Below are 72,089 nucleotides of genomic sequence, written 5' to 3'. Positions count from 1 at the left end.
CAGCTAGCGTGAAGAGCAGTAGAAATGAGAATTTCATTGGAGGCCATATGCAATTTTAATCACAGTACCATATGCAAGATTAATCACAGTACCATACCTAAAAAAGCCAGTCCCTGGATTTCAACTCCAAGCAATGGCACACAATCCATATATAATTACGTATATACATTAATTTCATAGGAACAAATAGTAATATATACATGGCACAGTCTGGATACAAACTTAATAGTGCAGAGACTGTTTGTTCAATAGCTTGCATCCTTATCAGGGCATCTGGACAATACAGTAATACAAATGAGAAATAGTTTACTATGCAATGCAAGTCTATAAGGTACATAATAGGAAGTTAAATGACTGAAGACAGAGGGGCTTTCCCTCAAAAAGATCCTAGATTTAGAGACCTTTAGAGCATGGATAAGGGGACAGCTTGAGAGGTCAAGGAACTGGGATGGGAAATGGTGCCTGGATTAGACAGATACTGGGGCAGGTTAAGTAAGAATGTAATCCATATTTATGACCAGTTTTGAGCATAACTTGTGAAGAAAGCTATTGTTAATAGTCTATTTGACTGAATGTCAATTGACTTCCTTTTCCCAATACAGAAAAGCCTGAACCAAACCTTTATAAATATAAATAAAATTAGGTAGGGTGTAGAATGTCTAAGGCATCCACTTTGGAGTCGTATCGATAACCTTCTATTCAGCCATATACGTGGCAATAGACCAGTGAGCTTAACAAAAATCTAGTAGCTATGGATGGCACCCCATGCTAGGCACAGCTCCCAAAGTGAGTAGGAGTTATACCTGACAAAGGAGGGAGCAGGAATGAATATGTATTACACCTACTTTAAAACATCCAAGGTCATATGTGGGTTTAAAATAATCACTGCTGAGAGTAAATCAATGAAAATTAAAGATTGCTCTAATAATTCTATTTCCTACAAGCCATATTCAGTCTGACACAGGAGAGAAGGGGAAAAAACTTCTACTTATGTCCACATTTGCATATTTTGGAAAAAGAGGAACACATCTTAACATTTTGAGCCTACAAAAAGGTGGATTCTGTTAGGGACCTATCTCACAAAGACAACTGGGGAATGTCACCCAGTTAGTAGGGCAACATCCAGAAACTGGATTCATGGGAACCAGGAGCCAACGCCAAATTTTGCATTAAATCAAGTGTCATGGAGACAGGAGTTTAGACTGGGGTTCTAGGTAAGATGAAAATCTAAGCCAAAGTTCAGAGTAAACCAGGAGTCAAAGGGCACTTACACACATGCAAGGAGCCTGCCCCAATGCACTGGAAATCCAGCACATCAGAGCAGACTCAATTAATTAAGTCTACTGGAGCACATAAATTGATGCGCTCTGGCAGCCTTGCATGTCACGTGCATCAGTGGCACAGCACACTTCCACGCTGAGAAAATGGTGGTGATGGCCTTTGAACTAAAACACGTTCAATGTGCTTTAGTTCAACGTGGACTGCCACCATTTTCTCAGTGCAGAGGCATGCTGCACTGCTGATCCTTGTGTTCCTGACATGGCACTGGCACTTTCAATGAACATGGCTTGCTAATTAAAAGTACCCAGTGCCACATCAGAAGCATGTGTAAAAATAGCCAAAGCCAGAGTCAGGGTAAGATGGGAGTCAAGCCAGAGTTCAAATTTAGCTGGGAGTCAAAGCAAGAGTTTTAGGTAAGCAAGGAATCAAGAAACTGTAAAGGGACCAAAAGCAACCACCAGAGTCTTTGCCCAAACAGGCTGCTGCTGTCTGGGGCAAGCTTTCAAAGGCTGGAATGGGTGGGGTCTGTTTCTTGCAGCCTGATGGATTTGGTTTCCCTAGTTGCTCAGTTAGGACTGGCTAGGCCCAGGGCATGAACCTGAGCTCATTACAGCTTCAGCTCAATATCCAGGCAATTTTCAAATAAGCCTTATTTCATTTGACAACCCATCATCACAGAGAGGCTCATTTCTTCCAGGGGTTCCAAAGAAATTAAACAATTATTATAAATAATTACTATTATAGCTTTCAAAGACATGAAATTCTTTCCTTTAGGTTTCCCCTGTACCATGTTTTCTGTCTTTTTGAATGCAAGGGCATTTTTACATGTGCTCCCAGATGTGGCACCAGACGCTTTGATTAGCAACCCACACTAATTAAAAACACCTGTGCATCACACATATCAGCATCACCACCCTGAAAAAATGGTGGCGGAGCACTTTGAACTTAAGTTCATTGGACGGGTTTTATTTCAAAGCACCCCGCTGCCATTTTGTCAGCATGGGGGGGACACATGATGCGTGAGGCTGCCAGAGCACACCAATTTCCATGATCCGGCAGACTTGATTAATCAAGTCTGCTCCAATGCACTGGGTTCCCCACGTGTGTATACGAGCCCAAAGATCTTCAGGCTGGGCATACTGCTGATCCTTAACAAATGCTTAATACAAATTATATTTTCTTATCAAGCTTGATTTCAACGGAAGCCTTCCCTGTGTAAGGGTTGCAGGATTTGCTCCATCAATAATCAAACTTATCACCTTCAAGCTCCTGCAAGTCTTCCTCGTCCATCTGCTCAGCACAGTATTCTTTGTTACAAAGTAAGGATCTGATTCAAATCCTACCAAGGTTAGTAGAAAGACTTGTATAAATTTGAAAAGGCTTGAATTGGGTTCCAAAAACATGTCACTGTTTTCTTATCTTATTTAACTGAATTTCTTAAACTATTTGTAAACCTGTGAATTTCAAAGAAATAAAGCAATTATATGAATTCTTTGTTTCCCTCTTAATGACCTCTGTATTGCACACCCAATGAATGCAAAATTAAGGTAACAAGAAACTTCTGCTCCGAATTTCCTTATTCTGGAGATCTTAAATCACATTCTAAAATTGCATTAATGGATAGTTTTTGGTCACTAAATAAATCCATAAGAGCTGGAGTTGCCCTATCTTACAAAACTTTAAGAAGCAGGTGCTTTGTTCTAGGCTTAGCAATGTCAAATGCTGTCAAGTTTGATAATCAGTGTTGTTAGTTATATTTGTCAAAACACTGCCAGCAAGGATGACATGCTCAGTCCATATCAACTGTCCTTTTCAGTGTGCTTCTGTCAGACAGTTCATGCAATAGCTTTGGCTCTGACCCGATAAACACTCTGCACAATATATTTATATTTAATTCATCACTTCAGAGTGCAAGTAATAACAAGTAGTGAAGAGGTAAACAGAAACAAGGAATCTTTTCAATGTTATATTTACACTAAATTAAATGAGCCCCTAGAATAACAAATACCTACTATATAAGCAATGAAAGCAATCTAGATATTAGCCTACCATGGTATGAATACAAAGCAAAAGGCAATCCAACAAAGAAAAGGACAAAGAGAAATAAAATTCCATAACAATAACATCTCCTGCAACTAATAAAAGACGATATGGGAAATTAAATTAGTTCAAATTTACTGTTAGGGCCAGCCAAGCTGAGCTACATACCCTAAATTATTTTTAAGTAATATTTGCTTGAGAAACACTGTGCCAAAAATTTACTGATTAATCCATCTTACCAAAAGTCTCCTCAATGACATTGCTAATGCCTACACAAAATAGGCACATCAAAAGTTTGTGGAGGAAGAAAGTGGTGCAAAAAACCTAGCCTTTACCAAGAGAATTTTAAAAAAAGGACACTTGCTTCATTTTAAAAAGAGACTATCTACAGACAGACTTGCCTCAAGAACCATTTGTCTGATTGTCACTGTAATATATTGGTCTCCTTGCCTTATTTAGTTATACATTTGCATGCTGTATATGTGCCCCAAAGGTCAGCATCTTTCAACCTTTTCAGGCTGGTGACTGCTTATTTGAACCACAAAAAAAAATCACAACTCCTTTATATTTACTTCAAAGGTGAGATTAAAAATGTATCAATGATAAATCTATATCAAATAATTTGGGTGCATGCTTTAATGGGTTGACAGTGAAGACTTGGCCTATAATGGCTGTCTGCGAAGGGAATGTGGGAGCAAGATTTCTTGTTTTAGACCATATTAACATTTCCACTGTCTTGTGACATCTAGGGAATCAAAATCTAGCAACTAAGAAACTAATTTATAGCTAGGGTGACCATAAGGAAATCTGAACCATCCAGAATACTGCCCATTCTTTCCCCCCACCCCCAAGTCAGCAGTGCTGCTGCAGGCAGAGTTAGGTAATCAGGGGCGCAGGGCACAGTACAGTAGGGAGGCAGAGCGGCACTGTGCACCATGCTACTCCGCCTCCCCACTGGATTCTGGGACTTTTGTTTTAATTTTCACAGTTGGGCCAGGATTAGGCTATGAAATCTGGAACTGTCTAGGCCAAACCAGGACATATGGTCACCCTATTATAGCCATCTAAAATCTCATCGGTGCCTGAACCCCAATCTTGCACTTATTATATACTAGCTAAAGTACCTGGCTTCGCATGGGTTGCAGTACTCAAATTTTAATGTTTTATAAATAAAATATTTTCCTTCTATCTTATTTCCCTCTACTAATGAGCTGTGTGTATGTATTTAGTTTTGTACCCTATTTTACTTGTCTGATACAGCTTGACACTGAGCTTTTGGTGATACTAAAAACCTATTCAAGTTGAACATTTAAATGTATTAAACAACTGAATTATGAGGTAGAATTAAGAACTTTTTAAGACTTTAGCATAGCACTGAGGATTTCACATCACATTTTTCTATCCCAGTTTATGATGGTGTTAGACACTTTTTTTTTTTTTTATCTGTGTAGAGCTTCAGGATAGACAATGTTGCATATTTTGCCATCTGGTGCCAAGATGAAATGGTTTTTGCCATTGCCAACTCTGGAACAACCAACATAGAGCTGGCCATGAGAAAAGCGTGGGCTTAGCAGGTTGAGGCCAACAACTTTGAGTGATTGTCCCTGTGCCTTGTTGATGCTCGTGGCAAAACTGAGGCAGATCTGGAACTGGAGCCGTTTAAATTGAAATGGCAGGTCAGAGGGAATGATTGGAATGCATGGAATGAATACATCCTGTCCCACTGCATGGCCAGTCATGATGGTGGCTTCAGTGACATGTGGCATGAGCTTCTTGACAGCCAATCGTGTTCCACTGCAGTGCTGGTGAGTCCAGATTCCTGAGAAGAATGATGGATGCACCAATCTTGAACTCCAGATTGTGTGAAGGCACACCTGGTGGTTCAAGAGACTTGAGAAATTCTGTTGGGTAGTTGACTGTCTCATTGGTGTCTGGGACAGTGCCACTGACTTGTATTTTTGCACCATGCCAGGCAATTGAGAAAGAAGGTCCTTGTTTACAATATTGACCGCATCATTTTTTGGTGCCTGGATGGCTCTTTGGCATAGCCACCACTTGCAGTCATGAAAGTGATGTGCAACATTTGGAAAAACTGCCTCTTTTAGTTCTTGAAGTGTTGCGACTGTTTTCCCAATGTTGTTCATTGAGATGGTTCCATCTTGAGTCTCAGATACCGTGGCCTCATTTCCCAGTTCGAGCAGGCTTGCAGCAAACTCTCCAGTAGATGCATCACCTGTTAGATGCACTCACATGTTGGTCATGAGGCTGAGTCGCTGAACATTTTTCCAAATGTATGAAGCTTTGAGGCAGGCCTGCAGTTCATCAGCTTTGGTTCCATGTGGAATGACTGGCAGTGTCTGTTGAAAATCCCCAGCCAACACCAGTCTCACTCCTCCCATTGTTTTGTCATTATGTCGAAGATCTTGGAGGGTGCAATCAAGAACCTGTAAGGCAGCTTTGTGAGACATTGTGAACTCATCCCAGACAATGAGCTGGCACTCCTGTAGGACCTTTGCTTTGCCAGTACCCCTGGCAATGTTGCAGGTTGGTGCCTCTGCACTTGCCAGATTTCAGGGCAACTTGAAGGCTGAGTGAGCTGTTCTTCCTCCTGTCCATGTGGCAGCAATCCCTGATGATGCCACTGCAAGGGCAATCCTGTTTGTCTGCCAGACTTTGGCCAATAGAAGATTGAGGGGGAAAGTTTTCCCAGTTCCTCCTGGAGCATCCAGAAAGAAGATGACACCACTCCCATTGAAAACTACTTGAGTAATCTTGTTTAAGGCTTCTCTTTAGTCTGGGACCAGACTTGGCTCATTATCTTGTATGTATTTAGTAAGCTGGTCAATGTTGTAGTTGGTTTCTCTCAAAATTTCATTTATCAGCTTGTTGTGGGTCAGGAAGGCCACAAGTTTTGAGGTCAGAGCCACCCAAAGCCTTGATCTTGTCTTCAATGATAATGAGAGCTTGATTGAAGATGGCATCACTGTAGTCCAGTTCAAGGTTTGGATCTTGCACTCGTGCCTGATGCAAAATATCCTGTGCCAGATTCTCCTTGTGGTTGTCCCATAGTTGTTGAGGATTTGACATGGCACGTGTCTGCAGCATGATGGCAAACAGGTTTCACAGCATCCGTGGTGACTGAGTTGCAGCTGCCTCTTTCAATGTGCTGTTCCAGTGTGTATCATCCTCCAGGAGTCCTCTGAGCTGGCAAGCCTGTTTGTAAGTTTCACAGATTGTAGCATCCACTGTTTGCAAGTCCTCAAATGATGTTGGACCTGTGACCTCAAGCAGAAGCAGTCTCAGGTAAAAGCATTCAAAATTGTTTGGATGTACAGTGTACACACAGTCAAGTGCATCACTGGCTTTGATGTCTGGCTGGTCTGGCATATTTTGCCCTGCTTTGTGGGGGGCTCACTTCTTGGTGCCGACATTCCATGTGTAGCACCTGGGTACCTGATGATACAACAGTGTCTGATAAAATTCATCACCCCTGCAGAGATTGAAGAAAGCAGTGAGAGTTGTGTCTTGTGGAACTTGTGTGCACTCATGTGCATTTTCCTCGGTGAAGTACACTCTTTGGCCATTCTCAAGGTGCACACTGAGATGAAGCCCTGTGGGATGTTACTCATGAACTGGGAAGTTCAGGATCCTCCAGATGGCTTCATTGGTGCTGATGTATCTCCCCAATTCATATTGCCAAACCTTATCATGCACAGTCCCATCCATTGTGAGGCCAAACACAGACATGCCAGATCCTTTGTTGACATACTTGCAGACATATTTGATCGATTCAACACAATAGCAAAAATCTTTCCCTTGTTGATGAGATTCATTAATAACTTCACTTTTTGTCAGAATACTCTTGCCAGCAAATCATGCCAATACTGTGGTTTTTGGCCTGGCATCAGTTCATTAGCCACTTGCAGGTGAAGGTAATGAAGAGATCAGGGTGGCCAGTTTTGCACATATGTCATGGCATCCTGAGTGCGCTCATGCATGTAATGAGGCCCACTTGTGAAACTGGAAGGCAAGATGACCAATTGGCCAACATTGGCAGCATCTCCATCATTGTTCATGGCATCCCTGAGGTGAACATAGTTTTCAACTCTCAGTTTCTTTTGGTTCATTCAAGTGAATCTCAACCTTTCTGCTTCATTTTTGACATACATATCCACAGCAAATCAGTGGAAGAGATCTTTGCATCACAAGATGTGACTGAAACTTCTAGCTTGCAGCATCATCCTGTAGGCATAAAAGTCCATGACAGAAATCTTCTTTTGTGTTGGCAACCCTGTTGCTGGGTGTAACGGGGGCCTTCTCAGGGCTGATTTTTCCTATGCCCCGCCCACATGTTTCTGGGCCAACCACCCGCCTTCTCACCATGCCTTATTGTTAATTAATTAATTATCTTAATTAGGTGGGAGGATGCCCATTTCTGCCCTGATGCCAGGGGGCACTATCTGCAGCTCCATACGTGCCCTATATCACAGCTTATGCCTCGCAGATGGCATCCACTGTTCTTATTGTCACCAGCCCCCACACTGGGCCCCAGAATCCTCCAATCAGGACCCCTCTTAGATCCCTCCATTCAGGAGGCCTACCCCGCCCTCATTCAAGCTATCTAGCTCCCTGAAACTATTTCCCCTCTTGGGCATGTCCCCCCCCAGGGACCTTTGGCCACACAGGCCCTAGCCCCACCTCCAAAGCCAGTCAGGAACCCCAGGCCCTCCAAACTCTGGGCATCTCTTGCTGTGGGCCCCTGACCCTTTTGACTGCTCTGGTCCTGGCCACAGCACTGACCAGTTGAGGGTACTCTCAGTCAGGCCTCTGAGCCTCTAGCCCCACTCTCACTCCTGGGGTCTGCCCTCAGGACCCTACTAGTGGGTGACCCACCCAGTTGTGGGAGCTGGGGTTATTAAGATGCCCTGACCCACCTTTCACCAGGGTGGTAACTGACTTGGCATCTCCTGAGGGGTCCCACGCCACTGAGAGCCCCACCAGGCCACCCACTCCCAGCAGGGTGCAGTTTGAGGTCATACCCAGGACCAGGAGCCTCCTAGTCATCCCCTACAGCTCCTCCCTTACTTCCACGATGATATGAGCAGCCTTGCAGCCAAGGGATGTTACTGCCTGCCCCCACCAACAGGGAACTGATCTATTTATATAGGCAGCCAGGGATCTAAAATGGCTGCCACAATCAAGCACCTGCTGGCTGCTTGGCTCTTAAAGTGGCAGGCACCGACAGTGCCCTGCCACACTGGGTTTGTTTGTTGCAGTTCAAAATGGTAGCCATCATCACCCTGCCAGAAAATTAGTGGATACTGAAATGCATCATATGATCGGTGTGGCTCAGCAGTTCTCTGGAGGGAATTGTTCCTGAGGTGCAACACAATGTCTCAATTGCTATGTTGGTCACCAACCAGAATGACAGCCACTTCTGATGTTGTGGGTGCACTGAAGCACCGCTCATGCTCACCAGCTGGAGTTTTGTCTGCATGAATGACAACATTATACTCTGGAGTCATCTTCTCCATGGCACACTGGAAACTGTGAACATAGTTGTTTTCCTTGCGGAGCATGTCTTGCAACTGCAACACCACCTGCAGGTTGGTTTGAATGACATTGTTGCAACACTGTTAAGTCTGCTTTGTATTGTCACCCATGAGGTAGATCGGCAGGAATTTGGGCTCTTCATTTGGGACTGGCATCAGACTACCAATCCAATGACAAACCTGGCCCTGCACTTTAAATGTGAGCATGTAGCCAGATTCTCTGATGTCTTTTGTGGTGCCAAAAGATGTCATTTGGAAGCATGAGTTGTATCTTCTAACGTTGCTTTGAAAATGACATACATCCGGAGTGTTGCCTGTCAACAATGTATGAAGGGGCTCAGGAGGTTCATTCATTTGGGGCAGTTGAATCTTGCCACTGTTTAAGCATATCCCCGGAGCTTCTCCTTTCCATCTCATTGCAAGGCAGTGGCTGCAAGAAGTCACCACTGTGCCAGTTGGAACTAATGGATCAGAACCGTAATCCAAGGCTGGATTGTAGAAGAATTCAGAGTTTTCTTTTTCCCTCCAGGGCCAGTTTCTGGCTGCAGCCATTGCTGCTCTGTTTGCAACTTGCTGTGCAGGAGTTTCAGTTGCTCTGGATGCAGCCCCCTAATCAGTCCCTGAGAAGGCCCAGTACGGTTTTCTCCCTGAACCTTCCTTAAGCCCTTACTCCACCTGCGGGTGTTCCCAGGTCCTGTTAACCAGTAGCAATCACAGCCCTTAGGGGAATACGCCTAAATGCAGAGACTTTTCCAGCTGTACCAGTTGACCTTGGCCAGGAGCTTTGAGCTTTGCTAAAGAATGTTGTGCACATGCAAATTTATTCTGCTTCCTGGGGCTGACCTGTCACAGGGGGTTATACAGTATAGATCCAAAAATAAATAAATAAATTAAATTAAATTAAATTAAAAAATTGGTGAAATTATTTTTGACCCAAATAAAAAAATAGCACCCAGGTGCACATCCTCAGGGTCTGCTTAGTATGCATGCAACGTTTCAGGTCTCTATGTATCATGGTCTTGGAACTATGGTGCTGGCACACACACACACACAGAGGCCCTTTTATTAATATAGATAATTAAGCTCAGGGAGAAACTTTCCAAACTTATAAAACTCATGAAAAGGAATTCAGTACTCAAAAATGTACATTCTGACTTCTTGGTTTGCTCCCAGTGTTCAGAACCCAGCACATCTGTGAAACAGAAAGGTAGCTACAAGGGAATATATGCAAAATAACAATCCAAGGTCCTAGTCCTGCAAAAGGCTATGCTCCTCTTCATGTGTGTCAAGTACCCTCAACTGCAGTGGGCTGAAAAAACAGCTCATTTGTCTGTCCAGAGTACAGACAAATGTTGCCCAGGCAAGTGGATGTCTGGATTCTTCTCCAGGAAAGAACAGAGGAAAAGAAAGAGAATAACCAAGTTGCTTCTCCTTTAACTCCTATGGAATGGGGTGCAAGGTGAAGAACTAACCAAGTACAGATAGTTCTTTTTCAGGAATCAGGGTGGATAACAGAGCTGCTAGCACTACTGTAGTTTCAGAAGCCAGGGGGTTGGGGGGCGGGGGTGCAAACAGAACCATGTTCCTCAGGCTGGGTAGATAATTAAAGCAACATTTTTTTTGCCTTGGGAGGGCTCCTCAGTGTGATATGGAAACTGAAGTGCTATAAGTAAAGCAGAGGGAAAAAACAAGCAAACAAACCTCAGTGAAGTTCCCTGATCTACAAACATGCTAGTAGTTGATGCACATCTATGAAAATGCAAACAAGAATTAAAACTTGGGTTTCTATTAAGCATGAATAAAAAGACTAAGATAATAGCAGAGAATTGGCTGCCATACAAATTAACAAAACATTTGTTCTAAGCTTAAGAAAAAAGAATGATCAGTATAGCCCTGTGCTGAAAAGCGTGGAGTCTTAATGCAGGGCTAAAATGGGAAGTTTAATATTATTACTATACACAGTCAAATCAACTCACAGATTCACAGGTGTTTAGGGCTGGAAGGGACCTTGTGAGATCATCAGGCCCAGCCCCCTTGCTCTGGGCAGGAAAGACTGCTGGCATCAAATAACCCCAGCAAGGTGTGCATCCAGTTTCCTTTTAAAGATCTCGGGGGCAGGTGCCAACACCACCCCCGCTGAAAGTCTATTCCAGAGCCTGGTCTCACAAACCATGAAGGTTTTCCTTATATCCATTCTGAAACCTTCTTCTAGGAGTTTAAATGGTTTTCCCCTGGTGCCTTTCAGTGAATAGTTGTTCACCTAGCCCATGATGCTGTCCCCTGATGTATTGGTAAGCTGCCACCAAATCCCCCCAAAGTCTTCTTTTCTCTAGGCTGAACAGTCCCGTATCTGTCAGCCTTTCCTTGTATGACTTGCTCTTCAGGCCTCTAATCATATGAGTGTCTCTTCTCTGGACTCTCTCAAGCTTCTTCACATCCTTCTTCAAGTGTGGTGCCCAGAACTGGACACAGTATTCCAGCTGCGGCTTCACCAGTGCCAAGTACAGCAGCTCCTTAAAACAAATCATGATGAATACTTATACTGTAGCTATTAGACAGATAGGCTGAGCATCTTTTCTATTTTGAATAGTTTTAGCTCCTCTTGTAAATACAGCAAACTCTACTTAATCATGATGTTCATAATCAGGTAATGTATTTAATTAGGACATCTCCCTGAGAAATTATTTGCCTAATGAGAGAGAATGGATATGGCTGCTGCTTAATCGGGATAATATTAGCACATATTCCACGTAATGGGATAAATTCAGTCATTATCAAGGGGTTATATGATGTTTAACCAGGTGTTAAATAGCTGCAAAATTCTGAATTTGAGTCTATTAATACAGACATTTGCCAACAGAGATAAAGATTAAGTAAAGTGAATGTCATTTGCTTCTTGCATTTTTATTCATTTAAAAGATTTTTTTGTCATTTGCACCCATATTTCTAAATCAGGGACACAACGATTGAGTGCAAGTATTTGCATTTGTCTCCATTTAGACAAATAATTACTATATGTCCCTTTAAGTACACATGCAAATGGAACTCTAAAAATTATAGACTTTCATATCATATTTAGACTGGACATTAGGAAGAACTTCTTCACAGTTCGAGTGGCCAAGGTCTGGAACGGGCTCCCAAGGGAGGTGGTGCTCTCCCCTACCCTGGGGGTCTTCAAGAGGAGGTTAGATAGGCATCTAACTGGGGTCATCTATACCCAGCACTCTTTCCTGCCTATGCAGGGGGTCGGACTTGATGATCTATTGAGGTCCCTTCCGACCCTAACATCTATGAATCTATGAATCTATGAATCTGTTCAGACTGTTGTCAAAATATTCTCCTGGTAAGGAAAGCCATTTTATTGGGACCATAAGCTGCCTACTCAGATCTCCTAATCACGAGTTCTATCATGCCCAGGCCTGCTATAACTACAAGAACAAATTCACAGGTAAAATGTCCTATCCTCCTCCTACATTTTCCTTCTATAGCTGTCCTATAAACTGCTCAGTGCTGAATGCCTGGGGTTATGCCTGGGGTGGGCAAAATATGGCCCGCAGGCTGGATGCAGCCCATGACAGGTCTCTTGGTCCCACTTGGCCAAGGCATCATGCAGCGGTGGTGTGTCCTGCCACCCCCTGAGCATGCAGCGGGGCTAGGGCAGCTCTGCAGTTGGATTGCCTTTCTAGGCGGCCCAGGCAGTGGCGGCTCCCTCTGGCTGCCACCACCACTGGTCCAAGCCCTGAAGTACCAGTGGGGAGCTGTGTGCATAGCCCTGACCTGGCCCGCTCTGTGCCTGCTCTGGACTCCCCTGCCCAAGCTCAGCAGTGGGGGCAGCCAGGCAGAAACTTCCTCCGTGCAGAGGAAAAGCAGCCCCCCTCCCCCCGCCTTACTGCTGCTGGGCCCTTCCTGCTGCAGGCTCCCAGAGCCCGCACCGGGCTGCCCTGCAGCTACTCCGCACTGCTACCGCTGCCCCGTGGGCAGCCTAGAAGTGGTTGTGATAGCTACAGAGACACAAGGCAGCTCAGTGTGGGCTCCAGGCAACTGCAGCAGGAAGGGCCTGGCAGCAGTGAGGGGGAGGAACCACTTTTCTCGTACACCAAGGAACAGCTTCTGTCTCACTGTCACCACTGCTGAGCCTGGATCGGTGAGTCCAGAGCAGGTGCAGGCCAGACCAGGTTGATGCTGTGTATGCAAGTTCATGACAGTACCATGGGGCTGTGGCCAACAGCACCACCCGGGCTGTCTAGAAAGGCAGTCCAGCCATGGAGCAGCCCCAGACTCGTTGCATACCCAAGGGGTGACAGGACTCACCATGGACAGGAAGTGCGGCGCAGGCGCAGGGTGGATTGGGGTCAGGACTGTGCGTGGGTTCCTTCCCCTCCACACACCCCACAAACCCCACACCCAGGCATAGAGAAGAGTTGGGGTTACCACAGCCTTATATAGTAGGAGCTCTGTTCAAGTCCTGATGTCGTGATCATTGAACACACAATGCTTCAGTTTTCTAAAGGTGGTGTGTGTAGGTGGGTGTGGGGTTTGTGGAGGGGAAGGTAGAGGGTGTATGGGTGGGGTGTGTGTGTGGGACGTGTGTGAGGGCATGTGGAGATGTAGGGTGGTGGGGTGTGTGTGTGCATGGCAGTGAGTGGGGCTGCTGCCAGAGGCACATGGGTGTGCATGGGGGATGTAGGTGTGGGGGAGGGTGTGGGTCACCCAAGCTTGGGTGACCTAGAGGGACCACCTGAAAAACCTGGAATGCCTTCACCAGCACTACCTCCAAAAGATCCTTGGCACAAAGGATACACAAATGCAAGTGTCATTACTGATGCTAACACCACCAGTATGGAAGTATCGATCATTCAACATCAGCTGCAGTGGACAGGGCATTGTGTGTACATACCCGATGTATGTTTAACTAAACAACTGCTATGTTCCCAACTCGGCCAAGGACAAAGGACACGCGGGGGCCAAAGAAAATGCTTCAAGGACACTCAAGGCAAATATTAGGAAGTGTGGCATTGACATCAAAAATTAGGAAAAACTAGTTTGGAACAAGTCTACATGGTGATACCTTGTGAGAACAGATACCACTTACTTTGAGGAAAACTTCCTCATCCTGGAGGCAGAAAAATGACAGAAACTGAAGGAAAGGAAACAAGACCAAGAAACCTGCCATCCAACCCTCCCTTTAACCACCACCTGTGGTGTCTGCCAGACAGACTGTGGCTCTGGGATCAGCCGTCTTAGCCATCAATGGACTCATCCACAACTCTTTACTTGACCCATGGGAATGATCATCCTTGACCATGAGGGATCACTACTGATGATTGATGATGACGATGATGACGACGATAACAGCATATGCAGCGAAGAGACCTCATTGCAGCCAAAGTGGCCACATATTTCACTAGTATGTCAGTGATGTCAGCACAACTCCACATGTGCTGTGGACTCTTCGCCTCAAAGGAGGTTTGTGCGGTAACAAAGAAAGGGAAGAGCAAACAGCAGCAGGCTCTGAAACTGCTTGAAAGCAGGGAGTGCAGACCAGCCTGTGAGCACTGCCAAAAGAGATTGCAACCATGCTGCTGCACCCCCTCTGGACTCACCCCTGTGAAGAGGCATACCAACCCTGAGCATGGCTATGAACAAGGTGAGAAGCATATAAATGCACTGAGGACCCAGGGCCCATTTGTTCTCTGTCTACATTATGCAGACACCCACACAAAGTATAAACCACCAAAGAGCTCAGAGAATTATCGGCCCCTACCCTCCCTTCTCCTGACTTGGATCTATGCCTGTCAGTTATTATTTGGATTCCTTGTTAATTCAAGAGCTCCTTGGAATGGATGTCAAAGATCCTAGATGAGACGAATATTATTACTGTTTACATTTCTGAACTGGCACCTTTCCAGGAATGCCTCTTGGCAAACTTGTTTGAGGAGGAAAAAATGGGGGAAAAAACAGGGAGAAAGAAAGCAAGTGTATTTACATAGTATTCATGCTGTCATCCTAGCACACTGCTTGCTCTACAGCTGCTTGCTTATCAGCAGCAAGCTTGTAAAGCGTGGAAAGCACACATTAAAGAAATCTTGCCAAAGTAACAATTTGGATCTGATTTCAATTTTTAACCCACAAAGGCAGGGAAATTGCCATGAGATGGTAATGCAGAGCAAAGGGAATGCAAGCCCATTTGCTGTCTGGAGACATCTGCAATCCAGAACAATACAAAGATGCAGACTGAGTTCTCAGGGAAAAGGGCTCTGTCATAATCATTACACATCATATTATTATTATGGGTAATAATGAACATGATTTATTGGTGAAATCATCTTGTTTATGTTAATAGCTATGCTGGAAAGAAAAAAAAATGTAGCTTTGGTTGAGGGAAGCAGGGAATTAAAGAAGGTCTTTTGTCAAGGTGCAACATATGAACTCTGTATCTGGCTCTGCTAATGACTATCTTGCTCTAACCAAATCACTGATGGTGTCTTTACACGTGCCTCCAAAGTGCGGGCAGGGGGCACTTTAATTAGAGTGTTTTCAGGGGCTGCTCTAATTGAAGCGCCCACAGCATTTCATGTATTCAGCAACCCACACCTCAAAAGAGCAGCTGGGGCATTTTAACCATTTTGAAGCATGGGGACTCTGAATACATGATTAATCGGGTCTGCTCCAATGGGTTCTAACTAAAAAGTGTTAAAGCAGGCAGCAGGCACATGTATACGTGTGTTTAGTCTCCCTTTGCCTCAGTTTCCTCACCCATAAAGTGTGGCTAATGATGCTTAACTACTTCACAGGGTTATGAGGCAGTTAACATTTGAAATCCTCCAAGGCAAAACTGTATAAACATACAAAATATTAGTACTGAAAAATACTAGATTTTCATGCCCTATGCATTTGTATATCAGCACAGCATGGATGCTACACATTGTAACAGACTGGCTATCTTAGTGCTAGAAATAAATTAAACTGGTTTATTTTTCAGAACATAGGACCAGCTGTGTGTGGCAGACCATGATAGTTTTCATTTAGTTCATAATGATTCTTACCCCACCAACTTTTCTTCTGAGTTTTGGGGCATTTAGAGATGTGCTCCGGGAGGCAATGGGGGTGCTTTAACAAGCCGTGCTAATTAAAAGCACCCAAGCGTCAGGTGTATCACCGTCCCCACACTGAAAAATGGTGACAGGGCACTTTGAACTAGAGTTCATTGAACCAGCTTTAGTTCCAAGTACCCCGCCACCATTTTTCAGCATGGAGACACTGATACACATGATGCTGGAGGCTGCTGGAGTGTGTTAATTTCCATGCTTCACCAAACTCAATTAATTAAGTCTTCTCCAACACAGTGGATTTACAACATGTTGGAGCAGTCTCGCTGCACATCTATAGGAAACCAAGGGTGCTAAACTGAAGAACATACTGGGTTCTGCTTGGTTTGTATGAAAGCTGGGCTGGGAGATTCCACATGAACCTCATGTGTTTTGAGGGAGCTATCTGGTCCCAGATGACGTAAACAAGTCAGAAGAGAAAAGCATTCAGTAGATGACATATGTAGGACTAGTAGGGAGATCCTCCACTCCCATTTAGGGGATCTAAATTGCTGGTGGCCATTGAATAGGTTAGTATCCACTGAACAGATGGGAAAAGGGGAAGGATCAAACAAAAAATGCCCAAAGGAAGTAGCAGATGATTAAGCCCATGCCGGAGAACAAAAAGTAGAAGAGAAGTTGGTTGGTAAGGAATAAAATGTGGATATTCTAAAACTGGGCCCAGCATTTCAAATATCCACAAACATTTCAGTGGAGCAGAGCCAGGGTTGGGGTTGTTAAAAGCAAAGCCACATAAACTAATAGGAGCACATGCATCTCTACTAACATAAGCATACATATATGCTGACATACTAGCTAAACCTTGCTAAACGTAGAAGTACTTCTGTTGTCTAGTGGTAGCACTCTGCAAGGAGTTACTCCCAGTGCCTTGTTCCATAGAAAAGTTATTGGGGAACAAAATCCATGAATTAGTGAAGAGCAACACGGGTGACCAGTAACTGTCTGGACCCAAGATGCTTGAAAGAGATCCTCTTTATGTTCTTAACTTAAGAACATAAACACTGTTGTACTGGGTCAGAACAAAGGTCCCACAAGCCCAGCATCCTATCTCTGTCAATGGCAAATAGAAGACACAACTGAACATATGCCTTTCCCCAGCATTCCTGTGTTTGAGAAGCTAAGCCACTTCAACTCTGAATACCACAGTAACCACTCTAAGTAATTAGACAAGAGCCTCCTCCAGTTCTGAAAGAAGCGTATTCCCATCTCCCAGCTGTTGGAGGATTAATGGCTATGATGAAATGCCCAATGTGACTGGGCAAACTTAAGAGAACTTAACGGAAATGCCATAGGCACAAGAGATTATCAATATGATGAAACCTTGTATTGTGTCTGGATTATGAGACGGGCCCCTTTATTGTTCAGGGTGGACAGAACAGTTCAAAATGGGCCATATAGATTATGGACAGACATTACACATAAACCGGGTTAAGTGATTAGAAACTGATTTAAACCTGTAACAGAACATAAGTTCAGGGCACATAAAGCAGTTTCAAAATGGCCAAAACCAGTTTGAGATAAACCTGGCTGAATGTAGTATCAGACTTAACTGATTGAGCCCAAACCAGTTTATGCAACTTCTGCCCCAGACCCCTCCCTGGTTTAAGTTAAACCAGAGTCCCGCAGCATCCCAGCATGCTCTCTGGGCTGGGCTCTCTGCACCAGCCAAGCAGGGATGGTTCCATCCCTCTGCCCTCTAGCCAGAGCAGGGACTGGCAGGGGAAGGGGCCTGGCCAGATGCTGGCCCTAGAAGAGAACAGGGAACAGGTCCATTCCCCTACTCCCTCCCCTGTCCCACCAGCATGGATCTGCATTTCTCTGCTCACTGATCCAGCGGCAGGGGCATGGCCACCCCCAGCAGTAGCCTGGAGTGAACTGGCCAGGGAGGGTGTTGAATTCCCAGCTCCCTATACCATGGACCCGAGCCGGGGTCTTCTGGGCACTCCTCCCTCATTGCCACAGCAGCGGGGGTCAACCTGCCAGCCCAGGGCTGCTCTGCCTTGGCTCAATGTGCTGTGCAAGGACTGGCTGGCATAGCCCCCTTAGGCAGGTGGGCAGGGAGGTGGGTTATTCCCCCCACTCCACCGTCTCTGCCCTCAGGGGACTGCTGCAGGGTCTGCCCACCGCAACTGCCGCTGCTGCCACTCACTACCTGTGTGAGGCAAGTAGTTGGATAAGCCCCCTCCAACAGACACTGGTGAGAGGGGGGAATAACCTCCTTCCCTGAACTGCCACCTAAGGGGCCGTGCTGGCCGGGCTCTGGCCACATTCCCACCCTGCCACTGGAGCAACAAGGGGGCAGGGCCCTGACAGGGCAGCAGCCCCTGCCATGGTTTCCGGGGAGTGTGAGCCTCTTCCTCACAGGGGGACTGCAAGCGGGGGTTCAGAGCTGCCATATGCTGTGTAGCGTGAGTAGCAACCCCAGGGCTTGGAGGGGGCCATAGCCCCCCAATCCTACCTAGCACATCCACCACCCACCACAGAGGGTTATTCCCTGCTCCCTTAGGCATCTGGCAGAGGGGGCAGGAGGGGGCTCATAGAATCATAGATGCTAAGGTCAGAAAGGACCTCAATAGATCATCGAGTCTGACCCCCTGCATAGGCAGGAAAGAGTGCTGGGTTCAGATGACCCCAGCTAGATGCTTATCTAACCTCCTCTTGAAGACCCCCAGGGTAGGGGAGAGCACCACCTCCCTTGGGAGCCCATTCCAGACCTTGGCCACTCTAACTGTGAAGAAGTTCTTCCTAATGTCCAATCTAAATCTGCTCTCTGCTAGCTTGTGGCCATTATTTCTTGTAACCCCCAGGGGCGCCTTGGTGAATAAAACCTCACCAATTCCCTTCTTTGCCCCCGTGATGAACTTATAGGCAGCCACAAGGTCACCTCTCAACCTTCTCTTGCAGAGGCTGAAGAGGTCCAGGTGCCCCAGTCTCTCCTCGTAGGGCTTGGCCTGCAAGCCCTTAATCATATGAGTGGCCCTTCTCTGGACCCTCTCCAGGTTATTCACATCCCTCTTGAAGTGTGGCGCCCAAAACTGCACGCAGTATTCCAACTGTGGTCTGACCAGCACCCGATAGAGGGGAAGTATCATCTCCTTGGATCTGTTCATCATGCATCTGCTGATGCATGATAAAGTGCCATTAGGTTTTCTGATGGCTTCATCACACTGCCGACTCATGTTCATCTTGGAGTCCACTAGGACTCCAAGATCCCTTTCCGCTTCCGTTCCACCAAGCAGGTCATTCCCTAGGCAGTAGGTGTGCTGGACATTTTTCCTCCCTAGGTGCAACACTTTGCATTTCTCCTTGTTGAATTGCATTCTGTTGTTTTCCGCCCATATGTCCAACCTGTCCAGGTCTGCTTGTAGTTGTTCCCTGCCCTCCGGCGTGTCCACTTCTCCCCACAGTTTTGTGTCATCCGCAGACTTGGACAGAGTACACTTCACTCCCTCGTCCAAGTCATTGATGAAGATATTGAAGAGTATCAGTCCAAGGACTGAGCCCTGCGGGACCCCACTGCCCACACCCTTCCAGGTCAATACTGACCCATCCACTACGACTCTCTGGGTGCGACCCTCTAGCCAATTCGTCACCCACCGGACTGTGTAGTCATTCAAGTCACAGCCTCTTAACTTGTTTACCAGTATGGTGTGGGATACCATATTGAAGGCCTTCCTGAAGTCTAAGTATACGACATCCACCCCTCCTCCTGTGTCCAGGTGTTTTGTAACCTGGTCATAAAAAGAGACTAGATTAGTCAGGCATGATCTACCTGCTATGAACCCGTGCTGGTTTCCCCTCAGCATAATTTGTCCTGCGGGCTCTCGCAAATGTGAGCCTTGATGATTTTTTCAAAGACTTTGCCTCACCTCATGGCTTGCCCCGCAGAGGGAGTGAGTGATGGTGGGCAGACCCCACTACAGTCCCCCGAGGGTAGAGGGGGAAAATAATCCCCCTCCCTGCCCCCCCACCTAAGGGGCCCTACTGGCTTGCCTCTGGTCAAACCCCCACCCCGGGAGTGGTGAGGGCAGAGTGACCATGATGGGGGCAGCAGACCCTATCATGGTGTCCCAGAGTGTAAGCTTCTTCCCAGCAGGAGGGCTGTACTGTGGGACAGGGAAAGCTGCTGCAGACAGTGTGGGATGAGTGGCAGTGGCAGTGCTAGGGGAGTTTGGGGGGCTATGGCCCCCTCTGAACCCTGGTGCCACTTCTCACTCCACACAGTCCACAGCAGCTCTGACCTCCCACTTGCGCCCCCCCACCCCCCCTCTTCTGGGAAGAGTCTGGGGAGTGCAAGCCACTGGGACAGGGGCTGCTGCCCTGTCAGGGCCCTGCCCTCTTACTGCTCCAGCAGGGTGGGGGCATGGCCACAGCCTGGCCAGCACGGCCCCTTAGGCAGAGGGGCAAGGAGGGGGTTTATTCCTCACTCCTTCTGGTGCCTGGCAGAGGGGGCAGAAGAGGGCTAATCTCACTGCTCACCCAGTGCAGGGAGCAAGTGGTGGTGATGGTGGTTGGGGCTGCCAGACCAGACTGCAGTTCCTTAACGGCAGAGCAGGGACTAACACCCTTCCCTGCCCCTCTGCCTCAGGGGGCAATGCTGGCCAGCATCTGGCCATGCCTCCACAACTGTGGCAGTGAGGGGGAATTGCCCACAGACCCCAGCTCAGGTCCTTAGGACAGGGAGGGAGGAATTCATCCTGCCCATGACTGGGTGGTACACATTGAGAGCTACAGGTTGTACAGAAGGGACAGAGTAGGGAAGAAAGGGGGTGGGGTTGCTCTCTATGTAAAGGAGCATTATATATCTACCCTAATCAAAATGGGATCAGAGGACGAGAAAGTTGAGGCATTGTTGGTTAGGATACATGGAGTTCGGGGGGAAAGAGACTTGGTGGTGAGGGTCTGCTACAGACCACCACACCAAGAGGAAAAGCTAGACTTGGAATTCTTGAGGCAACTCTCAGAGACTGTACAGCCTAGGGATGTGGTTGTCATGGGGGACCTAAACTACCCTGACATCTGCTGGGAGGAGCAGTCAGCCAAATCCAACCATTCACGTAGGTTGTTAACCTGTGTGCAGGACCTTCACCTAACACAGGAGGTATACTGTCCCACGAAGGGGAATGCCTTACTGGACTTGGTGTTGGTTACAGGGGAGGACCTGGTAGGGGAGCTACAGATTCGTGGTCATCTTGGGGATAGTGACCATCAATCAATTGAATTCACCATACGGCATAGGGTGAGTAAAATAACTAGTAGGGTGGAAGTGCTTGACTTTAGGAAGGCTAACTTCAGTGTGCTTAGGAGTCTAGTCAATGACACACTGCAGGATAGGAGTACTGGCAAGATGGGAGTCCAGGAAGGGTGGTTGTTCCTAAAGGAAGCAATCCGTCAGGCGCAGAGGGAGACAATCCCAGTACAAGGGAAAAGGGGGAAAGGAGCCAAAAAACTTCCTCAGCTAAACAGGGAAATCCAGGGGAGCCTAAGGGCAAAAAAGAAGGCATATAGGCAGTGGAATCAGGGGGAAGCTACCAAGGAGGAGCATACCTACTTGGCCTGCACTTGCAGGGAGGCAGTTAGAAAAGCCAAAGCAACTACAAAGCTGAGGCTGGCAATACAAGTTAAAGACAACAAAGGTCTTTTTTTAGGTATGTAGGGAGTAAAAGGAAGGCACAAGGCACCACAGGACCCCTACTGAACAAGAAGGAGCAATTACTGACAGATGGGGGGTCAAGACTGAGCTATTCAATGAGTTTTTTTCCTCAGTGTTCTTGAACGGGGGTCAAGATAAGTCTCCTAATGGGTTCTTAGATGGGCATCAAAGGGACACCCGCCTACCAACTGTCGATGTTGACTTAGTGCAGAGTCACTTGGATGGACTGGATGTGTTCAAGTCAGCAGGCCCGGATGAGCTGCATCTGAGAGTACTGAAGGAATTGGCCGGTGTCATAGCAAAACCACTGGCACGGCTGTTTGAGCATCTGTGGCACTCGGGTCAGGTCCCGGAGGACTGGAAAAGGGCCAGTGTGGTCCCTTTTTTTTCAAGAAGGGGAGGAAGGAGGATCCAAGTAATTATAAGCCAGTCAGTCTCATCTTCATCCTTGGAATGGTCTTTGAAAAGATTATGAAGGATCATATTTGTGGGAGTCCAGCAGGAAAAATAATGCAGCAGGGAAACCAGCATGGATCCATAGCAGGTAGATCATGCCTGACCAATCTGGTTCCATTTTATGACAGGGTCACAAAATGCTTAGACGCAGGAGTAGAGGTGGATGATGTTTTCTTGGATTTTAGCAAGGCCTTCAATACACTATCTCATCCCAGTCTCATAAATAAATTAAGAGACTGTGACACAGATGCTTACATGGTCCAGTGAGTAGCAAATTGGCTTAGCGGTCGCAACCAGAGAGTGGTAGTAGACAGGTCAGTATCGACCTGGAAAAATGTGGGTAGTGGGGTCCTGCAGGGCTCGGTCCTTGGACCTATACTCTTCAATATCTTCATCAGTAACTTGGATGAGGGTGTGAAGTGTACTCTGTCCAAGTTTGAGGACGATACTAAATTGTGGGGTGAAGTGCATGCTCCGGAGGGTAGGGAACGATTGCAGGCAGACTTGGACAGGTTAGAAAAGTGGTCAGTACACAATATGATGAAGTACAACAAGGACAAATACAGAGTGCTGCACCTAGGGGGCAAAAATATCCAGCACACCTACCAGCTGGGAAGTGACCTTCTCAGCAGCACAGGAGCAGAAAGGAATCTCGGAGTCATAGTGGACTCCAAAATGAACATGAATCATCAGTGTGATAAAATCATCAGCAAAGCTAACCGCATTTTATCATGCATCAGCAGATGTATGACAAATAGATCCAAGGAGGTGATACTTCCCCTCTATGTGGCATTGGTCAGACCACAGTTCGAGTATTGCATCCAGTTTTGGGTGCCTTTCTTCAAGAAGGATGTTGATAGACTTGAGAGGGTCCAGAGGAGGGCCACTCGTATGGTTAGGGGTTTACAGGACAAGCCCTATGAGGAAAGACTGAGGGACCTGGACCTCTTCAACTTCTGCAAGAGAAGGCTGAGAAGTGATCTTGTAGTCGCCTACAAATTCATAAGGGGGTTGCAGCAAGGGATCGGAGATGCTCTGTTCACCAGGGCTCCTCTTGAGGTAACAGGGAACAATGGTCACAAACTGACAGACAACAGATTTAGGCTATGTATCAGGAAAAACTTCTTCACAGTAAGGGTGGCCAAAATTTGGAATGGGCTTCCAAGGGAGGTGGTGCTCTCCCCTACCTTGGGGGTCTTTAAGAGAAGGCTGGATAGGCATCTGGCTGGGGTCATCTGACCCCAGCACTCTTTCCTGCCCAGGGCAGGAGGTCGAACTCAATGATCTGTTGAGGTCCCTTCTGACCCTACTATCTATGAATCTATGAATGATGGCAATAAGTAGGATGGAACGGCACCTCTGCTAGTAGAAAGCCAGATGGGGGACAATGAGTAATAATGCATGAAGCCCGCAGTGTCATTAAGGGAACGGTGAAAAGTACATGGAGACTGTTAGAATGGGAAGAAGAGAGTATTATTTTATCCCATTCTTGTGACTGCGCCTATAGAAAGTGCAGAACTGATTAAGATGGAGCACAGCCCCTATAAATATACATTTGGCATCTTTTAAGACCTTAACTGTATTTTGCTTTTGAGCAGAACCAATACGAGTGCCATATGCACTAAATCATGTGGAATCATTTACTCAGCTTGTCCTAACTGGTTTTTAAATCCTTAGTCCATTTCTGGGGCTTTGACATTTCAACTATGTCTTTTTTTCTCATAGCAATATAGTGATATTGAATAGACTTCACCCTGCTGTAAAGGAAATCTCCTGCAGGACAAGTGAGATTTTAAGCTATCTGGTCATAGAATTATTTGTGTGCTTTCTATTTATGTATACAAGATGTATTTCATGTTTTGTAAGATATACATTTTCCTGTGTGTTCATTTCTTCCGATTGTAAATCCCCATGTGCAAGCAAGCTTTGTGACAAACAGCAGAACTAATGTATCATACATCTATGACACTCCCTTTTTTCAAATCCCTGAGCAACATGAGACAGCCATTTAAAAAAAAAAAAAATCAACCGCCACAGAAATATTTCTTACTTTTTTCCCTCATCTTGGAATTTTCTTCCAAAACCTACACTTGTCTAGAGTCCAAGGTAGACAAGATTCAGCCCTAGACTAGCAACAGATCCTTTTTATTCAAAAATTTCAGTCTAGTAAGGCATGACTACTAAATGTAGGACTAGAAGTTGGAATTTTGAAAAGGGAGATCTCCAGAACTCTAGCCTAGCCAGGAATATAGCACGTAGAGTATAGCATGTAAGGAGTTACCATTTATAGGTCCTCAGAGCACTTTACTTTACCGTTGGAATTAAAGCAACTAAGCCATCTATTATATAGGCAAAGAGATTTAACACACGGCCTAAATACTATTTTATAACTCGGAAACATATTTTTTCTTTTAAAAATGCCATATGTAGTGCAATGTATACTATACACACGGCATAGTAAAAAGGTTTCATCGGCACTAGTTTGATAACCTCAATAGAATCTTTGCACCACATGTTACCACCAGGTATTCATGCTCTCTCTCTCTGCACATCATAGTGTATAAATTCCATAATCATAAGTGATTAGTGTGCACAGATAGAAAGCAAGTGGGGACCCATGGTGACTTATTTGATTTGACAGGAGTAGATCTGTATAATGTACATGCTAAGAAGCAGACCCAGCCAAGGAAAACAGTCTAAAAGAAAGATGTCCTTCTGTCTCTTTAACATGTAAGTTGCTTGTTTCTCATACCATTCAATGTCAAATGGGTTAAAAAGTTACACTGATTTACCACTGTGTTTTGGTCATACAGTCACAGAAATGTAGGGCTGGAAGGGACCTCCAGAGTGATCCCCTGTCTAAGCCAGGGTCATCCCTATCCAAACTATCCTATACAAGCCATAATCTAAACTCTACATAAGACTACCATCAATGCTGACTCAAAACAAACCTGACACCCTAACCTGCCACATGTAAAGTAACGGAACCATGGCAGTCTATGTCCTGCTTCTATTAAAGGTTGTCGATATATGGTCAAGAGATCCTAGTTAGAAGGCCATACCACCGCCCCCCCAACTACAGAGGAAAGGAAAAAAACCCACATTCCATACCAATCTGACCATAGGGTAAAATTCCTTCCCCTAATGTGGCAATTGCTCTGATCCTGAGTGTGTGGGCAAGACCCTGTAACCAGGAACCTCTGGCTTTTGTTCCAGCAGGAGCACGGGCTCACCCCAGTCAAAAATCCTCAGCCTTCGCTGAAGCCAACACCCAATGCCTCTGAGGCTTAAAAATATTCTGACATGTGTAGCAGAAAGGGGGATGAGGGGTGGGCAACCAGCGAAGCCCAGAAGCATGAGAAATACCCATGGAAGAACATAGGCATAGATAGCTACGCCTAGATGTTCTGTGACTAGCAGCTGTCCAACCTCTTCTTGAACACCTCCTGTGATGGGTCCATAACTTCCCTGGGCAGTCTATTCCACTGCCTCAATATTCTCACAGGGAAGAAGTTTTTTTCAGATATCCAATCTAAACTTACTTTGCTGCAACCTCAGGCTATTGGTTTATGCCCTCCTCTCTGTAGCAAGACAGAAACATTGCTTTCTCTCATCTTCAAATACTTGAAGGGCTGCCATGGATATTGCCATCATGTCCCCTCCCAAGTGCCTTTTCCGCAAGCTGAACATGTCTAGCTCCTTCAGCCTCTCCTCATATAACTTACCGTCCAAGCCCTTGACCATCATTGTTGCACACCTCTGGGCCTAAGTCCTCCACATCATTTTCAAAATATGGAGCCCAGAACAGCACACAGTACTCCAGATGAGGTCTAACCAGTGCTGAACAGAGAGGCACTATCGCCCCCCATGTCTTTCACCTAATGCTTCTATTGATGCACCCCAAAACCAAATTCACCTTCTTTGCAACTGCACAACACTGCAGACTCAGAGTCTGTGATAAAACTCCCAAATCCTTTTCCACAGCACTGCCATCCAACCAGGTGTCACCCATTTTATATGTGTGTTTTTAATTACTCTTCCTGAGGTTTAGAACCATTCATTTGTCCGCATTGTACTTCATCCTGTTAGCTCTAGCCCAGCTTTCAGAGATCCTTCTGAATTACACTCCTATCCTCCACAGTGTTCACAATCATAATCACAATCAGATGAGTTTCATATCATCTGCAAACTTGCTCAAGAAGCATTCTATGCCAGCATCCAAGTCATTAATAAACGCCTGAACAGCACCAAGCCCAGGACAGACCCCTACAGGGTCCCATTCTGACCTGGACCTGTGAATAATTACCTTTTGCCTGTGGCTCTTGAGTTAGTTATCTGTCCACTTTATGGTAGTTTTGTCCCACCTACATTTCTCCAATTTACTTATGAGACCTTGTCAAAACTCCTGCTGAAGTCCAAATACGCTATGTCCACTGCATTCCATTTATCCACCCAAGTATTTACTTTTGTCAAAGAGGGAGATCAAGTTTGTTTGGCACAGTTTGTGTTTTATAAATTCATTCTGGCTACTTTTGATCAGCCTTTTCTCCTCCAGATGCTTGCAAATGGCTTTCCTTAGGATATGCTCCAGTAACTTCTCAGGTGCTAAGGTGAGACTAACCGTTCTGTAGTCTCCTGGGGTCCTCCTTTTTGCCTTTTTAAAGAGAGCCACTACATTGGCCCTTTTCCAGTATTCTGGTACCTGGCCCATCTCCCATAACTTCATGAAGATCATTCCCAAGTGCTTCGAGATCTCCTCTGCCAGTTCCTGCATCTGGCCCTGCTGACTTTAATTTATTCATACCCCAGTACAATTTTGCTATAAAAAGCTGTGTGAACAGTACAGTGGATGAACTGCAGTATTTGGCTCAGAAATGTACTCAAGAATTTACTCCAAATATAACCCTACCTTTTCTATTAGCTGCACTGGCCCATGTTTTGAACTACTGGAATTTATAGCCTGCTAAATTTCCATCAGTCCTCCAACTGACAGTTTCCCCTATAATATAAAAGGCTAAACCAGCCAGTCAGTGAGCGCATCTACACGTGTGCTTTACTTCAGAGCTGACTAATTATATCCACAGTAAAGCATCACCGTCTCCACATGCTCCCATATTAGGGCACAGTCAATGAATTAACTCTGCTGTAGAATAGGACAAGTATTTGTCCCCATGTGTAGATGGTGACCAGGGCTGGCTAGGGCACAAGTGTGTTACAGTGTGTGGACTGCCTGCTGGTTAGCCCCACAATGTAGCATCCTTGTGCCCCAGCCAGTCCCTTCACAGCACGTTGAGCCAAGGCAGAGCAGCCCTGGGCTGGCAGGCTGAACTCCCAGGACCCCTGCCAGGCCAGGGTTGCTCCATCCCGACTCAGTATGCTGTGGTCCCAGATACACATATAAATGCTGTGTCCAGGAGCAATAAAATCCAGCACAAACTGTACCGGAGTTTATTGTGTTGCATTAATATTGCATGTAGACACAGCCACTGTGTTTTAAATTTGGCACTCTGTAATTTTTTTTCCAACTACAAAACCTGTCATTTCAGAGAGAAGGCAGAACCTTGCATCCCTAGACTTTCCAAAGAGTGTTGCGGGGTCTGGGATACAGGTGGAGAAGTCCAGAGTGGGCCAAAAATTAAAAAGGAGCAGCAGATGGGGCTTGCAGAACTGCTTAGGGGCTTTATCCACCATGTCCCTCTAGGACAACAACTATCATGGGGCACCTAAGGACCCATCTGAAGGAAGAAGTGGTTTGTCTAATGATTCCAAATTTGAATAAAAGTTCACTTTCATCTGTTCACTTACTGGGTCACAAAATGTTGGCCTGTTAACAGTTCCACAGAAACAGTTACAGTCTATTGTTTCAAAACAACCAACTGCGCTCTGAAAAAAGGAACTATAAAAATACTTGAACATCCATTCGTCTAAATGGACATGTCAAGTTTAGGGATGGATCTGTACCATGGGATTTGGAAGCAGATTTGGATTTAGTGTACTCTTCTGTAAAATCACCTGCAGTTATGGCAGGCAGTATATGTTTTCAAGCTTCAGCCGGCATTCTGTTTTCAGTGCTGCAGCTATTATTAATTTCTTAATCAGAGCCAGTTAGCCTTGATTGGGAGAGAAGGAGACCTTTGGGCCCAGAGAACAGATCAAAAGAACTTCAGCAGCCCCCAGTCTGTCAATATTAGTGCTATGCATGCACATAAGCTTCACATACTAAAAACCCTTTGGAAACTTTTATGTCATTTTTTGTGCACCTGCACCTCAGCCAGAATCCTTAATAACACAATGTTCCATGTGTACTTTCTTTCTGGCAAAATAGCAAAAACAATTAATCACCTGCAAAATATCAATTAAGGAAAAAACAACACAGCTGAGTTTTAGGAACATTAAAAATGCCTCTGGAAGGTGAAACTGTAAAACCCTAATATTTCTTTCTCAGTCTTGTAACCTAAAAATGTCAAAAATGGAGAGAGGCCAAAACGAAAACTGTAGATCAGGTTCTTGTGCACCCTGCAGCCCAAACCAGCTTCTGACTACAGGGGGACTTTCTTTTCCTGGCATAGGAAAAAAAAGTGCTTTATGCCATGATTTTTAGGAGCAAATGTACCAAGTTAGGCATGCTCAGGCAAAAGCAGAGCCAGAGATTTCAACTTTGCACACAGTGCTGTCAGACTGTGTTGCACCTGAGTACTAACACAGCTGGTCTATTAGGAGGACTTCCTAGGATCCAGTCTGCTGAGGTGTCTGTAATGCCCATTCTGACATGTTTGATTTATCTACCTGTTCGTTTTTATCTCCATGACATACTTAGTATTTCAAATATTTTTCCTGTCTATAGTTCTTTAATATACCATGTGTACATTGATAAACCACACACATCCCTCTTTGGAGCAGGGGCTCTCTCTTATTATGTATATAAATTGTGCCTATGGGCAGATCTAGGATTTTGAAAAGGGGGTTGCAGATTATGTGATGCATCACCACATAACACAAACACACATTTTTCTCCGGGTAAAAAAGAAACCAGGAGCTTTCCCATTAAGTCTAGGGCTATATTATTCAATTTAAACGAAAGCAAATTATATATAACTTTATTGGAATGTGCATTAATTTGCCATATCATATATTATGTGTATAAACAAACTAGGCAAGAATCAAAATATGTTGTTTTTTTAGTCCTGTTGTCATTAGAATTAAATGTATATCTCTTTGAGATTGATTAAACAAAATCTAGCCTTCTTGAGCATCTTCAAAGTGCATCCAGTACCTCACTGAAAATTATTTCCACACCTAAGTTGGCGTTCACCTGAGTTAATGTTTTTAGCTAGAGTAGAAAACAGCCTACAGGGTTGTGAAAAAGAAGGTACATTACCAGGAGCAGCTAACAGACAGAAGAGTTGCAGAAGAAAGGATAGCTTGATCGGTGTAACAGCAAAACTATTAAAAAAGGAGAGAATATCATTAAAACCTGTGGAATAAAGAGTTTAGAAGGAATTATAATTAGATTATAGATGTATTTTATAATTATAGAAGTAAATTATAACGAACCATGACACTGAGTGGTGTCCCACGCTGCTGCCTGAAGGGAAATGCTGCTGCTAAAGCCAGTCAGTTGGTTTAAAATTTGCATTTACCAGAAATCAAAGGAGGGTCCAACTGAACCACTTCACCCTGCCTCAATCTGCCCCTAACTGAACCTATGGCAGTGGGGTTATTTTAGCTGGGACCCCAGGCACTACTGTAATACAAATAAAAAGATCGTATACTAAGGACAATATAATAAGGACAATAATAGTAATATTATATAACAAACAGTCATTTTTACTTAACCTAGAGGAGCCATATTCATCTTTGAGGAAATAATTCTGAATGCCTCCAAAACAGTACTTGACGGAACATTGAGGCCCTTAATCAGAGCAGCTATTAGACCCTTAATTACAGAGCAGTCATGAAGAATCTGTGAAACTTACTGAAAATGATGACAAGATGAAGTATGAAAAAGATGGAGATGAAAATATGGAAATAAGGCTCAAGTGATTAAAAAAATATTAGAAGAGAGACTTATCAAGTAATAACCTCCAATTATTAATGAAACATAGAAGTTAGGCCATTGTTACTATACAACGTCTAATGCTTCATTTTATGCCTGAAGAGTCTAAAGCTGGATAGAAAATTATACTCAGTAAATTAAGTGTTTTAACCATTGGCATTCAATATTGATATTCAGTCAAGTAGAGGCAGGCCTGCACCCACAATCTTGATTTGCATGAGCTACCAGTAGTTTATTCTCAGTCCCTTTTATGGTCTCTCTGTCCCACACACACACACACACACACACACACACACGCACCTCAAGCAGTACTCAAAGCAATACGAATGAACACTATCTGCTCCTTAAACTCAAAAACAAAGCCCTGATTCATAGTATCAATAAAGCTAAGTTTACTGCAGGGCATGGGGGATGTTGCTCCCTAGTTCAAGAGCCAGCTAAGAATCAGTCCTGTCCCAGACATACATTACAGCAGCCTAAGATAAATTCTGCCTAAGCTCTATTTTTTTCCATAAAACAAATACTCCTAGCCAGTAAAGTTCTCATCCTTCGCTAACATCATGCATAAGCAAAAAATAAAGTGTTTTCCAGTCAAAGCTGGTTTTGAGTTATAGGCAATGGAAAAGCCTTCAAAACCACAAACATGTGTGTGCATTCCTATTACAGGTTGTAGTTGCAAATGGCACAAACACCTTTAACCATATTTGGTAACGCAGAAAATGAAGCCCACAGGCTAAAAGCTCTAGAAATCAATCTTTATATGGGTTAGCCCCAGAGGTGCTAGAAGGTAGACTTATCAGTCTGCTTAGCACTATAAAGTGATCAACATTCTAACATGTAGGTCGACCACTTTTTAAAAGTACTCGCGAAGAGTGGACACAGGTCCAGATTCATTCCATGGTGGCAGCACAGCCCCTAATGGAAGGAAAGCCCCAAATGGCATAGAGTCAGTTGTGAATTGGGTGACCACCCATCCCTAATTGGCATGATCATCAAGTCCCAGTCCCAGGCTGCATGACTCCAGGACAGAATTTGTCCCAGATTCACAGCATCATGCAGGGACCCAAGTTTCCCCTTGCAGGCTGACAGCAATCCAGCCTGCAAGGGGCTGATGGGATCAGAGCGCAGTGGGTACCATGTAGATGTGTGCGCCCACACACATGCTTGTGGCCAAGAAACAACCAGTCAGTGTAAAAAGCAGCGCCCTGCAGGTAAGTCTATGGGAGGTAAGGGGTGACACATGTCAGCAGCTCCAGCTCTGGCAACAGGAAAGGCAGAGCAGGAGTAGTGGCCCACCATGTAGGAGCACCTATGTGTGAGGCAGTTTCACTGCTTTGGGAAGGGAGTTGTCACCACCTTTTTTGCCACAAAAAAATCAGTGTTTAAATGGCTGCTCAACACTCATGCTCTAGTTATTGCTCCTTCACTGTCACTACCAGGGTGCAGCACTGGCCAGTTATGCCCTTCTTCAATTACCCCACACAAACTTCACAGATACAGAAAGCCTGAAGAGTTTAGGGATGAGCCACTCTGCACCTTACAGCCTATCAAGCACCTCCTGTATTTGATAACACATAATGCCATGCACACTTTGTATAAGGAGTGTAAGCAAGACCTCTGGTCAAGTAAGTTTTTGATGGAAGCCCAGATCATCAAAACACATTTCAGTGACTAATCCCAATTTAACTGCCTAACTCCCACTGAAATCAATATAATGCTTAAATAGGAGATAGAAAAGAAGTGTTCACACAATAATCCAGCTCACTTCAAGAAAGTAGCATGTGCTGACCTAGAGGCCTAAATAACATTAAAGATCTGGGCTTGTGTAATAAATGCAAGGTAGAGCTGCTGATAAAATGGGAAGAAATTGTTTTATAAGTCCATGGAAAACTCAATTATTTTTAACAAACAAACAATCTCAAAATTGGAACGTTTCCTTCTTGCCCTAGTACCAGGTAAATGGTGAAGTCTCTTCTCAGGAAGATGTACAAGAATCTTTTACTAAAAAAGGACAAATAACTATGATACCGATATATTTTTAGTATCTCCAATTTAGCAGTTCTCTGCAAAAATAAATGAGATGGGTAAAATAACTGTTTTTGGAAGCTTATGGGACACAGAGCTCTTCTGTGAGTTAATAGCCATGATTAGCTTGTGGTCAGAAACTTTCCTTGTGTTAATCCACCGTAGCTAGCTTCATATTTCTAGTGCCAATTGGGACCCAGTCTTGTACTATGCTGGGATTCTAATATGTGACCCCTTTGACTTCAATGGGAATTGAGAACACTCATGAGCCTCTAAACCAGCACATGCAACTTCCTTGAAGTATGCTGGATTACTGTGTGAAAATTACTAATTATAGAGCTATCGCCACTGAATGGAGCTCTAACTCTTTTGAATGAATCAAGTGTATTTAGCAGTAAAAAAATAAATAAGTAAATAATGAAACATTTTCAGGCAGGAAGCACTCACTCTCATTCCCTGTTTCTGCCAGATTAACAGCAGGCATCGCTTTCCAGTGTATGCTACCAAAGAAGCAGTGGCAGCAGCAACAGAAATGCTTATTCTACAAAGAACCACTTGTTTCATTGACTTCTCACAGTATCTGTCAAGTACATAAACTTGACATCTGTCTAGTGTACACCCCTTTTGTACTATATTTGCTGCAGCTGCACGTACAGATTAAAGGGTGCTGTTCCCAAAACTTCAGTCACATAATAGTGTTAATTATTTTTCCCAGATTTCCTGTGCAAAGAACCCTCCCTGCCCTAAAGCATTCAAGTCCTCAACAGAAATTTTTGAGTTTGCACCACTGAAATTATTCACCTTTCAACTGAGCCTAGAGGAATGTCAGTGTTTGGGTGGTCCCCTTGAGTTGAACCTTGTAATCTTTGGGCAGTCAGACTTCTCACCTCCAATGAAAAGATAGATAGACTTCTACAAGACAAAAAAGAACATTGGTGCTATTAAACGAATGATATCAGGTAAAATTTGGCCCAAAATGTAGGTCTTAAATAAATATAATTTGCCAACACCTAAAACCAGTAAACATGTTTCTAAGGGATCGCCCCCGCCCCAACAACCAATAGAAAAAAAAACTTTGTTCACTTTCAAATAAAAAAATAAATAAATTCAGTGCAGTGCTTACAAATCCAATATTAGAGACAGTAAGCCCTGTTAGTCTGAAGATAGGCAGCAGGCAGGGCAAGTTGGCACCTTATATAGGCCACGTAAGACTCTCAGGCTAATTAGCATTGTTTGGTCCCCACATATCAAACAAACCTAAAAAGTTAAATTATCTTGGAACTAACTGTAAAACAAAAGTGAAAACATTTATTTCAGTCTTAGTCTCTAACTTAATATGGAAGAAGTAAACAAATAAAGGAGTAAATTATATTTATTTTTTTTCCATTTTAATAATCTATAGTGGTATTTTTAAGATGAGAAAGTTTGTTTTTTCCTAAATATAAGATGTGACTGGACTTTCCACTGCCTTAGTATTTGGCATCCTCACTTATATCATTATGTACTGAGAGTAAAAGGAGTTTAAATACTTCAAAATCAGAATACTACTGTGAACAAGAACCCAAACTACTTATTCGAGTCAAATAACAGCCCTTTTTGAAAGAACGCTAACAGTGTACAGCAAAGGAAAATCTGTCCCAGCCTTATGCTAGTTCAAATGTATGAATTTTTAATTAAAATATTTAAATGATTACCCTCCCTGAGTTTCCCTTTGGTTCAAGATTATTGTCACTATTTACTTAATAGAGCCCAAATTTAAATAAAATGGATTATAAACCATTGTTAAATAAAACTAGTAACCCAGGGTAGATGTAATCCAGGTGAGATACTATTAACACTATGGAAATAGTTCTTCAGTAGTGACAGGTGATACATGTAAATGAGAGACATGCAGCAGATACTTATGTGATGCATTGCTTTTGTGGTGGTGGTTACTCAAGGTGACTTTTGATTTTTCTGTCTTTTTTTTCCTGTGATAGATTAGAATAGTATTATCCTTGAGCTATCTTTCACAAGTGATAAGTGAAACTCATTTAGCGTTTGTCTCTTGTATCAAAGGTCCATAATTATCTCAAGGCAACAGCATAATTAAGGTTGTAGAGGTACAAATTCTTATGTCCATGCCTAACCTAACACAAAGAAGTAACCCCACTACTTCAGCGGGATTACTTACATTCATAAAGTTACTCAGACATCTGTATTTTTAGAATCCACTAAGTGTGTATCATTATAAATCCAATTTTGATATGCCTCTACCATTCTCAAAATAATTGCAAGAGAGAAACTTATTCCTAAAAGTTTGAAATTAAATCAGCAAAGATATGGGAAATCCGAGAGCTTGAAAAAAAATGAGGTTTTTCACTTTCTGAAAGTCTTCTAACATACTGAAACACTGTAGCTCAAAAATAGCTTTTCTATTAACTCTAAATTTGTTTTCCTCATATGTCCTCAATTATGAGTATTTTGGGGAAACTTCCATTACTACTACTGTAGTTATTTGCTAGGGACTTGCGACTGTCTCAACAATCCATGCTTTCTGTAGAGTTTGTAGCATCCATTATAGCCAACTTAAAGGACTTTTAGAAGCTCTCACAGATAATCACAGAATTTACAATCCAGAGCTGAGCCAGCCAAGCTACAGAAATTTATGAAGCCCACCGCAGAAGATTTGGTGCAGGTGTGCAAGTGGAAAACACAGATGAGCAGCTGTCTTCCAGGATGTAAATCAGACATACCAATATTTAAATTTTACAGCTTTATCAAAAAACAAGACAATCCCATAAAGCACACATGCACACTATGAAGTTTGCCAAGGGAACTGATTTTTGGCTTCCATTTTATATCAACAAAATCCAGAGGTTAATTCTATTTTATGGGAACCACCCATATTCAGATGGGTTAGGGGAAAGATCTTGTTAAGACCAAATTATAAATATACACAAAATTACTTAAGAAAAAGAACCTACTTGGAACACTGCAATTATAAGAAATAAACTAAAGAGTAGTGGTTTGTGTGTTAGTCTGAATCCAGGCAGAAGGCAGGCCAGGATAACAACTTAGATACTGACAACTTAGTCTCCAAGGCCACATCCAGACCATTGCAGATGTTTGGTTCCAGAGACAAGTAGCAGCAGTGCACCTTGGATATCCAGGGATCAAAAAAACCCATGAAAAAAAAATGGAGCAGTGCACGCACAGGCAGCGCACTCTTGCAGCATGGAGAACACCTCACTGTGCTGTATGTGGCACTACAGACGTGTTTGCAGCACCACATACCTCATGGCCACACTTGTCTGGACATGACTCAAGGATTCCTGTACATGAGTTGTAATTATAGCATGTCAGAGCAGACTCGATTAATTGAATTTGCTGGAGCTTGGTAATTAGTGAGCTCCAGCAGACTTTCCAGTGTCATGTGTATCAGCATCCCTGCACTGAAAAATGGCAGCAGGTACAGCTCATTCAATGAGCTTTAGTTAAAGGGCCCCTGCCATCATTTTTCAGTGGGGTTGCTGATACATGTGATGCTGCAGGCACTTTAATTAGCTCAGCTCTCAGAGCCACTCTGATTCAAGCCCACTCCCCCACCCCATCTCCTGGAGCTCATCTATAAACACCCCAAGGGTGTCTGTACATGAGCTGGGAGGCTGCTCCAATGCACTGTAATTATAGCATGTTGGAGCAGACTCGATTAATTCAGTCTGCTGGAGCACGGTAATTACTGTTCTCCGCCAGCCTCCACATCTTGTGTATCAGCATCCCCACACTTCAAAATGGCAGTGGAGGTGCTTTAACTAAAGCTCATTTGAAGAGCTTTAGATAAAGTGTCCCTGCCACCATTTTAAAGCGCAGGGACACTGATACACAAGACGTGCCAGGTGCTATAATTACAGCAACTCTCAGAACCGCTCTAATTAAAGCCTGCCCACCCCCCCCACACACACACAACATGTGTAAAAATACCACAAAGTTCCTAATAGATAATTGAACATAAGACGTGATTAACTATTAATCACGTCTTAAGTAATGATCTGGCCACACGTTCAATAGACTAATGGCATTATAAAATGAGGAATAAGCCACAAAGCTATTACACAAAGTAAGTGTAATAACTTTGTGGCTGGTTCTTATCATACCTTTAATTGAACAGATGACCAATGCCTAGTCTCTGGAGCACAAGTGCCTTTCAAGATTCCCATGTGCTCCAGAGCTTGGATGGCCCCTCATCTGATCAAAGCTCCCAGCTGGTGAGCACACCATGTGCTCCTGCGGCTGGGAAGCCCTGTCAGATGATATAGCAAATGTGGATCTACAAGCCATTTCCCATATCTGATATATATAGGCCACAGACTAAAATAAAAATCCTCTTTCTAAATGAAAATCATCTCAAGTCCTCTTAGGTGTCACTTTTTTCTTAAGCAATTCTTATCTCAGATCTGCCATCCATTCTGTGTCAGACAACAAAATCTGTCTTCCAGATTATGTCTGTAATGTAAGAAATAATTGATAACAATCAAGATACCTGGTACAGATAAGATGCTCCATCAATAGAGACCTTTTTTTTTAATCTACGTTACTCCCTTTAATTTATATTTTCAACCTTAACTGTCGTTTAATAGTTTGGAAGTAATATACGTTTTGGAAAACACCAATCATCAAGTGATTTTGTTGCCATTTGTTTTATTATATATATTGTCATCATTATTTACAAATCAATGTCTTTTTTTCCTTTAGTTTAAAAATTAGGGCAGAAGTTGCCTGCCTGGAGCACTTTCAAGAACCTGCATAACCCTTCCAGTCACACCAACTTTGTTAAATATAAGTATACAATTAGAAAGTGTCCTGTGCATACATTATAGTATATCCACAAATGTAGCCTCCTGTTCGTTACATCAGAAAAATCTGGCTTTAGTACTGAAATGTCATATTTAGTGCTGCTACTATCCTTTCCAAAAACCCCTGTATATACTTCTTGTGCACTTAGTATGTGCACTTAGTATTATTGCTCTCATCTGCTTCCCAAAATGGCTTTGGGACATTTCATCCTCAAAATGTTGCCATTAATATAATAAATTGATCTTTTTGCTTCATAAGATGCTTTTCTATTTAAAATTCTGCTATCTTTTACTCTTTGTGGTGCAAATGTATCCAGCAAGAAGGTTAGACATTCATTTCTTTCAGTTCTCTTCAAAAGAATACTGAAGCCTAGAGAAATCACCCTGTAAACATGGAATCTATATCACAGTACCTCAAATTAGCTAAAAATCACTGGAAGAAGTTAAGGACAAAGTATGACAAACATGTACTTAGAAAATGATAATGTCTATGCCTTGTATCCCCCAACATGTTGACAGTACATATTACTATCCAAATGGAAAAATAAAACATAAGTGTCTGCTATTCATTTTTATATAACATTTTGGGAAGTTTGGGATAGCTTTAAATGAAAATATCCAGTTCAAAGGGCATATCTTAATACCTTGTTCAGTACATTCAAAGAAATACATTTTAGAAAGACAATAATTCTAAGCACCTATACACATACACCACATTGACACATCAGTGGTCTGTCCACATCAAGATTTCAGAAGAATTATAAAAGCAATTCGTCAAGACTGTTTCAAATGCAGAATTCAGAAAACACAGACTTTTCATTCACAAGCTGGCCAACAGCCAGCTTACAAGATATATCAAGAGGCACCATTTAACAAGCTAACAGTCGACATAACATGGTGGCTATTAGGGCTGTGCAAAGCTTCAGTAGCTGATTCAATTCAGAGGAGATTCGGCCCAATTCGGGGACTAAACCTCCAAATCTGAATCAAATCGGGAGACCAAGTAAAAGCTCTGAATAGATTCAAAGCATCCCGATCGATTCAGAAAAGCTTCAGAAATGATTAGACCACTTAAGAGATTCAGGAATAGACTAAACAGGCAGCTGACACAACTGCCTCCAGCTGGTAAGTCTGTTGGGGTTTGAGGAGCGGGGAGGGAGGAGGGAGGAGAAGTGGTGGGGGAGGGAGGGATTGGGGCTGGGACAAGCTGCCCAGCTGGGGTGGGGGAGCGTGTTACTTGGCGAGGGGGGCAGGGGGGCACAGGATGTGGGCACAGCAGCACTGGGACTGGGTGTGGCAGCGCTGGGAATCCAAATGAGGTGGGGGGGAGTAGGTGTGGCTTGCTCCAGATGGAAGGGGACAAGTGACAGAAAGGCATTGCCCCTGCTCCCAGTGCTGCCACACCCTCATCCTGCACATCCCTGCACCAGCTGGCTGCCCTGCCCAGCCCCATCTCCCACATGGCAGCGCTCAGCCCCAGCGCCCCCAGCTCCCAGGCACTGCATGGCACCCTGCCAAGCTGCACTGCACCTGCATTCTGGGGTAGATGCCACGCAGGAGCCAAGTGGGTGGGGGTGATCTCTACTGCCCCCCACTGTGTGGGGGTCTCTGCCACGAGCACATAGAGGCCCCAATCTCCGCTCCTGCAGCTAGTGAGGACAGGGTTGGGTTTTTGTTTGTTTGTTTGTTTGTTTGTTTTTTAAGTGCCAGGACTAGGCTGAGGCCAGGTGGGGGATGGGGCTGGGCAGGGCAGCCATGAGGGCTTCTCCCATGGCTCCCCCCACCCAGGGAGAGGCAGGCACAGCCGGAGGAGCTGCAGGAGAACCTGCAGCCACCTGGCTATGCCTGCCTTTCCCCAGCCAATCCGAATCACTGAATCTCTCCAAATCAGCACCGAATCTTCCAAAGCTAATTCAGCTGAATCAATTCAGGATAGTGATCCAAATCTGTGAATCGAATCACTGTCCTCCAAATTGACTGAATCCAAATCGAGTACTTCCCTATTCACACAGCCTAGTGGCTATGTAGATAGTGATTTCATAAAAGAAATAACATTACCAGAATAGAACAAATACAGAATTCCTCAGAATTTGCACAAGAAGAATTAAACCTAAAAAAGCAGACATGGTCTTCAATTCCCATTTACATTATGGTGAACTGAAATTAATAATAGAAATATTAAATCTACATTCATATCAAGACTCTTTTGCACTCTTTTTCACAAAAATACAATACACCCTCAGTGCACATGAGAATCAGACATTTACATCAACTCAGGAACTCTCCCAAGACTCTCACCTAAGCACCATTCCCATTTACTTTGGCACTAGTTTACCCAAATAAAGACTTCAAGATTGTGCCAAATATATGCAAAGTGAGGTGGCATAAGCTAGCAAAGGTTTCTGTAGCCTTAATCTATAAGAATAAAACTGGCAATATGTACCACTATTTTCTATCAACTGTTCTTTTTAGTACCTTTGGAATAAATGTTTTCTTCCCCACCCTCCACCCCCTACCATATGAACACTATTTGTGCCCTTGTCCTAAAACCCTCAACTGCCTTGGTAACAGAGAGTAGTGAATGTGCATAAACAGGAAGAGTGTAGCCACCCCAAGGGTGTCACTACCGAGTTCTTGCCTGTAGAGGCTTCCTAGTATCTATGCCCTCCATCTTCTCCTCCCTTTCAGTATTCTTCCTGCCACATTTTGATATAGGCTCAGTAGGAGAGGCTGCCTGGAGGATGAGGCATGCTTTGAAGTGGGTCCTTGACTGATCTGGAGCTCCCTATCCCCATCCCACTCTTATTTTAGCTAAGCCCCCAAGCTCAGGGCCCACTGTTCAGACCTGCCAGCTCCCAGCTCATTGTTGGTTATGCTTCATGTTCCCAGGTTCCAAGATACATAATATTCCACATGTCATCTGCTAGGGGTCCTAGAAGTCCTTTGGCTGCTCAGCTGAGCCTCAGGTTCAGGGTGTCCCCAGTCCTCCCTCTCTGTGGCCTCCACCTCCCCTTCAGCCACAATTTGGCCCCCCAGAGGACAAAAATGAAAAGCACATGATGCCAGCATCTGCCCCAGAACACAGCAGTGTCCTGCAGGGGTTCAACTTACCCCTGGCTGATGGGTTCCAAAAAGAAAATAAATAAAACAAATGCATAGGGTACTCGGCTTGCTTTCTGTGCAGGTCCACTGACCCCCTTAGCTCAAGACTTCCTTCCAAGTCCTCCTGCCATTGTAAGGGCTTTAAATTTTGCACTTCTCCAGAAGGGTTCTGTCCATGGCAGCTCCCACAGCCAGACTGCCCCCCTCCAACTTCACACATGGGCTTATGCAACCTGCTCTGATTCACTGACCCTTCACTATTGCCTCCTGAATCATCAGGCTCTGTCTGTCCAAGACCCTGGGGCCATCTTGTTCACATCCTCAGCCTGTGTGTGAACTGTGACAACACCCAGTACCCAGTTAACCCAGACTACGTGATAAAGGTAAAGGGAAGGAATGGAGTACTCAGAGAGAGATAGAGTGGAACAGAGGAAGGGAGGTGTGACAAAGCAGGGAGTGCCAATTTAGGGACCTAAATGGGAAAAGCTGTTCCCCCGCTGGCAGGAATGAGGGTGAAGAAGATGGCTGCAGGAGAGGCCAGGGTAGCCATGAGAGAGAACTCTAAAAATCACCCAGCCTTCCTAGTAATAGGGCAGGGGGCCCATTACAGACGGGCAATGCTTTTGAGTCTCAGACTTGGTAGTAGTAAGCATATCACTCTGAGAAGGCCATGTTGTTTATTGTCAGGTGTCCAAGAAATCATTGTTCACTGAGTGAGGCTGGCCCTCCCTCAGCTGGAATACTAAGCTTTCTTCACTAACATTTATGTTGTTCCAAAACAAGGAATTTATATGCTCACATTGAAATCTACTTTCCCATATTCCTTTGCCAATTCTGCCCACATACAGGCTGCTGCTGCACAGCTATATATGTTGGACCTTCTGGATTAAAATATCAGTCAGCCAATATATCTACTTTATTACCATTGTACAAAATATCAGCAATGGGAAAACTATAATGAACTTTCAAAAGCCTGAAACAGAATTCTTTGCAAGATCATGAAAGGAATAATTGCCTTTTCCCTTACTGAAGAAAGAGAACGTCTCTTTTGTTCTTCAGAAGGTATGCCACTTCTTTTTCCAAAGGTGTTTCATCTACATGCATGCCAGCATGCACTTGTAAGTGCTAGAAAAGTGCAGGTGCTTGCTATTGAGAATAGACATTTTAGAATCAATCATTCATAGGTACAAGGGTGTTTGTGCACAGAGCTATGGGACTCTTTAGCCTGGAAAAGTGCAGGCTCAGGGGTGATCTGATGGCCACCTATAAGTTTATCCGTGGTGTTCATCAGGATCTGGGGGAACATCTGTTCACCAGAGCGCCCCAAGTGATGACAAGGTCGAACGGTTATAAACTCCAGCAAGACCATTTCAAGCTGGACATAAGGAAGAATTTATTCACTGTCCACTCCCCCAACATCTGGAATAGCCTGCCACCAGAGGTGGTTCATGCACCTACATTGAATGCCTTCGAGAGAACTTTGGACATTTATCTTGCTGTGATCCTGTGACCTCAGCTGACTTCCTATCCCTTGGGCAGGGGGCTGGACTCGATGATCTTCTGAGGTCCCTTCCAGCCCTAATGTCTATGAAATCTAGTGAAAGCTTTTACTGCTATGAGTAACTTTATTCATGTCAGCAGCCCCATTGACTTCAATAAAACTACTCAGGTGTGTAAAGTTACTCTTAGGCTTAGGCAATTGCCAGATCAGGTCAAATGAAAGCTGATATGGAATCTGGTGCATTATGGCCAACCACATAGCTGTCACAGAGGCAGAGAATAAATTGAAATATAAAGAGCTTAAAAACACTCCCACTTTCATGATGTTTTTGATAAATATCTTTTAAATACCCCTCAAAAGGGACAGGCTCCAGGGGGTGGAGTTGCACTCATATTTAACTCCTGCTGCGCCCAAACTTTAAAAGAACTGGGAGGAGCAGTAGCTTTTGTATTTAGGCAATGCTGAGAGCATTAATTGGCTTCATGGTTCATTGTCATCTCTCTGATTCCTGATATTCTTTCTCCTCTCCACAGCTGTTAACAACCTTCTATCTTTTTTAATGGTTTTGATTTTCCACTATCCAAACTATTCTTTCTTCTGCAATTCTGCTGTCTGTTAGTCATTCTTGGTAATATCTATCTTCTATCTGTTTCACGGCTCTGCAGGCTGCTTTTAGTTGTAGCTAAAAACCTTAACTCAGGTGTGATAATATTAACACAAATGTGAATATTAGGCTGGACAGGCCTAACAGTAAAGTATTGGAAACACTGTCAAGACTCTCAAGAAAGCTAGGCTTTTTGCTTTTTGGAGTTTTTTTTATCTGAATAAGCATCATTTATGTAACTACAGTGATCACAGAACTGGTGATACAATATCTTTTGACTAATACTATTTTGCCTAGTTTGTTATTTTTTTTTTTAAACTTTATATATATCTAGCAAATTAGTGCACATTCCAAACATTATATTTGTCTTCACTTTTATGTTAAACTGAATAATATAGTGTTAGTCCCTTAGCATATTGGTAAAGCATCTAGTTTCTCTTTAACTGGAAAGAAATGTGTTGTTTTATATGGAATGATGTGCCACATCATCTGCACACTTTTTCAAAGTCCTAGGTCCTCCCATTCCCCTCATTCAAAAAGATTCCCTAAAATGCTTAAAGACCTAGAACAGTCCTCCAAATATTATATTCTTGGAACCTTTATTTTGCAATTTTTTTTCATGGAATGACAAACTTTTCACAGTAGAACTTTGTTTTCTAAATTGATGGTAATCCCAATACCAAAAAATGTCCCATCCAAACTGCCTCCTCAAAACCTACTTATTTCTATGTCTAAAATGAAAATTCTGCCTAATATATTTAGTGAGCCCAAGATGTTAAGAACTTAATCATACATATTATAATCCAGTAAATCACAGCTCCAGCAGTACAGTGTTTTCCAGCACCAGTCTGGTGTATTGGATTGGTATTTGGCCCAGAGGGAAAAGTTGTACCTATAGATTTACCATCAGTACTTGCAGTTATTTCCTATCTGTGTATCTTCCACCAAAGTCTCCCATATGAGTACTTAGATTACATAAAAATGCTTAGGTCTATTTGATGCAAGTTGGAGATAATTATATTTCAAATTCAGACAGTAGTAAAATTCTCCCATTCTACAGAGTGATCTACAGAGTTATTTTGTGCATGGTACTCAACATGGAAGCATGGCAGGAAATCTTACAGAAGATTGCAGGCCCCTTTTTATGTTTCTTTTAAACTACTGCTTCCCGTAGAGTTTGAGAGAAATCAGAAAGTGAAACCTTGTAATAGAAAAGTATTTATAATGGACTATATATGTTTTAGGCAACTATGTTTACCAGAGTTCTGTATGTTCACTGATAACTCTATCCTTATACAAAAGGAGGCAGCTACTCAATTTTATTTCCTCCTCAGTTTCTATTGTAGGCACATTAGGAATTACATTTTGTAACCATAAGAAACATTTAAGATGCAAAGGTCAATGTGGATCATTTGCTTAATGTTAACAATTGTTAGGAGCAGCATTAAAATCAGTACATAGCTTGTAGCTCCAGCATTAGACACCTTGGAAGAAGAGAAAAGAAATAAATTCTGAGATATATAAACATATATATGAAAAAAGTTTTTCCCCTGTGGATTCAGTTGAGTACTGACTGCATAAAGAGCTACCATAGCATTTAGATATTGCTTTCTGCTTTTTTTCCCCTCTGAAGCAGAATGCATATAATACAGACAGGGCTTTCCAATAAAGAAAAGTGAATCTCGTGAAGTCTGCTCAAAGCGACTACTCTCCCAGTCAAAATTTATAGGAGTAATTCACGCATATAGTCCCTCATCTATCAGGAGAAAATCCATTCAGCTGCTGCAAAGAAAGGTAGCCCCATTATATGAGTACAGTGGGACTTCCTTATATGTGTATAGCAATAACCACTTCAACAAGCGATTCACTCACGGACTACTTCACTTCCCATGACTGTTTGTAGCCTTTTTGTCTAATGCAACTCCTGAGTTACTGACTTTGAGAACCTGACATTCTTTGGCCTTCACTGTAGCCTTTTTTTTAAGGCAAAGTACATCAGATATACTGTGGCCAGAGAAAGCAGAGGCTGATACAGAACAGGGCTATTTTTAGCAGTAAAGTATATTTCCTTCCAGTTCATCTACCTTCTTGGAGTAGTGATCCACCTTTGTGAGGCATCTATCTCCCAAGTTAATCAGAAACAAGATACGATAGTCAGACTACATACTTCCCAGGAGCATTGTAAGGGCAGCTTACTCTCACTCATGTATCATTACTGTCACCACTCACTGCTGTATCATTCATTACCAGCTTTGGAAAGGCATAAGTACTGAAGTGCCAGGCAGCATCTCTATTACCTGTCAAGTGGCCACAAAAAGTCCCAGAGATGTTTCTCATACAGGTTTTTTTGACCAAGAGAAGACTTTTATATTGATTCTGAAGGTGTCCCAAAGTGGTATTTCCATGAGGTCACTCAATTTCCAGTCACACAGGGAATATTCGCGTCTTGACAAGTGTACTGTTAGCAACACCAGTGAGAGCTAAATGACTTTCTCCTCTGATACTTAACCCAAACAGCTAGCTTCATGTATGTCTTTAGGTTTGTCTCCACTGGGATGTAGCCCAAAAAAGCTTTCCCACAGTAGCCATTCTGCACTAGCTTCATGTGCAGACACTTTTATTGCATGCTACAAGTGTCTTTTTTAGTCCATTTTGAAAGTGGATTAAGTTAAACGGCACAAAATTATTCATAGTGAAGCATAAAGTTTCCACACAGAGAGTTATTGAAGAACAGCTTTTTCATTTTGAAGTCAGGCCCAAGCTTACTTTGCAATAACTTTTGTAGACAAACATCTGGGTGTTATAAAAGATCCATCACTATCCCACTTATCTCTGACACGTAGTCTGTTTAAAAAAAAGAAGAAGAACAATACCACCCTCTAAAAGCACCAACAACAGGTTGAGAGCATAGAGCTATAGAGGAGAATGCAGCAATAATTACAGAAAGCATAAAAGAAGTATTTTCAGTACCAAAAATATCAGGCTTCTGCAACTATATCTTTCAGTGCCAAAATGACTCCAAACCATGTGCAACATTATTTATATTGTGAAACTAAAAGCCTCAATAAGGGATCTGGGGGTCATTGTATACACTTGTAGGAAAAAAATCCCTGTCTACAAATTTATTTTAGTGCAGAATTTGCCTGTGCTGGAGATTTCACTGGAGCTCAGTGATTTAGGTGATATGCAATAGGCAGGATTCAGTAGGGTAGAATCAAGTGACAAATTTATTAGGTGCTTCACCATCAAAGGTCAAACATCTAAAAGAGATTTAGTTGTCCAGGTAGAAATATATAGGCAAAATTTAGCTCCAGACTGAGGATATTAGGCTTCCTAGTGCAGATCCAGAGTATTGAAATAATCAGCATTACATTCTGAAGGCATATAACTTAGTTGAATGATTAGCTGTATTGCATAGGCCCCCTTTCATAGCATCAGACAGATGCTATATACATGGCATAATATTAAACCAAATGAACAGGCAATCTGATAAAATACAGTAATAGTTCACAAGACCTCTAATCGGGTCCACATTTTCCACAATCCACCCTTCACATTCTCCACACTTTTGTCTTCTCTGTCTCCACATTATTTTTTAATTATATTGTAATATGTTCCAATATACCTTTCTGAAATATCTTATAGGTACAATTAATATTAAATCATATTAATGGTCTTTATCCCATTTTAAGAAATTGGTAATTAGTTGTGTACATGAAGCAATTACCTGTATATCTATATTTCACATTTCCTTAGCATTACATAAGCACATTTAGTTTCTATGGGAATGAGGGACTAATAACATTTTCTTGTTCCAGACCTAATGCTAATAGGAACTTGGTAAGCCTCATCATACCTTGTTCATTATTTTAAACATAGGATCAGCAGTGGCAACACTCTCCTATTTTTCATGAGCCTGTTTTGAGTCAAGCCACTGAAAGAGGGCCAGATAAAGAGTCTTCAGAAAAACTAATTGCTATCTTCCTCTAGGGAGAAATTTTTTTATATAAAGTGATTTTTTTTTTTTTTTTAGCACAGGGATAATATAACGTTACATTAAACTGCAGAAGAAGAAATTTAGGTTAGCAGTGAGGAAGAACTTTCTGACTATGCAGATGGTTAAGCATTTGAACAGGCTACCTAGAGAGACTGTGGAATCTTTATCCCTGGGCATTTTCAAGAGCAGGTTAAATAGACATTTGAGTGGGATGGTTTAGTCAGGAATGATCTTGCCTTGAGCAAAGAGCTGAACTACATGACCTCATGTGATGTTTTCCAGGCCTTCTTTCCTATGATCCTATATGTAGTGCCCATGTGTGACCTGGACAGCATCTGTTGCAAGTCCACAGTGAGCTGCTTGGTCCCATGGTTCTAGCCTTTCTTATTTCCAACTGAAAGGCTTGTTCAGAGGGATTGGAGTGATACAATTAAGACAGTATGATTAATATTTTCCACCAAGGACAATGAATTAAATATCTTAATGATGCTAAAAGATATGTTCTGTGCTAACCTAATATTCTTCTGACTGAGCATTATCAGAGTCATTCTGAAATATTGAGTGACTACAGATGTGAAAGAAGGTGGCCCATAAGCAACCTTCCTGTTGAAGGAAGGTTCTTGCTATGAACATGTGTCTGAGTGGTACCCTGCCTATCTCAGAAAGGGGTCTTAGGACTGTGGAACAGTCTGGGGCATATCATGATGCTCATGCTGCTTCTAGTCCTGGATCCTGCCAGTGATCTTCTACTCCTCCCCTGTCCAGGTCTCTTGAGACCATATTGCTGGCTGCCTGTGTGCTATCCAAAATGAAACTTGGGTCCACAAAGATCTGAATACAAGAATGACCATTCATTCCAGTAAGATATCTATTTGCTGATCATGTCATACCCTCCTCGGAAAGATGCAAGACACTAAAGTATCCAGTGCTAAATTAGGTGTTTCTGGTTAGAGCTCAGCTGAATTTCTCTCTCCTCAGTCAACCCAGATGTTCAGACTTACCCTAACATTTGCCTTGGCTCAGCCTACAATATATTCATATGCTTCTTTGTAAGACATGCACTAAAAGATTTTGGTGATGCATATTGCAAAGGGAATGTTTGAAAGTAAACAAACTGAGACCTAAAGTTTAGGAAGCTCAATTTCTACAGATGAGGAGCTTCACATAACTTGGCCCCAGTCCACTACAACATGGGGCCTGTGTACATGCCACAATTGGCTTTTGAAGTGGCTTAAATGCCCTTTTACACTGCTTTAATGGTGTTGTTTGCACGCTAGGTGGCATGTTCCACTTTAATGGTGTTGCTATTTGCACACTAGGCGGCATGTTCCACTTTAAATGACTTTGGTGTGTTGCAAGATAAAACACCTCTGAGGTGTTTTAGTTTGCTACCTAACAAATTGCACCAGTGCACGGGGCACCAGAAGTTGACATGCTCAGAGCTTGGTGGGCCCGTGTGGCTCAGGAGTTGTGGGACCTGGTGGCAGCCCGTACAGGCAGGCTCCACTGAAGGAAAAAAATAAAGTGCCGAGCCTGATCTTTTTTTTTTTTCCTCTCCTGCGAACCTGCCTGCCTGAGCTGTGCAGGGGGCCTGGTGCTTCTCTCCACAGCTGCAGGGGGGCCAGTGCTTCCCTCCATGGCTACAGTGCCCCCCAGGACTGCCTGGGCCAGATGCCAGCGGCCAGGTGCCGCCTGGGGGGCCCCTGTGCAGCTCAGGAACTGCTCAGCCTGCTGGCTTGCCCCCTCCACCACTGCCAAAGAAGCAGGTAAGGACTGGGCCCCCACCCTTGTGTACATGCCACAGGGGTTTAGTTCAGTTTTATTCTCCCTAAACTGAAGCGGTGTCTTTAGAAACCCACTGTTTCAATTTAGGGAGAACTAAACCGAATTAAACCCCCTGTGGTGTGTACAAGCTGCTATAGAAGCTCCATCCAAGGGGCCATCAAAGAAGCTTTCACTGTGGAACACAGACAATGCAGAGATGCCAGCAGTGGTACCCAGAAGGAGCCAAGCTATCACATTGCACATGGAGTTGTGCATGACCACACACTACTGGGAGCAAATCACAAGCGTAAGATTCTCTGTAGTCACAGGTATGGTACATGGTCTGCACTAGGGGTCACATGCAAAAACTCACCACTGAAGAAAGCCATTTCCCTTATAATATTTGTTCTAGAACAGAAACTCAACTATTAAGATCTTGTCTGACAATTTTTTCCCTCTTCAAGTGTTTTTTGTATAGTGCCCATTACTGCAATGCAGGATATAAGCTAGGGGAGGGCAAAATACAGCCCACAGGCCAGATCCAGGCTGCCAAGGGATTTTGTCCAACCCGCAACACGTCCCTCAACCCTGCCTGGCTGAGGTACAAGGGGCAGTCTGAGCCGTGGCACACGTCACTTGTTCTGCCACCCCCGGGCATGCAGTGGGGCAGGGGCAGCACAGCAGATGGACTCTGCTTCCTGGCAACCCTGGTGGTAGCTCCTTCTGGCTGCTGCTGCTAGTATCTCCGCTGCCACTGGATCCAGCCCTGCTGCCTGGACACCCCAGCCTTTCCACCCCACACCCACCAATGCAGGTGCCAGACAGAGTAGCTGGGTGGGGTCTCCACTGAGACTGGCCAGGCCCCTGTGGCCAGGGCATGTTTGGCTGGGTGGATGGGATGAGGCCATGGGCAGGTGGGGAGCCAGAATCTGGGGCCAGGATTGCGGGGCAGTGACAGTGTGGAGCTGATGCCTGGGGCAGAGCCATGATCCACTCCCCTCACACCCCTGCCATGAAGGGAGTGGATCATGGGTCTGCCCAGGCCCCAGCCCTGTGCTGTCACTGCCCCATGATCCTGATCCTGGCCCTCCCTGTCCCACTCCCCCTCCACCCACAGCCCCATCCCATCTGCCCAGCCAAGTGCACCCTGCTCCCAGGGTTCCCAGCTGGTCTTCATGGAGACCCTGTTTGCCCACTTCATCTGATGCCCCCAGTGGTGGATGTGGGGCAGATGGACCCAGACTGGATAGTACCATTCCCCACCCCCTGCCACACTGGGCCAACTCAGCACCACATCCCTTGGCCAATAAGACTGACCTCAATTCCTAAAGTGGCCTTCCAATCAAAATAATTGCCCACCCCTGATATAAGCCCTGCACGGTTCCTAATGGATCTCTGGGCTTAGATACATGCCACATTTATACCCATGAGATAAAAATTAAAATGAACTTGGGAAAGAAGTCAGGGGAAAAATGCACCAGTGTAAGTTATACTGGTACAAATATCCAGCATGCACAGCTATACTAGGGTAGCTGTTTGCTGTAAGTAAGCAGACTATTACCTGCTCCTCACCACTCAGAGGTAAGGCACTGTAGCAGTACTTTCTGTGAGCAGACTGGAATCACTGATTATGGCAGGAGTTGGCGAGAACAGATAATTTATTTCCAAGTACAAAACTGGTGCCATAACACCAGTGTAAGTGTTTCATGTGTCTAGGCCTTCCAGAACTCACTGCTTAGGAGATACAACTGGCCTTTCTCACTACAAGTTACCCATGCATTTTGGTACCATTAAAATCTAACCTAAATCTAAGCCATGTGTTGTAAATAACTACAGTTTAATAATAGCAGTTTAATAACTATAGTTTTGTATGCACGTGAGAGAGAGAGAAGTCTTAAGAAATAAACTGATCTCTAGTGCTGAAAATGTATCACCATCTTTTCTCTGGGAGCTCATGTCAATCCAGAGTCCTATCTACTGGACCCTATTACTGATACTTAGGATTAACCAGGGTTTTCAGGGACCCGAGATCAAAGTGCAGATGAAGGCAAAAGACAGTGCAGGGATGGATACGTTTATGAAACTATTTCTCAATTGTCAGCCAGCTGCTTCCAGCTGCATCCACACCTTCCCCAAGCAGCAGTCACAGTCTGACCACAAGAAGGGCATGTCAGTCAAGTACCCCTTTACCTATGAGAGGTGTATACATGCTTGTCATTTTGCACAGATATGCACATAGGGTTTTTTGTGAGTCCAATCTTTATGCCTTTACTTGCAAAGGTTTCCATTACTACTATGTGAACAGGGTCCACATATTAAACAAATCCAAATAGACTGTGGAAGGCAGCTAGTTACAGAAGTGCTGGTCTACGATTCGATAAGTTCCAAATGCAGTTATAGGCAGATGAACCAAGAACTGAGTTTACATGGTAAATTAATTCTCACAAGTGTGTGAATTGTGTCTCATCTAAAGACTTTATGACAAACATGATAAATCATACTTAACTGACTCCAAAAGAAATTTCCCTTTGGGCTTGATACCTCTGCAGACTGTGACAAAGTGCTGATCAAATACATGGTTTCTGATTTCCATATGCTTTTAATGTATTGAGAGTTTCATGACTTTGCATTAATACCAGCAAATTTACCAACAGTTACCTTGCCTGCAATGACACATTTATAACTAAAGCAGCTTTGGTTCAATGTTTGCTCATAAAAATCTATCAATGCTACCTACCTAATTATCCTGCTTAATCTGCCTCTGGAATATAATATTTTAACCAAAACATTGGGGGGGGGGGGGGGGACTTTCTAATAGATATAGCAAGACTCCTATGGTCAGCAAAACAGTTGTGTTTCATAATGATAATGCCACCAGAAATCTATTTCACAGTTGCAAATAATACCCACAAAATATTCCAAGTTTAGTGCAAAAGAAAAACCCATGAAAACTTTTAGTGCATTTAAAACAATAAAAGTGTATTATGTATATGTACATACAGCACTCATAGTAATGACTCTATCATTTCTCTCATATATATTTCCAGTCCTGTACATTATCTACATTCTCTGTAATCCTAGCATTTTTATTGATTTTTATCTTTTTTTTTCTTTTTAAGCTATAAATACCCTAAGGCAAAGACCAGGTCTGTGTCTCATGCACCACTGAGTGTGCCTTGAGGGCTTAACAAACAAGTAATGAATAATACCTAAGGCCTTAGTGCTCTGCAGTGACTACAAATCCTCTCAATAGTTCCATAAGCCAATGCCAATTTATTCTATAACTGTCTGAAAATCAAGAGTTTACTATGGTTTCATAGTTAGAGAAATTAAAGGGTTTAGTGAAATACTGCAAATGACATGCCAGCATGCGTAGGCTCACTTTATTTCCTTCTAGCACTCGCTGATTAAAGATAGCAAACTACCTAGCACTATGGGTGATGGCACTGTCAGCACTGAACATTATAAAAGTCTACCCAGCCACAGTCTTCTTTCATATAGCTGACTTGGGGCAGCAATTGTAAGTCCAGTTTAAGGTTTGTTAACCAGTCTAATGCTCTTGAGGAAAGGGAATGTATTTCTGCAATGTCACTGTCAAATCTCTATAGAAGGCAGAGTGTTGTTATGTGGTCCGTAGTTTGATCAGGGTTGCCACAGTGATAGTTTGCAGAATTCCTAATACACCATCAGTGCATCAAATGACTGCAGCAGCCATGTCCACTTTGGATCCAATTTAGAGCCTTCCATGCTTTTCACAGAAGGTCAAAGCCAGGAGGCTTTATTGTTGGGTCAGAAATTAGATGTTTATTCCAAATCGTGGTTCATTTCACACTTTCCTTCAAGCTGCTAAGCTGTCATGTCCTACAAGGGCTTGTAAATGTGTCCACAAAGGTTTCTAGCAAACCAAGTGGTAAGCTGGGTGGTTCTTGAAATCGCTATGGATGAGGCTGTCATTCATGTTATTGTATGTAGCTTCATCACAGCGAATGTCTGGAGGAGCAATATTGGCCAGCACCAATAACCATTGAATTGGTGTAGATTTCAGGGTTACAGTAAGAGCACGCATTGCAGAATTTAACTGGATGTCCATGCATTTGGTATGCATGCTATCAGCCCAGACAGGTGCACAGACTAGGTAGAACAGAGTTGGATCATGTATTTTTCTCTGCAAAAGGTGACATTGAGATGAACACGTGCTTTGTGGTTACTGAGGGGAAATACTAAAATGATGGACTTAGTTGGATTTGGTTGCAGCCTCCACTTGCAGAAATATTCTGCCATTATTGACAGGTCTAGCGTCAGCGTGTCTTCAATCTCTTTGAATGTCCTTGCCTGTGTGGTTAGTACCAGGTCATTGGCATATGCAAATTTCCTCAAAGCGGTAGCAGGCATACTGCTTATATAAATGTTAAAGAAAGTTAAGGCAAAAACACTTGCCTGTGAGAGGCTGTTATTTAGGGTCCTTGGTCTGCTCATTTTGTCTCAGAGGTAGACATGCATCCATCGATTACCTAGAAATGTCCACAAAAGGTGGAACAGCCTGGTGCATGGGAAATGGCGGGACAGTTTTATCAACAGACCATGCATCCAAACAGTATCATATGCTGTGGAAAGGTCAATGAATGCAGTGCCGGTCTTAAGATTGCACTGGCCAGCCAGCCAGTAGCTTCAGTGCGGCATAAACCTGGTTTATTCTTGGGGGATGGACGCCTTGGCACTCCGGCTAATCCTTTGGAGGATGAGCCACTTCAGTAGTTCATAAGGTGTACAAAGCAAAGATATCAGCCTGTAGCTCCCAGGATCACTGGCAGGTTTCCCCCATTTCAGCAGAACAATAACCATTGCTTCATACCAGATTCAAGGGATTTGGCTGCTCTCCATCCTGTTTGAATATAGGTGCAGAAGTCACTTTTGAGCCATCGGTCTGAGATGGTGAAGGAAATCTGGAGGGATTCCAGCTTTCCCTGCAGCCTTTTTTTTTTTTTTTTGCAGTCAGACCAGCCCTAAGTTTCTTGGTAGAGAAAATGTCCAAGAGCTCAAAAAAGTTCCCCGCACTGCAAACTTGCAGCACTGGGAGAAAATTAGACCCCTGGATATCCAGGGGTCTAAAAAAAATAAAGTATAAGAAAGCAGGGCAACCTGCTGAGGCAACCGGAGGTTGGGTCCTCCAAAGAGATGCTCTGGCTGCCAGAGCATCTCTGTGGTTGCCCCTCAATCTGGTGTTGAAACATGCGGCCGGCCAGGCCACATGTTTCAGCACCAGGGATCAGGTGCCAGTGAGTAAGAGGTCAGTGGGGGCTGGAGGAGGCCCCCTAGGCCCCCGACCCCTGCTCCGTCCAGCCCCATCCCCCCAGGCCTCCCCATCCCTTAAAAAATACCCCATACTTAAAATACCCACCCCATACTTAAAAAAAATAATCATAATAACAACCCGGCACTTACTGGCAGTTGAAGCTGCAGCTGCCTGGGGCCCCACCCGCACAGTGCCGGGCAGAGTGACAGCCCCAGCAGCCCCAGCCTGAGCCCTCCTGCCCCTGTGCTGTCCTGTGCTGCCCAGGGGGCTCTGCCAGAAGCCACCCCTGCTTCTCAGGTAAGCAGAAGCTTTTTTTCCATTTTTTTTTCTGTTCTTTTTCTGGGGGGGGGGGGGGGTTAAGTGATGGTCCCTGGGATTGTAGGGGTAGTCTTGGGGGTCTGGGGGTGCAAGATGGGGGGTGGGGCTGGGTGGGGAAGCCATTGGGGGGGGTCTGGGGGAGTAGGGAGGTGGGGCTGAGTATGGCAGCCAGTGCAGGGGCTGCAGCAGCTGGTGGGGGATGGGGCCAGGTGGGGCAGCAATCAGGGGGCTGGGGCGGGTCATGTGGGCCTTGCAGGGTGGGTGGTAGCTCCTGCGGGGGCCATTTGGCCCCCATTGGGGGGCCATACCCCTTGTGTGGGGGATGAACCCCCTGTTGGGGGGGCCATACCCCTTGTGAGAGTGCCTTGTTGAGGGTCTGAATCCCTTTTGGGGCCCTGAACCCCCTTGGGGGGGGTGTAGCCCTTGTGTGGGGACTGAACCCTCTGTTGGGGGGGCTGAACCCATTGTCTGGGGGGAGGTCACTGCCCTTGTGTGGGGGACCAACCCCTTGTGTGGGAGCCATCGCCCTGTGGGAGGGCAGCAAAATATGTATTCATGAATTCATGAAACCTGTATTTAGAGTTCACTTTATTATTATAAGAGACTTGCTTTAACACTGTAGATATATCAATAAAACATTGTCCAACTGATTGCTGTCTCTGTTTCACTCTCTCTCTCTTTATAGTAGTCTTTTGTTTTACTTGCGGAGGAACATGGATTTGAGGGTATTTTAGAGAGTGATTTTGCAATTTATTTTTTATCAGGGATTTTTCAGTTTTCCAATAGGGAACACCACAATTCCTGCTAGCGAGGCCAGTGGCAGGACCCTGCTTGCTCAGAGCTGGCACCTTGGACCCATCTGGCTGTGGCTGACCTCCTGGCCAAATGGGGCCAGGAAGACATGCTTTGACAGTTCAAAGCAGGCCACCATACCCGGAACATCATCTAGGTGATAGCTGCCTAGATGGCCGGGCAGGGGGCACAAATGGCAGTAGTGCCACACAAAGGCCAACCCTGCAACTGCAGTCCACTGGCAGCTAGCCCAGAGAGGCAGATACCTTTACTGGATTTGTAGTCCCCATCCGAGTCTGTCAGGTGCACAGCAGGTCACAGCCAGGCAGCAGCCCCCCCACTGCCAGACTGCTGCAGTAGGTAGCGGGTACAGGAAACTCTCAGGGCTGCTTCAGCAGTCCAGCTGGCACAAGGGGTAGTGTCCACATGTACTAATTGGCTGGGCCCCAGAAGCTTCTGGGAGCTAGTAGCCCTGAGCTACTTGCCAAGGTAGCTTTTTATACTGCTGGGACCAGGACAGGGCAGCTTTTTATACTGCTGGGGACAGCACAGGTGCTGGCCCCAGGCTCTAGCTCCCCCTGGCTGAAGATCCAGGAGGAGCCAGGCAGGGTTATTTTGCCCCTAGTGGCACAATTTGCTCCACAACAATGTACATGTCCGAGCACGTGCACCGAGGCAAAAAGCCCTGGCTCAAATTTGCACTGCTTCTATTAGAGCTGCTGCAAGCGCACGTGCCTGCAGGTGTGGACGTGCCCTTAGTGTCCTCATAAGTGCCTAAAAGGGTTGAGAAAAGATGATCTCCTCAAGGGAGACAAATGTTAGTGGGCAGCATTCACAGAACAAAGCATTTCTCTCATCTGTAAGAGAGACAAAACTGTCCCGGCTGGAGCAGAAGTAGGAACAGGAGCTGACTGATGAGAATTCACATGCATAATGAACCCTATTCTTTGAGCAAATGTATATAAAGGCAAGCATAAAGCAGGATCCACATCTGGGAGAAACTCAGTTTAAGCACAGAAGTCAAATCACCTTTATCTTTAATAATCCTTTACAAACCTAAGCAAAAATGTGTTATTTTATTAAGACTGTGACTTTGCAATTACTTGAAAATCCCTTTAAAGCAAAACCTGGGTCTATTTTAAAATGTTATTTTATTAAAATATGCTAGCTGGAATGCTCTCCAGGCACATCTTAGGAGGTTGATTACATAATAAAAACTCAACCCCCTAGCATAATAAAACTACTTAACCCCCCATCATTGTTATCAGGAAAGGCCTTATCCTATCCCTGCTAAACTTTTATTATGAAAACTACCTAATGAGTGTGCATGTGTGATTTGTGAACACATGGGGTTATCTTATTCACTAACATTGCATATCTTTTTTGCCAAAGGTTCATGAAAAAATAAATTTTTATAAAGTTTTTGGCTCTGAACCTGGGCTAAATCTGAGCAATGTTTAATCCACCCTGGCCGCAGAGCTAAGATACCCTATTCTAGAGGTGGCAAGAGGCTGCTCTCACTTGCACTGGTTATTGTGGCTGCCAGAAAAGTCATGCATCCAACCAGAATTCTTCATCCCTGTGTTTCTGGTACCTCTTTGCATTGACCTCTATGAAGAGAGCCAGACTTATTTAAATGGATATTAGCCTTTCTACAGGATGTATTCTCCAGTAGGGAAAAATCTGCCAATTTTGTGGCCCTGACAGCTCAGTCTCAGAGCCTTAGTGAATGGCGAGATGGTTAGAAAAAGTATATTAAGATTTTTTGGTCTAAGAAGAAACTGAGAGAGACAAGGTCAAAGAACTGGAACTTATGTAAAGCTCTTCTCTCAGGGTGCCTGTACACAAGTCAGGAGTCTGCTCTGATGTGCGGTAATTACAGCACACTAAAGGAGACTTGATTAATAAAGTCTGCTGAAATGTGGTAATTAGCATGCTCCAACCAGCCTCTACATATTGTGTATCAGCATCCCCATGCTTCAAAATGGCAGCGGGGGTGCTTTAACTAAAGATCTGAGAGCCGATCTAATTAAAGTGCCCCCCAGCCCACTCTCGGGGGTACATGTAAAAACACCTGCAGTCACCATTATGTGCAGAGTACTCTCAAAGTGTATTACTTTCAAATAAAGTATTTTGTGGTCACTCCAGGCTCACCTGGGCACATTGTGATGATTCATTTACTGGCCTACTTTAACTGTGTTCTCAAAAGGAGTTTGCAAGGATCTTGCTATTCACCTAAACAAAAAGTTTGCCATGGCTCTAGTTGCCAGATGTTTACAGTTAATTTGGGAGGCAGTCGCATCTCTTTTATGCAAAAGCATGCTGCCACCTTATTCCTTCCACTTTTCCAATAAAAACAATGTTTTTTTCCTGGTTAAGTGAATGCCCACATTTGGTAAATGGGCTTGTATAGTATGTAGCCATTTGTATAGCTCTTTGAAGATCTTTCATAGGGGTGATGTTACACTTAGACCATGCTAAGGGCACTTAAAATGTGAGCATCTGCACATTAAAATTTGTTAACTCATGCAAAGTGCTCTCTGAGGCCATGTCCAGATATCCAGGGGTAAAAGTAAAAAAAACAAACAAACAAACAAAAAAACGCAAAAAAAAAAAAAGGCAGAGTTGAGTGGCACATACGGGGGCTTCATGCATCACTCAAAACCAGAGCCTGGCCAGCCAGAGCCACATTCTAGCTGTTGACGAGGCTCTGAGCAGCAGAATCACCACTGCTGCAGCCTCAGGAGGCCCCCAGGACCCCAGATAAGCCTGCAGGCCCCAGCCTACCTTACCCCACCCAAGGTAACCTGCCATGCACCAGACAGCATGTGGCACAGGCATTCCCTGGGATAGCTAGCAGCAGCACAAGGTGTGCTGCTGCTAGTTGTCCTAGGGCAGTGGTTGTCAACCATGGGTATGTGTATCCCTAGGGGTACTTAAAAAGATTGTAGGGGTATGGGGGGCTCCTGCCACTGCACACACCCCAGAGGAGGCCCAGGGGGGCACATGCCCCCCCAATCTGTGTGCAGGATGGAGGTGGCTGCCACTGCATGCTGGGCTTTGCATGCTACTGCAGCTGCCTCAGGATCAGTGCGACACTACATGCCTGCTGTTGCCAGGCTGAACTTTGCCCCCTGCCCACTCAGTGGCAGGACTCACATGATGTCACACCGCTCCCAGAGCAGCTGCAGCAGTGCACAAAGCCTAGCACACAGCAGCAGCTAGATCAGAGGCCTCTTCTGGGGTATGTGCAGTAGCAGAAGCCTCCCTGCACCCCTGGATGAGCTGCCTGAGCTCCTATTGTCCCATGACCTGACCCAGCCCAGATGGGACTCTATTCACCCCAACCCCTACCCCTGTCTGTGCTCCATTCCCTCCCTCACTGTGAGGTCTTCAATCGGTCCCCCCCACCCCCACCCAGACTTATCTGCTGGGGGGGATAGACATGGGGCATGTGTGCACATGTGCATGCTCAGCCCCCACACCCAAATAATTTTAATATAAAGGGATACATGAGCTGAAACGATGAGACAGAAGGGGTACACTTCTTAAAAATGGTTGAAAACCCCTGTCCTAGGGGAACCAAACATTCACACTTGAGTGGATGTGGCCCAAGTGTTTAAAAATTATACCACTTTAGGCAAGGGTTAACTCTGGACCATGCTACGTAGTTCATATCAAGGTAACTTCATCCTGTTCCATGGAGCTCAGATGAGCAATTTGCAGTCCTCCAGCATCCCAGGATTCACTGCTCCCTACCCCCTCACCCCTCAAAGCAGGTATAGAATCCAAGTGTCCTGGCTTGTAGCTATGTCTCTGCTCACTAGCCCTCTAGTGGCAAGTAAGAGCCACAGAGGTAAGAAATGGTAAAACCCTTAGGGCACATCTACACATTCAATTAATGTGCTTTAGGTAATGCACATTAAACCTAGTACCTCCATTGTGAAGTACCAGAAAAGTGTGCATTAGCCTATTTTAATGCACATTAGCTAAAGAGCACAAGTGTTTTGTGATGCTTTAATGTGCATTAAAATAGGTTTATGTGCATTAAAGCTCATGTGTAGATACACCCCTAATATGGAACTGCTTACAACATATTCTAACTTCAACACTTCTTAATATTCTACAGATCTAGTATGGTCGAAGTCTAACATGCAACTTCACCTCCACCCCCAGTCTGCAGGAATGTGACATCAAACAGGAAGAAGTGGACACTGAAGAACAGATCTGTCCTTCTTCAAATTTGGCTCTAGTATCAGATGTTGATATCAGAGAAAATAATCATACAGCTTTTCTTGGAAGACAAGGAGAGGGGAAGGGCAACATCCCTCCTATTATACAAACATGCACCTGTTAAGTATTGTAAGGCTCTTGCTAATTATGTCGTTTTAACATTTACAGCTGCTTGTTTCCAATTAGAGCCTGGCCAAATTATTTAATGTTTTGAGCTCATTAAAAGGTTGATTGATAACAGGTCCCTTCATAGCAAACTGACATCATCTTTGCAGTAGCAAATAATAGGCAATGCACTGATCAGAGAAAAAGGAAGCACTTTCATTTGCTAACTAATACATGGCCATCTGTAGTTATATTTATCCATATGTCTGTTGAATTCTTTCTATTGAAATATTTCATTCCTGGGTTGAAAAAGAAAATCTTGTGTGTAAAGCCGCTGTGATTATTAGTTTTGGATTTTGCGAACACTGGAAAGTATCAGCTGAAACCTCTGTCAATCAGGAACATTAACTCTAGACATCAGAAATGTTAATGCACTAGGGAACGTTCAGGAATGTTTATATACTGAGCCATATATAGGCCTTGCCATAGAGAGCTAGACACAAGCTTGCTTTTACAGCTACTATTTCCTAATGCCTAAATGTGTTAGGCATTTCTACCACTCTGTAAATGCATGCAGGGATTTGTAAAATGCAAGAAAACACGGACCATAGCCAAAAAGTTTAATGGTCAACGAAGACTAAATAGAACACGGCATACTAAATATACTGTAGCATCTGCCATCTGTATTGCAGGGCCTGAAGCTTGCAAATTGGAGGCATTCAAAATAATTTAGCATGTTTTTTTCTGTCTCTAGGATGATATCAGAAACTTCCCTGAAAACAGAACTATCTGAAGTCAATTTACCGTGCCATTTCCAGAGGTTGCAAAGAAAAGCAAAACCATCCACCCTTGCTGTCACTGAGAGAAAAGAAAGTACAGACAAGAGGGTCCCCATCTACTGACAGTTCTTGATTCCTGTAACAGCAGTTTAAGCCACGAGCAGCCAGTACAAAGTTTAGCCAGACCAGTAATGTAGTCTAAACTGTGCCTTGAGGTTGATGTAGCAGAGCAACCCCAGGGCCCAGAAGCAAAAATATGCATATCGGCCACTCTTTACACACCCTTTTAGCTGCTTGGCGTATCCCTCAGTTGTAGGTGAGAACCTGACCCTCCAATTTTCTTTATTCATAGCCGCATGTATGAAGTCAGAGCTGGAAAGTCTGACAGTAAATGAGTCAGTGGAAAAAAAGTATAACTCATCACAGGCCGCAAAATGGATCAGGGCTGTAATGGGCAAATGTGTCAAGAGGACAACTTTGAGATAGCTTAGACATTAGTGGCCCTAATGGGAATGTCTCCTGAGAGACAGGAAGAGATGGTCACTAATGGGAATGTCTCCTGAGAGACAGGAAGAGATGGGAGTCCCAAGAAATCTTTCAAGTGAATGTTTAACTTCCGTCACTCGGGGAAAATATTTATCTCAGACAAATGTTAGCAGGCTTATGCAGCTTTCCTGGAGGTCTCTCAAACTCCTTAGTCTACAGCAATTTCAAAAACTTGCAGAAATCTGGCTGAATGACATTGCTGTTTTAGTTTCTGTGACAGTCCCTCTAATACTAATATCTATGATTAGGAGTAAGAATATCACATTCACTTGTAGTCTTTTATTTGCTATTAAGTTATACCAAGTTGGGGCATGTAAAATAAATGTTTTGTCTCCATTCCTTATGGCAGTGGTTCTTGACCTTGTAAATTCAAGGCACCCCTCCATAACTTCCCTGAATGTGGCAGCACCTCAGATGGGAACCTCTATAAAAAGTCTCACCTTACCTACTTATCTCCAGGCTGCTGATGCCACTAGATGGAATTATTCCATGCACCTCTTTTTCCAGGAAAGCATGCGGGCCAGACGGGGAAGTGGCTGTGGCAAAAGCAAGCATTCCTGTTTGCATTAGGTTTTCTTCCCCTCCCCTCTTGGCTGGCAATTTGTAGATAGGAAATGCAGATTCTGCCAAAGCCAAATATGCTGGTCTTATAATTAAGAAGATAATGGTACTTAAATAAAGATTGACATTTATATTGTATCATTTTAAATAATATTTAATTATTTGTATTCATGTAACTCCAGAGGCAGTAATCAGGATTGGAGCTCCATTGAGCTAGATACTTCACATGTGTAGGGATAGATTCGTACATATAGGACTAGGTTGTGAAGTGGCAGCTAGGTATCCAGGTCCCAACTTTAGGGGCTACTGGCATTCATAAACAGCCTCCACCCCCAACCACAAAATGCCACAGATGCCCAAAGTCTCTAGATGCCTACATTTCCATTGATAAACTTGTCCAAGTACCTACATTTCAGCTGCTAGGCCCAGGTAGAACTGTCTAAATCCTGACAGCACTGAGCTGTTCCATTTCTACCTCATCCCAAAATCCTGATGAGATTCATAAGCAGGGAAATGCCTAGTCTATTTTACCTGCAGTGCCCAACCCATGCTTTAAGCACGCCTAATCCTGCAAAACACAAATCAGAAGGAGGAGGTACTCCTAACAGCTATAGCCCACTTATATCAGATACCCTTGTGGATGGAGACCTTGCCTGACATGTAGAAGACCTAGGTTCTAATCCATATACTGTGGCAGGGAGAGGATATCTAAGGCTGGGTTTTCCTACCTCTCAGTGAAGTGCATGAACTACTGAGCTACAGGTTATTCTGGAATAAATCTCTCTTGGTGAAACTCTTCCAATTTCTTTACAATACTTAACATTTTCAGTGGGCCAGAAACAGATTGATTCCATTACCTGATGGTAAGGGTATTTACCTGGGAAAGCCAGGTTCCAGCGAAGATTTAAGTATTTTATACAAAGTGGGAGAGCTTCAATAGGAGACGTTGAGAGAGACTCACCCCAACATACCCTGTAGTCCAGTGACTAGGACATTCTACAGAAAGGTAGGCAACCAGGGCCCAAATCCTGCCCCAAGTCAGGCACAGAAGGAATCTAACCTTGGATTTTCCACATCCTAGGTAAATATTCTAAACCACCTGGAGGAGAAGAAGCTCTTCCTCCTCTTTTCTTGTGCTGCCAAACCTGGCATAGGTACCTAGCTCCAGGAAGAGGATTTAGAGTTAGGCCTTTAGCTCTCCTTATGAAATGGGACCACCCTCTCCAAGGCAGCCCTGCTCCACACACAGACTTGTGTTAAGTGCCTAATTCTCTTCAGTCATTACATAGGGGATCTTCAGGACTTGAACTCCTTTGTGCAGCAAGGTGCCTAAGAGTCAAAGTTACAAAACCCAAGTTCCACTTGTGAATCATAGATAGATCAGGACTGCCACTATTTCACTGAGTTTACAACAACCTAATTAGGAAATACTGACAGTGGTAATACCCCCCCCCCCCCCCCCAAAGAAAGGATGTAGACAAATTAGAGAAAGTCCAGCGGAGGGCAACAAAAATGGTTAGAGGGCTGGGGCACATGACTCTGAGGAGAGGCTGAGGGAACTGGGCTTATTTAGTTTGGAAAAAAGAAAACTATGGGGGGATTTAATAGCAGCCCCCAACAGAGGTGACCCGAGCAGGGTGTGGGGCCCAGGGCAAGCAAATCAGCCTGTATGGGGCCTCACCCCCAGATGTGAGGAAGCCGGCCGGGGGAGGGGGGGGGTGCCAAGAGGCAACGGATTCGCCAGCAGATTCGGTGGTGGGGAGGAGTGCCAAGCAACCGGACATGAAGCTGGTGGCAGTGCAGTGTCACCACAGCCACTCCACCTGGCTCTGTGGGGCCCCCCAAAGTGTGGGGCCCAGGACAGTCACCCTGATTTTCACCCCTCTAGGGACGGCCTAGAGTTAAAACTACCTAGGAGTTAAAAGTGATTAGAAACTAGAATAGAAAGAAACATTTTGAGGAGGAAGGATGATCTAAGGATTCACGAGTCCTAGATAGGCTTTGTTTCGAGAAGGCTAATAAATACTTTTAAAGTGCATCAAGGCTGCAAAAGATGTGATAAATTCTGTTGATTCAAGCAATATGCATGAAAGCAAGCAGGCAGGGAAATGGCTAGGAGGGGGTTTGGGAAGGTCTGTCTGGCAATTAATGCATGTAAGGATGGGTTAGTGCTTTTCTGCTTAGCCTTGGAAAAATGTGTCTTGCTGAGGTCATCATTTGTTCATACAACTTCTTCATAGGAACTAAATAAATTAAATTATTTCTAAGAAGTATTTTTGCAGAAGTGAGTTAATATGAAACATCATAGGAGGCTCTTGTTAGAGATTGAGACAAATAATGCAAAAAACACAGTTTGCTAAAGTCTGTGTCTATTATACTATGTTGGGTGCCTGATGGAAATTCTTCTAGGTCCATTAGACTCAATCTACATTTATTATATGTATTAGGTATTTTTAGCAAACACCTGAAATTCATGCATGTTTGTTATGATGCCTGCTGTATCCAACTGCTATTTATTACCTCGTATCTCTAAACTGTTGATTCTTACCATCTTGAACAACTACTTGAAAGAGATCTGCTTGCAGCCCCCTAAGGAATAAGTACCACACATTTCAGCACACCAATTAATATCAAATCCCACTAATGACAGAAGTAGTCATTCCGTTTGTCTGTTAGACATCAGATCCATGATGCACTCATTACTCAGAACTGCTTTTGGATAGGGAGCATAAAACCAGGCCTCAATACACAGATTTCCCTGATTACCTTCTAATGCTTTACACTCAGACTACCTTTAAAAGAAATGTCCCACAAGTTGTGAGGGAAGGTTTAATATTTCTAAACATTTTTACTGTAGTAGTACTCTGAACCATGCACCATAGAATGGGCCATTGTGCTAGGCACTGTACAAACATAGTAAAAAATGATACAGTGCAAATATTCTTTATAACAAACTGAGGGACAGTCTGTTGTAATGAATATACATTTAACATTAAAGAATGCAAACAGCATATAGAATATGTGAATTGTGCAAGTATAATCAAACTAGGTACAAATCTTATCACTCCTTCACATACCTATTTATTTTAATCTGTGTTAAATACTTATATTTCCCCTATTATACCAAAGAAAAGTATACCTCCTCTGCTCGCACTTGTAGGGAGGCAGTTAGACAGGCCAAAGCTACCATGGAGCTGAGGATGGCATCCCAAGTAAAGGATAACAAAAAATTGTTTTTTAGATATATTGGGAGTAAAAGGAAGGCCCAGGGTGGAATAGGACCCCTACTAAATGGGCAGAAGCAATTGGTGACGGACAGGGGGGACAAGGCTGAACTCTTCAACGAGTTCTTTGCCTCAGTGTTCCTAAGTGAGGGGCACGACAAGGCTCTTACTGGGATTGTAGAGAGGCAGCAGCAAGGCACCAGACTGCCATGCATAGACTCTGAGATGGTGCAGAGTCACTTGGAGGAACTGGATGCCTTTAAGTCGGCAGGCCCAGATGAGCTCCATCCGAGGGTACTCAAGGCACTGGCCGACGTCATTGCACAGCCACTGGCAGTAATATTTGACCGCTCATGGCAAACGGGCCAGGTCCCAGACGACTGGAAAAGGGCCAATGTGGTCCCCATTTTCAAGAAGGGGAGGAAGGAGGGCCCGGGCAACTATAGGTCAGTCAGTCTCACCTCCATCCTAGGAAAAGTCTTTAAAAAAATTATCAAGGCTCACATTTGTGAGAGCCCGGCAGGACAAATTATGCTGAGGAGAAACCAGCATGGGTTCGTAGCAGGTAGATCGTGCCTGACTAATCTAGTCTCTTTTTATGACCAGGTTACAAAACGCCTGGACACAGGAGTAGGGGTTGATGTCGTATACTTAGACTTCAGGAAGGCCTTCAATACAGTATCCCACACCATACTGGTAAACAAGTTAAGAGGCTGTGACTTGGATGACTACACAGTCTGGTGGGTGGTGAATTGGCTAGATGGTTGCACCCAGAGAGTCGTACTGGATGGGTTGGTATCGACCTGGAAGGGTGTGGGCAGTGGGGTCCCGCAGGGCTCGGTCCTTGGACCGATACTCTTCAATATCTTCATCAGCGACTTGGACAAGGGAGTGAAGTGTACTCTGTCTAAGTTTGCAGATGACACAAAATTGTGGGGAGAAGCGGACACGCCGGGGGGCAGGGAACAACTACAAGCAGACCTGGACAGGTTGGACATATGGGTGGAAAACAGAATGCAATTCAACAAGGAGAAATGCAAAGTGTTGCACCTAGGGAGGAAAAATGTCCAGCACACCTACAGCCTAGGGAATGACCTGCTGGGTGGCACAGAGGTGGAAAGGGATCTTGGAGTCCTAGTGGACTCCAAGATGAACATGAGTCGGCAGTGTGACGAAGCCATCAGAAAAGCTAATGGCACTTTATCGTGCATCAGCAGATGCATGACAAACAGATCCGAGGAGGTGATACTTCCCCTCTATCGGGCGCTGGTCAGACCGCAGTTGGAATACTGCATGCAGTTTTGGGCACCACACTTCAAGAGGGATGTGGATAACCTGGAGAGTTTCTAGAGAAGGGCCACTCGTATGGTTAAGGGCTTGCAGGCCAAGCCCTATGAGAAGAGACTGGGGCACCTGGACCTCTTCAGCCTCCGCAAGAGAAGGTTGAGAGGCGACCTTGTGGCTGCCTATAAGTTCATCCTGGGGACACAGAAGGGAATTGGTGAGGTTTTATTCACCAAGGCGCCCCTGGGGGTTACAAGAAATAATGGCCACAAGCTAGCAGAGAGCAGATTTAGACTAGACATTAGGAAGAACTTCTTCACAGTTAAAGTGGCCAAGGTCTGGAATGGGCTCCCAAGGGAGGTGGTGCTCTCCCCTACCCTGGGGGTCTTCAAGAGGAGGTTAAATAAGCATCTAGCTGGGGTCATCTAGACCCAGCACTCTTTCCTGCCTATGCAGGGGGTCGGACTCAATGATCTATTGAGGTCCCTTCCGACCCTAGCATCTATGAATCTATTACTGTAGCAGCTGAGTGGCTCAGAATCCTTATGAAGGTCAAGTTGCATATTACATCTGGACCATACTAAGGGCACTTGAAACATGAATGTCTACATGTTAAAGCTTGTTAACTCATGCTAAGTGCCCCCCAAGCATCTCAAAATTACACCACTTCAAACCAGGGTTAATACTGGGCTGTCCTACCTAGCTCATGTTAGAGAAACTTCAAACAAGCAATTTGCAATCCTCCAGCACCCCAGGATGCACCACTCTGAGCCCTGCTCACCCAGAGCAGGGATAGAGTCGAGGGGCATATCCAGATAAATGCATATGCATGCTTCGCAGTGCCATAAAGGCTTTTGAGGCAATGGAAAGTGCACATAGCACATGTGAGAAGGTTCTCCATGCTGCATATTTGCAGTGTGAAGCCAAAATTATATACTGGGAAATCTCAATATCTACATTTTAAAAAAAAATCATCAGAAAAAAAGCAGGGCAGCACACATGGCAGTAGTGTCTGCCACCCGAAACTGGAGCCTGGCTAGCCAGAACCACACGCTGACTGCCAGCCAGGCTCCTTGAGCCCAAATCACCACTGCTGGAACCCCAGGAGTACTCCAGAACCCCAGGTAAGTCTACTGGGGTCAGCAGCCTTACTTGGCCCCAGTCTCCCCTACCCTGCCTGGTACAATTCGTTGCAAGCCAGAGTGCACACACGGGGGCATTCCCTGGGGACAAGTAGCAGCAGCACAACTAAGTGCTGCTGCTTTTTGTCCCGAGGGAAGCACACATCCACTCTTGTCTCAATGTGCCCTAAGTGTCCTGGTTTCTAGCCACACCCCTGCTTGCCAGAGCTCTAGTGGCAAATCATAGTTGTGCAGGCAAGAAATGGTAAAAGCTTTAGGCTAAGTATAGACAGTCAAAAAGCCCGAGGCTGAATCAATTCAATCCTTGCAGGTTAGTCTAAACTATGTAGATTGGACCATTAAACAAGTGAGCATTCACTTTTGATTCTGAAAATGCAGCCATATGCCTACAGTGACCTAGGTCAAAAGCCAGGGGCAATAGAGCAGACCTCCCTGCTCAGCTGGAGCAGACAGCTTGGGCCAAGGCTAGCCTGTCCACCCTGTGCAGGAGGGTTCACAAAGCATCCTGGGATGCTAGAGGGCATGTGAGTTAACTTGAACCTGGAGGGGATCTGGGACACAAGCTCAATAAACTGATTTAACCTAAATCAGTTAAGTCTGATATTACATCCATCCAGGTGTATCTTAAACCGGTTTCAGCCATTTTGAAAGCGGTTTAGATGCACTGAACTTCTGTTGTGTTACAGATCTGAACAAATTTCCCATCATTTATACTGGTTTGTCTTTAATTTCTGTCCCTAACCTTAATGTGCAACTGCTCACAGCACATTCTAACCTTAACACCACTTAATGTTGCACAGATTTGGTATGGCCCAAGTGTAACGTGCAACTTCACCCTAAAAGGTATGTGTCCTGGTAGCATGCCTCTGGAGGCAAGAAAATGCTATTAATCTTCTTTTACAAAGAGCAGTGGCAATGTGTAGGGGGTGCACATGCACCCTCGTGCACTCCCTGAGAGCACTGGTGCACCCCCTGACAGGCTGTGCTCCCTGCTTAGGTGATGGGCAGGGGTGGCAGGCAGGACCACCACCACTGCCCCCCCTTGCAAGCACCTGCTGGGGTGTGGGAGCACCTTGGCCACTATCTGGCCGGCACTATCAGCTGCAGGGGGACACCCCTGGTCAGCGAGATTGGCCATGGGGGAGACCCCTCCCAGTCACTGACTGGTCGCTGTGGGGGCACATGCACTCCCTGACTAAGGCAACACCGGTCGCCCATGACAGAGAGAATTGAGGCACAGGGAGAAATCAGTTGGAACTAAGCAATAACACATCTGGGAGGACCTGGGTTTAAGTGACTTGCCCAGGTCATGCAAAAACTCTGTGGTGGAATGTAGGATTAAACCCAGCTGGTTTGCATTGATAGTCATAACCTCTTCAGGGCAAGGTCCATGCATTTATATGCAATTTCTAGCACACATTTCCATCATGCATTCTTCTATGTGTTTGTAGACAATTCCTAGCACATTACGGGAGCTACCAGAAGGCAAATGATTACAGGCAACCCCTGTTTAGTGCTCTTAACTAGTTCCTAAAAAACCGAGCATTAAGCAAAATTGAAAGTATTTGAAGACCCAAGATGGCAACCGCAATTTTTTTTAATGACCCAAGATGGTGACCACGAGTGTTATAATGAAACTCACTGAGTGCTAAATGAAATCAGGTATCAATTTCAAATGAGCGGTATAGTGAAATAACACTAAATGAAACAGCATTAAGTGGGGGTTGCCTGTACTCTGAATAATTGCAGTGCAGCTTATAACCAGCTCACATGTATTTGCATATGGTCAGTGAAGTACATAGAGAACCTCCTACCTGCACGTCCCATACACTGGTCACTCAAAAGCTGTGCATATCTGGAAGAACATGTGGACACTCTAAAAGAACAGTAAAAAAAAAGTGGAAGCATGTCCAATCTCCCCTCATACTGTACTTATATTTGCTAACACAAGAACTAATTATTTTCTCATGGAGTAGAATAACCTTAACATTTTAGTGGTAGCTGCAGACAGGCCTTTGCCTTTGTTAAAACAGAGTTAAATCTCTAAAGTAAAAGACAGGAAATATATTGATTTGAATCAACATGAAGCTACAAAGCTAAGTATTGGTTTGAATTTATAATTTCCTAAATAAATTATAAGGGATTTTATGCAGTCCTGTAGATACCTAGCAGAGCCATACAAATTACAATGGCTTTTATAGCCTTATATTTTATAGTTAGATGTCAGGAACAGTAACAATATAGTATATCACTACAGATAGGGATATTACACTTAGAACTGTGAGGTGGCCATTCATCCATGAATGCTTGGATGACACACATGGAGAATAATTGTTAACATTAATGGGAGTTGTGAATGTAACTTCTCCCCAACTCCATGTATCACTGGAGAATAAACTCATGTACAATTAAAAAGAACCTTCTTCTTCCTGTCTGTCTTTTAAACCACTTGAGAGGCACTGGATTGTCAGCCCTGAAAACATAAGTCCTCTGTTTATCCACAGAACAAGTACTGTTCCTGGAGCATATGTGAAAAGTCTCACGGATGTGCCTGAAACACAACATGAGGCCAAGAAACAGTTCAGTGATTTAATTCAGCCTTTGGCTTCTGTAACCTAATCCACACAGACAGACCTTCTAGCACACAGAGTCCCACTTTAGTCTGACTTTTGAGCAGGCACAAAGACCATGTACATGGGTCATATTATAGGCTTCTATTTGTAAATGTCCTCAATTGGTCCCATAGAATAAGGATAGTAAATAGAATAATAAAATGCCACACAAAAATCTGTTCTCGCTTCACTCTTCTGAGAAATGCTAGAGACGAGTGCAGATTTCTGGCACTAGCCAAGTCATCGGCATAGCCCACAGGGCCGGTTCCATAGAGTGGTTCATAGGGAACCTACAGAGGGGTATACAATAAAAGAGAGGAAATTAGTCTGAGAATAATTACCCCTCTGGCCTTGACATTTTGAAATGCACTGTAGAATTATGTTCTGACTTTTTTTTTTTTAACACATCATTTGTTTTTTCTTAATCCAACACACTCTAAAAAGGGTCATCTGTATTCTAAGATCACCTCAGAGGGGCACTAAAATATTAAGAATTGAGTTTGCTGCCATAATGCTTAAGGCAGCCCTCTCTTTCCTAACTTTTAATTTTATTACTGTACCTGGCAGTTAAACTGCTTCTCATTATCCGCAGTTTGACTCTGCCATAATCATGTAAACTAGTGATCTAGAACAAATTCTGACAAGCAAAATATCACTCCAAGTTGCACTGTGTATTACATCCTGAGGCAAAAAGCACTAAACTATATGTTCTTATACACTACCAAAATAAAAGCTAAAAGGCACTAACACTGAATGAGCTAAACATGCTGTTACTCCTGTATATTTATTCTGAAAGTCCCAGTGATCTCAAACCTGAGAAAACAGGTTCTATTCATCTTTCTACTGTTAGTGTTACTATAGGACCCAAAGAGATAGTTAGATATGTTAGTTTTAAGTCAGGCAGAAGGTGGAGTAGATTTGTTTGTAGATGAACTAAATCAGAAATGCGTAGGCTTCCATAAGCAGTGCTTTACTTCATCAGACGCTCTGAAGAGACTGCAGGAAGTAGAGCTTCTAAAAATGAAAGCAGTGATTAGAATACAAAGGGTAGGGAAGGGGGAGTAAAAAGGAGTTTGATATCCGAGGTCATGATCCAGCAACGTACATGCTTCATTTTAAGGCTAAATCTGTGGAGACTATTTACACTTAAAAGGTAAATGCATGCTTTGCTAGGTCAGGACTTGTGTTCCAAGACCACAATGCACAATCAGTTACAGCCTTACTGTAATTCTATAAAATCATTCAGCAGTGGAAAGCAGAGTTTCAATTGCCCTTGTTCAAATTGCTCTTTAAAAAAAGTCAGTATTGACAATCAATTGAGTGCCTGCTTTTCAAAAAAGGGATTAGGAGGAATCACAAAGTTGGATAACCAAAGCCATTTAACTGCAAGGGGCAGTTAAATGATTAATCAATGAGTTAGCTGCACCCTTCACAGCTAGTATAGCACAGGGCTACTCTCTATGAAAGAGACATTAAATCTGATTTAGCCAGTAGCATCACTTTTCTAGTAGTCTTGTCTCAGGTGGGGCCTGACTCACATTCTCTGAAAAGATACAGATAAGCAAAAAAATTATGGCAGGCTACAATCAGAATCTCACTGCCTTGAATACGGTAAAATACAGAGAGAGAGAGGGAGAGCTTCTGCCCCCCAGAGCTGGCAATCTAATGAAAAAAGACCTACAAAGGAGGGGAGTGACTCTTAGAGAAACTAATAGATGCAGAGATTAAAGAATTTGCCTGAAGTCATCCATGAAGACACCTGCAAATCTGCAATTAGAAGTCAGGGTATCCCCCCAGTTCTTCAGCCAAATCCCATTCTGCTATTTTATCCTGCCCAGCCCATCTCTGAAAGTCATGTGCTACTTCTCATAGCACCTAACTGTCACAACCCAAAGTTGTGATTTTTTGTTTGTGTGTGGTTCGGCATCGCTAAATTAATTTTTCCCGCTAAATTGCAGCTTCTTTGCATGGTAGAGTTCTCTGCTGCAGAGGAGAACTCTGGTGCAACGGAGTATTTCCCGCCAGATTTGAAGCTTTCTTTGCAGGGTGCATTTCTCTGCTGCAGAGGAGAGGTGCTCGTTGCAAAGAGTTCCCGCCATTCGTATTATAATTCGAGCCCCATTATTGGCTAGTTCTAAAATATGCATATGTGGTGGCTAGTGATTGGCTTGCTAGCCATATAAAAAGCTTGAGTGGTTTCCGCCCAAGCTGGAGATCTCCGAGAATCTCAGGAGGATCCTGAGAACCCCGATTCCGAGAATTCTGGGAGAAATCCGAGAGAATTCCGGCAAGGAATCCACAATTACCTCGTGGATTTCTACGTAAATCTCGGACCGAATGGTGGTTTAATCAGCCATCAAGAGCCTCTCCCCGTCGCCGATAAATTCCTAGACGTACCCCTTCCTGTATACTAAAGATTTAAACCCAAGCCGGACCCGCGGAGCCTTAACAACTCCGTGGTTGAGGGAACCGAACCGAACCCACAGAGCTTTAATAACTCTGGGGAAGAGTATTATCGTACGAACCCACAGAGATTCAGCCACTCCAGGGGAACCGAGCCCATGGAGCCTTAACAACTCCGGGGGAATTGAATCCACGGAGCTTCGACAACTCCGGGGAAAGAGCTGACTTGTCGTAATCCTCCAACGGGGATTCAAGCGGAGCTGCACCTGGAAAGCTGTCCAGCCTACACCACTACCAACTTTGGGTGTAAGTAAACAATCTTTTAATCAACCACTACGCGTTTGTGACTAATTCTAGCTTGCCACCGGTTTTCTCCGACCCTGCATGCCCGGGCTGCTGGCCACAGCCTGCGTGCGCAAAGACGGGCTGCGGATCGCGCCCCCCCCCCCCCCCCCGGCTCGCACTTGGCGGCGGGATCGGGGCCCGGCCCGCACGCTAACAAAGTAGACTGCTGTCTATAGAAGCTCACATCTCTATGAACCAATTAGGTCTCCAAGATGCTACCCTGCACAAACTGCTGCATGTCAGAAAGTGTTACTTCATCGAACTAATAAAATGAATGTAAAATGTGCAAATAGATCATAATAAAACCATACTGTATGTCTTTATATCAACTCAAAAGAAAAGTGGCCTACAGTTAACAAAACAACATGACACAAAGATTGTAACTCCCTGAAGAAACAGATAGAAAATAACATGGATGCAAGATCAAAAATGTACAGAGCAGGAGAGCTTCTAGCAATGTTGTTAGAATTAGGTGCT

This window comes from Alligator mississippiensis, chromosome 3, assembly GCF_030867095.1.
Source record: "Alligator mississippiensis isolate rAllMis1 chromosome 3, rAllMis1, whole genome shotgun sequence".
NCBI classification, from domain to species: Eukaryota; Metazoa; Chordata; order Crocodylia; family Alligatoridae; genus Alligator; species Alligator mississippiensis.
Note: the sequence above shows the minus strand (reverse complement) of the source record.